This window comes from Narcine bancroftii, chromosome 3, assembly GCF_036971445.1.
Source record: "Narcine bancroftii isolate sNarBan1 chromosome 3, sNarBan1.hap1, whole genome shotgun sequence".
In the NCBI taxonomy this organism is placed as follows: domain Eukaryota; kingdom Metazoa; phylum Chordata; class Chondrichthyes; order Torpediniformes; family Narcinidae; genus Narcine; species Narcine bancroftii.
The window spans coordinates 308444519-308516607 of NC_091471.1; the positions used below are offsets into that span (position 1 = coordinate 308444519).

The following is a 72089-nucleotide window of genomic DNA, read 5'->3' on the forward strand; positions in this document are numbered from 1 at the left end:
TAGTGACAAATTCACTAACAGAAACACAGGTATGCAAAATTAAATTAAAACCATACACACATGTCAAACTTTATCAGAGTAATTTCCAGAACCATATTAAAACCACAATTGAAACTTTTTTACTTCTGATTTTCTCATAACTGGCCAAAGATGATAAATTGTAGCATGTTATGTACAGTATGCCACTGATCTCACAGTCCATTTTTCTAGACAAATAATAATCCAGGGAAATTGCTCAATTGCCACCATGGTACTGGGGAATTTAAATTCAATTAATTAAACAAAATATTCTTGAAAAAGAATCGGGAATGATAACCCTAATTCTACTATGTTATTGCAAAAACTCATTGTACATTAGGGAATGAATTCTGCTATCTGTTATTAGGTGAATCCAGACCACAGCAATGTGATTAGCTTTTAGCAACTCTTTGAAATACTCTATCCTATCAAACCAGTACATTGTGCCAAACCACTACAAAAGCAATCATAATAATTAAACCAGATAGGTCCCTATGTAATGACTTGGGCATAATATCTGGAAAACTGTGCCAAGTTCATGAAAATCAGAAAAAAATCATGTATTTGGATATATGAAATATTCTATTAACCTGTGTGCCTTTGGAACGTAGGACGAAACCTGTGCAGTCATGGGGAAAAAAATGGCAGTGCTGCCCAAGCTGCTGTAATGGCCGCGCTTCCGCTGGTGCGGACCCACTGGGGGCGAGGAGCAGAGATACAGGGCTTCCATGCTGTCCGATCAACTGCCGTCAGCTTTGCACAGCCTTTGGATGGCTCATTAAAGGAGCTGACGGCAGTTTTATTTAAAATCACACACCCGCGGGGTCTGCACCCAAGATGGCGGTGCTTCTGATCGGCCACAGCCACAAGGGGTTGCAGATTCCAAGGGAGCGGAGGACGTGAAAACGGGGAGACCATCCCCCATCTAAGGAGAAGCAGAGGACACGGCCCATGGGATGGTGACCACAGCCGCGGACTGAAAGATCAATGCATGCGGCAAGGAACCCACGGAGTCTGTGGTTTCCTGAAGACTGCTGTCGGGACATGGAGACTGGCTCAAAACTGGCTGAAGAGGTACCAGGTATCGGAACCGGGATGCGAAGAGGTGCCCGCAGGCCCCTGACTGTATCAGAGGTTCGGATCTGGAGCTCCGGTTCCCATTGGTTTGGACTGGACTCTGTGTGGCTGTGGAGGCTGTGGAAGCACGAGAGGCGAATCTACGGACATTTGGTGACTCTGGGGGGGAATCTCTCTTTTGCTTCTCTCTCTCTGACTGTAAGAGGCACTTCAGGCAATTTCTGCGAATAATGCGAACCTGTCTGCCTTACAGCAGGCAAAAGCAATTTCATGTAATAGGACACTGTTTTATTACAATTGCATCTTGCATCTTGAGAATGTACAAACTCCCAACAGACAATGGCAGATGTGAACTCAGGTTGCTGGCAAATGGTTAGAGTACTGGTCTTGTAAATCAGGGGTTGAGAGTTTATTCCTCTCTGGGGTGATTCAATATAGCAGAAATGTCTTGTCAATACCATGACAATTGTGATTACATTTGTAATGAGTACACACTTAATGCTAAATTCAATAAAATTTGATTTAATGTTTCTCCAACTTTCTAATGCAACAAATCTGAAATTATCTTTGTTTTCAACTTCATAATCCCTATTTTTTCTTCAATATGCAAACCTTTTGAAAAAAATTGTTACGTGTTACAGGATGTACTGCAATTAGGCAGAAAAGTAAATCCAACACCTCCTCCCAAACCAATGACCTTTACAAGATAGAAGGAATAGGGGATCAGGCAGATGAATACCAAAGTTCCTCTCTCAGTATCACACTGTCCTGTCCTGACCATCACTGGGGGGGGTAGCGGACCACATCGGAGGGGGTGGTGGGGGGGACACACCAAAATGACTATCTATAAACTTTTGTGCAGAGTTTCACCAGAAATTTATTATTTTTTATCAAAATATCCCTGTAGTTATTTATAACAACAAAAACATATTTCGTAAGCCTAGCTTACAAAACTCTATGCTAATTTACTTTTTGGACCTTCTAATGGGGCTCTGGTCAGAGCTGTCATTATATGATCCAATTACAATGTTGCTTTGAATCATTATGGAGTTCAGTGATGATAAGAGTAAAGTGATAAATTTCCAAGTCACAGTGGCGTAATTAGGGTTAGTGTCACCCAGCCCGGTAACTCATGGAGTCAACACCACCCCCCAACCCCCCACATTAGCAATATTTGAAAAAAAGTTTTAAAAACATAGAATAATATGTGATAAATATAGTTATAAATTTCTTAAATGTAATATTTCTTATATGAATACTGACAACAAAATTGTTTTTGTTAAGATCTTTCTATATTGAATTTTAACATTATTAGTAATTGAGTGGAAGCCTTTTTTTGATTTTTATCCTTCTTTTCCTTTAATTACTACTTCATTCTCAAAAAGAATTTGTTGATATAGGTTGAAAATACTAATTACCACAATATTGTAGCTAAAGCACCAGAAAATTTGACAAAAGCAGCGACTATAAAAACACCAGCAGCAATGAAAACAACAGCGCATGCTTGTAGCGCCGGCAGACGAAGCCAATAGAACTCCTGGAGCACATTGGAAACAAGAACAGCAGCACTGAAGGCAAAGCCTCACCACCACTTTCTAAAGAGCAGGTTTGGACTAGTTTTGAGTGCTGGCCCACAATCTCCAATAGAATAAAAATATATGTGAAATAAAACTCATTAATCAGGCTTCGCAATGTAGAACTGGCTTTTAACATTTCAGTAAAAATAACAAAGTCAAAAGATCTAATCTTGGGGGAAACTGCAGATGAATTGGATGTGTTCCGGTTTCTGGTCCAACCACTTTTGAGAAAGAAAGAGGCAGAAAAACAGGGAAGTGAAGCACTTGTTTATATATTTGTTTGTGATGTCTCACACTTTTCACCTGAATAAATATTGTTGAATAAATGACATTATGGATAGGCAATCTATGAACAGTGAGATTCCACAAGATGGAACTGGATTAACTGAGTGGTCAATGTGGTGTTGATAGTGTGGCAGCTGACGAGTGCACTTGCAAACTCATAAGCAATATCCTTCAATTGGTAGCAGCCTAAAACATAAACTGAACATGCTGGAATGGAAAAGAAAGCAGTCAAACAATGGACTAGTTAACATTTCAGGTGTAAATCTTGGGATTTTCTTTTATATCCACCATGTAAAGACCCAACACTTAAATAAACTTCATTAAAGTCATTAGTGACATCCGTTGTATGTATCAACCTCTTTGCACCCTCAACAATGCCATTCATCTCCAGCACCCAGCTTTGCAGTTTCATTTGATTTCACCTTTGCATGTCCTCGGTATTGCTAGCCTACATTGTTTTGTACAGAAACCTCCCTGTATCAATTCTTGCTCCCCTCATCCTTAACTTATTGTCTAATGGTTGGCACGACAGTTAGTCATAGACAATGCTATAAGACCGCAAGCAATCCAGGATCAAAGGAGTTTGTACTTTCTCGCCATGACCTCCATGGCTTTTCTCCAGGTGGTCCAGTTTCCTCCCAGCTTCCAAGGTAGGTTAATTAAGTGGCAGGTGTTTCATAGGCTGGAATGGCTTTCTACTGTGCAATATTGTTAAAAGAACCATTAAAAATACGAAGAAGTACAGCCACAATCATGGACTCCATGCGTAAATGGTACACCAGTGATTCCCTGAAGTATCCCCCACCAGTGTGCTGTTAAACTCTTGCCCACCATACTTAACTAAAGATGTTGTAGTGAGTACGAAAGAGTGATTTTGACATATTGGCAGGAAAATGTGGAAAGACAATAAAAGGTAAAAAGAATGGTGAAAATGGGATGCAAAAATAGAAAGGCCTGGGATAGTTTGTGAACCTGTTTTTAATGGTGAAAGCAGTCTGTAAAGCAAACAAGTTCCTGTCTTTATATATAGAAACAAAGAATACAAAAGCCAGGAAGTTACACAGAACCAAAATGAAACACCAGTTCAGGCCCAGCTGGAGCATTGTCTCCAATTCTGGTGGATGTTTAGAAGATATGAAAGCTTTAAGGTGGTACAGGAGAGATTTACCAGAATGGTCTCCAAGGACGATAGACTGAAGGAGTTGGTTGTCCTCTGTAGGGCAGTTGGTAGTGCGATCAATGACCACTTGCAGACCACTCGAAGTAAGGGCCAAAGGCTTTATTGATCTAAAGATCTAAAGATCCAAGCATGCCTCAGCATGCTGCTGGCTCAAGTCCAAGGACAGGTATGAGGGAAGAGACTAGGGCTCTTGGACTTTATTTGGGGTCTTAAGGGGAGGGGCTACTGGTTCAGCAGGCGGGCCAGCCTGCCCAGCTCAGTGGGGGACGTGCCCGCAATACTATGTTCCACCACAGCTAAACAAGAAGGTCTTCAGATGCTGGGGTCAAGTCCAATACATTAACATTGTGGAGAAACTCAGCAGGTCATGCAGCATCCATAGGATGTAAAGGGTAACCGAGATTTCAGCCCTGAGCCCTTCATCAGGTCATAGGGGATGTTATAGAGGTGTTAAGGCTATGGAGTTTAGTTAAATTAGAGAGAATATTTCAGTCGATGAAGGTTGATAATCAGAGGCCACAGATTTAAGATGATTTTCAAAAGAGTAGGGTCAATGTGTGAAAATATATTTCACCCAATGTGTGGGCAGGACATGGGTTATAGTTACCTGGCAGGGCGTCAGAAAAGATTCAATAGAAGGTTTCAAAAGGAAATCAGAACTATTACCTTCAGGTTCCACCACAGATTTTAATCACAGCTCTTCATCAGATCCAATATCTCTTCACATCTCTGTCTGCATTATCACTCCAATCCAAACTCTCTGCTCCTTGGCTTCTTGTGCAAGCTCTCTGCCCCACCCTCTTATGTCTCAGCCATGTCTTCTCCAGTGTATTCACTGAAATTCATTTTCTCAGCTTCCCCTAATCTCTTTTTATTTAAAAAATCAATTCAAAACCAAATCTCTTCAACTATATTTTCCATCTCAACTGCTCCTGCCTCTGTTTATATATTTTATGCACCTAATTTGAAGAAACTGGGAGGACTTCAACACCAATATAAATCAAGCTATTGTTTCCCCTTTTTGTAACAGCAATATACATGTGCTTGTGTTGCAAAGTTGAATAATATGAGTGTTATATTTGAACAACTAACTGTGTGAGGATGAAGCCATGACTCAGGCAACTCACTAAGATTTGCATGTCTTGAAGGAGATGTCTCTGAAGTTAGAGGTGCTAGTACAGTAGATGTGATTTATGTGGACTTCAGTAAGGATTTCAACTAAGCCCCAAATGATTGACTGGTCCAATAGGTTTGGGTCCAAGGGATCCAGGATGTAAGTGCCTTGAATCAAAAATTACTTTGACAAGAGGAGACAGAGGATGCTGGTTAAAAATGTTGGTTTTAGGATCTGTACTTGGACCCTTGCTGTTTGCTCATTTGAATCTGAAGAAAGGTGGTATGATCAGTAAATTTGAAAAACAGCAGAGTTGTTGACAGGGTGATGTTCATGTCCTGATGAAATAAATTTAAAAATGGCAGATGGTGTTTCATCCAGATAGGTGTGCAGTGATGCATTTCGGGAAAAGTAAGGAGGCCAACGCAGACACCATGAAGAGTGAGATCCTTAGGAGTACTGAGGAACAAGATACTGAGGTACAGGACCTTGGTGTGCAAGTCCAAATATCCTTGAGGGTGGCAATGCAGGCAGACAATATGATTTTTTTTAAAGCATAGGAAATGCTGGTCATCATTAATTGAATACAAGTGCAGGAAAGTTATGTTACAACTTTATAAAACAATGTCAGTCCTTGACTGGGGTACTGCGTGCAGTTCTGGTCACCACACTATGGAAGGATATAAATAGCACTGGAGAGTGTGCAGGAGATTCACCAGCATACTGCTTAGGATTGAGAAGAAACTGGGTCAGATGAGCAGAGGACATGATTGAGGTGTGTAGATACTCTAGACTGCAGGAACCTTTTTCCATTATTAGAGGTGAATAGACTTAGAGCGAGAGACTGAGAGCCATGTGAGGTGGACTTTTTTCACCGAGAACATGGTGAGAGTGGTGGAAGCAGAGACACCAACAATTGGGTAGATGAGCACTTAAATCCCATGGGCCAAGTGCAGGAAAGTGGGATTAATACAGACAGACAGGTGAGCTGAATGCCCTGTTTCCATGATGAAAGATATGAGACTAACAGCGCAGAACGAGTTGGGAAAAATCAGGCCAGGCTGCCAATGGAATGGCCAGCGAAGAGGAATCTCGCCATTCAAAGCAGAGATTCTCTGAGGACTGAGATGATCCAAATTGGAGAAACAGATGCAATGTCTTTGTATAGTCCCAGCACCTCACATCTCAGCGCAATGAAGGAAGTTTCACTGTACACCCTTTATCATTGGTAAGTTTGTGCTTCGGTGGAAAGAGAAGCCAATAATGTGGCGGATGTAGATGAGGGAAGCCGATAATTCGGACAGGTCAAAGAGCATTTGAAGAAAGATGATGAACTTTACGCAGAATTTGTTCAGAAATTACTTCGATTCAGGTTTATTGTCAGAGTACATGCAACCCTGAGATTCTACTTCCTGCTGGCCAGGCAGAATTACCACTTGTGGGTAATGCATAAAAATGTACACACACACATTTACACACACACACATACACATACACACACACATACACACACACACACACACACACATACATATACACACACATACACACACACATACATATACACACACACATATGTACATATACACACACATATATACACACACATACACATATACACACACATCTTCTTTGGCTTGGCTTCGCGGATGAAGATTTATGGAGGGGGTAAATGTCCACGTCAGCTGCAGGCTCGTTTATGGCTGACAAGTCCGATGCGGGACAGGCAGACACGGTTGCAGCGGTTGCAGGGGAAAATTGGTGGGTTGGGGTTGGGTGTTGGGTTTTTACTCCTTTGTCTTTTGTCAGTGAGGTGGGCTCTGCGGTCTTCTTCAAAGGAGGTTGCTGCCCACCGAACTGTGAGGCGCCAAGATGCACGGTTGGAGGCGATATCAGCCCACTGGCGGTGGTCAATGTGGCAGGCACCAAGAGATTTCTTTAGGCAGTCCTTGTACCTCTTCTTTGGTGCACCTCTGACACAATTTTCTTTCTTCTTTGGCTTGGCTTCGCGGACGAAGATTTATGGAGGGGGTAAAAAGTCCACGTCAGCTGCAGGCTCGTTTGTGGCTGACCAGTCCGATGCGGGACAGGCAGACACGATTGCAGCGGTTGCAAGGGAAAATTGGTTGGTTGGGGTTGGGTGTTGGGTTTTTCCTCCTTTGCCTTTTGTCAGTGAGGTGGGCTCTGCGGTCTTCTTCAAAGGAGGCTGCTGCCCGCCAAACTGTGAGGCGCCAAGATGCACGGTTTGAGGCGTTATCAGCCCACTGGCGGTGGTCAATGTGGCAGGCACCAAGAGATTTCTTTAGGCAGTCCTTGTACCTTTTCTTTGGTGCACCTCTGTCACGGTGGCCAGTGGAGAGCTCGCCATATAATACGATCTTGGGAAGGCGATGGTCCTCCATTCTGGAGACGTGACCCATCCAGCGCAGCTGGATCTTCAGCAGCGTGGACTCGATGCTGTCGACCTCTGCCATCTCGAGTACCTCGACGTTAGGGGTGTGAGCGCTCCAATGGATGTTGAGGATGGAGCGGAGACAACGCTGGTGGAAGCGTTCTAGGAGCCGTAGGTGGTGCCGGTAGAGGACCCATGATTCGGAGCCGAACAGGAGTGTGGGTATGACAACGGCTCTGTATACGCTTATCTTTGTGACGTTATTCAGTTGGTTGTTTTTCCAGACTCTTTTGTGTAGTCTTCCAAAGGCGCTATTTGCCTTGGCGAGTCTGTTGTCTATCTCATTGTCGATCCTTGCATCTGATGAAATGGTGCAGCCGAGATAGGTAAACTGGTTGACCGTTTTGAGTTTTGTGTGCCCGATGGAGATGTGGGGGGGCTGGTAGTCATGGTGGGGAGCTGGCTGATGGAGGACCTCAGTTTTCTTCAGGCTGACTTCCAGGCCAAACATTTTGGCAGTTTCCGCAAAGCAGGACGTCAAGCGCTGAAGAGCTGGCTCTGAATGGGCAACTAAAGCGGCATCATCTGCAAAGAGTAGTTCACGGACAAGTTTCTCTTGTGTCTTGGTGTGAGCTTGCAGGCGCCTCAGATTGAAGAGACTGCCATCCGTGCGGTACCGGATGTAAACAGCGTCTTCATTGTTGGGGTCTTTCATGGCTTGGTTCAGCATCATGCTGAAGAAGATTGAAAAGAGGGTTGGTGCGAGAACACAGCCTTGCTTCACGCCATTGTTAATGGAGAAGGGTTCAGAGAGCTCATTGCTGTATCTGACCCGACCTTGTTGGTTTTCGTGCAGTTGGATAATCATGTTGAGGAACTTTGGGGGACATCCGATGCGCTCTAGTATTTGCCAAAGCCCTTTCCTGCTCACGGTGTCGAAGGCTTTGGTGAGGTCAACAAAGGTGATGTAGAGTCCTTTGTTTTGTTCTCTACACTTTTCTTGGAGCTGTCTGAGGGCAAAGACCATGTCAGTGGTTCCTCTGTTTGCGCGAAAGCCGCACTGTGATTCTGGGAGAATATTCTCAGCGACACTAGGTATTATTCTATTTAGTAGAATCCTAGCGAAGATTTTGCCTGCAATGGAGAGCAACGTGATTCCCCTGTAGTTTGAGCAGTCTGATTTCTCGCCTTTGTTTTTGTACAGGGTGATGATGGTGGCATCACGAAGATCCTGAGGCAGTTTACCTTGGTCCCAACAAAGCTTGAAAAACTCATGCAGTTTGGCATGCAGAGTTTTGCCGCCAGCCTTCCAGACTTCTGGGGGGATTCCATCCATACCTGCTGCTTTGCCACTTTTCAGTTGTTTGATTGCCTTATATGTCTCATCCAGGGTGGGAACCTCATCCAGCTCTAGCCTTAGGGGCTGTTGAGGGAGCTGGAGCAGGGCGGAATCTTGGACTGAGCGGTTGGTACTGAAAAGAGATTGGAAGTGTTCTGACCATCGGTTGAGGATGGAGATCTTGTCGCTGAGGAGGACTTTGCCGTCTGAGCTGCGCAGCGGGCTTTGGACTTGGGGTGAGGGGCCGTACACAGCCTTTAGAGCCTCGTAGAAACCCCTGAAGTCGCCAATGTCCGCGCTGAGCTGTGTTCGTTTGGCGAGGCTAGTCCACCACTCATTTTGGATCTCCCGGAGTTTGCGCTGAAGATGGCTGCATGCGCGACGGAAGGCTTGTTTCTTCTCTGGACAGGACGGCTTTGTAAGGTGAGCCTGGTGGGCAGCTCGCTTCTTTGCCAGCAGCTCCTGGATTTCCTGGCTGTTTTCGTCAAACCAGTCCTTGTTTTTACTGGAGGAGAAGCCCAGTACCTCTGGTGCACCTCTGACACAATACACACACATATACACACACACACATACACACAAATAAAGAAAGAAATGTAAGCAATTGATTGCAATAGAGAGAGAAAAACAAACAGTGACGTGCGAAAGTAAGTCCTTAAATGAGTCCCCGATTGAGGTTGTGGCAGAGGAGTCTGATGGGGTGGAGGGGCAGGAGCTGCTCCTGGACCTGGTGGTGCAAGTCCTTTGGCATCTCTATCTCTTTCCTGGTGGCAGCAGCTTGTCTCCGTCCACGTGTTGGTTGATGCATCAGGGAGCCCTTAAGGTGGCAAAGGGGAGGGGAAAGGAAATGTCCAGCAAGAAAAAAAATCAACTGGGCAACTCTGAAGCTCAGCTTTTGCGCCCTGCAACTCCCAGCTCAATGCCCACCCTCGGCCGCTGCTGATTGCTCCCCGAGGCCCCACATCTCAGCTCCATTGGGCGACAGGCGTGTCAATCATCTCTCCCTGCGCCCCGTGGACCTGACAGTTACTCGCACCCCCCTCACCCTTTTTCCCCTTTCCCGGAGTCAAGTTTTTCAAGCCGGGGACAAGGAGGGGTTCGCTCCGGGTCAAGCGCGTTGGTTTGGCAGCAACCCGGTGTCCGTCGAAGGCGTCCGGAGGAGGCGGAGAAGTTTCTGCTTGCGGAGAGAGAAGTTGCGAGGAGTTGGCTGCTCGCTGCGGCCGCCCATCCGCGCTGGGAGGAAGGCAGGTAATTCAGCGGAACAAAGAGGCTGGTTGCTGGCATGTAGAGGGGAAAATAAACCCACGCGGCAAAGTATTGATATAGAGATAACACTTTGGTGCGTGGGTTTATTTTTACCTTTACATGCTCACCAGCCTCGATACACACACACACACACACCGGGGAATTGAAGCCCTAAACCTATGGTTGCAAATGTATGTGTATATATGTATCTATTTATGTGTGTGTATGTATGTGTGGAAATTACCCCTCCATAAATCTTCGTCCGCGAAGCCAAGCTAAAGAAGTAGAATGTGTATGTATGTGTGTGTGTATGTGTATGTATGTGTGTGTCTATATATGTGTGTATATATATGTGTGTGTGTGTATATATATGTGTGGAAATTACCCCTCCATAAATCTTCGTCTGCGAAGCCAAGCTAAAGAAGAATGTGTCTGTCTGTGTGTGTGTGTGTGTCTGTGTGTGTGTCTATGTGTGTGTGTGTCTGTGTGTGTGTGTGTGTCTGTGTGTGTGTGTGTGTCTGTGTGTGTGTCTATGTGTGTGTGTGTGTCTGTGTGTGTGTGTCTGTGTATATATATGTGTGTGTGTGTGTATCTATGTGTGTGTGTGGTGGGGGGGGGGGGGGAATTGAAGCCCTAAACCTGTGGTTGTAAATGTTGGAGTTATTGAAGTCACCCACTGTGGGACATTTTTCTCACAGATGATTGGAAATGTGCAAAGGGAATTTCCGTGTCCTCCCGCTGCCCACTTAAAGTAACCTGTTTGTGAAAGATTGGTCTTCTCTTGACATTCCTTTCGCCTCGTTTTAAAAGAATTTTCACTGTATTCTCCATCTCGAAGTGCTCTCTTGTCAGCAAGACTTGAAGCTCATTTATTTACTTGAGATCGCTTTGTTTAGAAACGTAATGCAAACGCCGATGTATTGGTGAGGAACGTGTTTTTGGAGGTTCTTGGCAGTGATGGTTTGAATTTTAATTATCACTATTGCCCGGGCGTTGTATCAAGTTAACTCGACGTGTGAGCGAACCAATCACAAGGGCGTTCAATTGCACCAGGAAGGCCAGCACGAAACGAGGGGTGGGGAGTTGAGTGGTTTCTCTGGCAACGTGTAACAAACTGATCTGTGTGTTTCACCTGAGCAACTTGCCCTCCGGTTCACGAGGCTCGTATTTTCTTCTGACTCTTGTTACACTGAGTCTCATTCTACAAACTGGGTATTAAATGACCCCCTTGTCCGGTCCTGCATCATTCATCACCTCAATGAGCGCCCTTCCAACACCGCTCAGGAATAGGCCCACGATGTCTGTGCGAACCGTGACAGCAAATGAAACCCATCCTATCTGCGTGCCCAGTCTGTTCATGAGGAGAAGCAAGTGCCTCTGTCATAGTGTTCCCACTGCCTATTGCTCCGTGTGGACGAAAAAAAGTACCTTGCACATCTCTTCTAAGCTCTTCCCCCCGCCCCAAACCTTCAAGAAATAGCCTCTAGTGATTCAAATTTCCAATCTGGTGAACTAGACTTTGACCATCCACCCTAACTGTGTCACCCCTCATCTTCTGAAACTGCAGAGAAGACCACCTGTCTGTCCAAACTCTGCTGGGAGCTGATACTGTACAATCCAAGCATTATCCTGGTGGACCCTCATCAATGCCTCCACATCCTTTCTATAACATGGTGACTGGAGCTGCACACAATAGTCCTAGCCAACGTTTTGTACAACTGTTCAATCAACACCCTGATTAATGAAGGTAAGGGTGCCTTATAAAAACACAATACTGGAGACGCCCGGCAAATCAAACGCTGTTCTTTACGTAGCAACAATAAAGGAACATAACCAACGTTTCATGCTTGAGCCCTTCACCAAGGCAAGAGCGCCTTGTGCCTTCTTTGCCATCTTATCTAGTGCTTTTTCCACTTTCAGAGAGCAATGGACTGGCACCTTATCAATGATTCAAAAGATCCCGCTGCTAATATGTAGCTTCCACGTGCATTTGTTCTCCCAGAGTGCACCATGAGATTAAACTTCATCTCCCATTTCTTTGATCGTATTTCCAACTGTTCTATATCCTTGATAATCTCCACCAGTTGTTGTGTCAACTGCAAATTAGCTCAGCTACATTTTCTTGCAAATCGTTGAAGTGCATCACAAATGGCAGCAGAGCATTGGCCCAGTTCTCTGCAGAGCATCACTAGTCAGAATAATATTATTCCACCCCTCCCCTCTTTTTATTACTAAGCTAACTGAATCTATCAGAATACAGGGTGTTGGGAGGTAGAAATGTGCTGACCAGCTGCATCACAGTCCTCCAAATGGTATGGACACAGTCCAGGGTATCACAGGCAAAACTCTCCCCACCATCTAGAACAGGGGTGTCAAACTCAAATTCACGGAGGGCCAAAATTAAAAACTTGGACTAAGTCGAGGGCTGAAGTAAATATTTATTGAAAATTTTCAACAACATCTGCATGTTTTCTTTCAACGTATGCAATGTTAACATTTTTCTTATTAAAATAAATGTTTAATAATAGTTTTGGTTAAACTCTTTCATAAGAAGCATTAACAAATAAGAAATAAAATATTCAATAAATAATATTTCTCTCTAGCCTTTAAGCCAAGGATCGCACTCTGCCGAGAAGCATGTTAGGGAGCGGAGGTCTGCAGGGAGCCCTCCCCAGCCCAGCCAGCAAACCCGAGCGGCATCCCCCCCCGCCCCCTCTCCCTCCTCCACCCCCGCCTCCGCCTGCCGCAACCGCTGCCAACAACCCAAGGAGTCCCCGCTGGTCTCGCCATCTCACCGGGAATACCGTGAGAGCGGTGGAACTCGTCCGCGACCTCCACCCTAGTGGAAAGTCCGATGCCCAGCAGCACCCACCCACAGATGAAGCTCAAGGACGTTGGAGCTAGGCGGCGGGTCCGTCGGAGCTAGGCGGCGGGTCCGTCGGAGCTAGGCGGCGGGTCCGTCGGAGCTAGGCGGCGGGTCCGTCGGAGCTAGGCGGCGGGTCCGTCGGAGCTAGGCGGCGGGTCCGTCGGAGCTAGGCGGCGGGTCCGTCGGAGCTAGGCGGCGGGTCCGTCGGAGCTAGGCGGCGGGTCCGTCGGAGCTAGGCGGCGGGTCCGTCGGAGCTAGGCGGCGGGTCCGTCGGAGCTAGGCGGCGGGTCCGTCGGAGCTAGGCGGCGGGTCCGTCGGAGCTAGGCGGCGGGTCCGTCGGAGCTAGGCGGCGGGTCCGTCGGAGCTAGGCGGCGGGTCCGTCGGAGCTAGGCGGCGGGTCCGTCGGAGCTAGGCGGCGGGTCCGTCGGAGCTAGGCGGCGGGTCCGTCGGAGCTAGGCGGCGGGTCCGTCGGAGCTAGGCGGCGGGTCCGTCGGAGCTAGGCGGCGGGTCCGTCGGAGCTAGGCGGCGGGTCCGTCGGAGCTAGGCGGCGGGTCCGTCGGAGCTAGGCGGCGGGTCCGTCGGAGCTAGGCGGCGGGTCCGTCGGAGCTAGGCGGCGGGTCCGTCGGAGCTAGGCGGCGGGTCCGTCGGAGCTAGGCGGCGGGTCCGTCGGAGCTAGGCGGCGGGTCCGTCGGAGCTAGGCGGCGGGTCCGTCGGAGCTAGGCGGCGGGTCCGTCGGAGCTAGGCGGCGGGTCCGTCGGAGCTAGGCGGCGGGTCCGTCGGAGCTAGGCGCCGCTGTGAATATCTAATTAACTTTCCCGTTAACTATATCGGTGTACTACTGTGCCTGCTGTTGAAGTGCTAAAAACTAAGGTATTGCTTGCTGCTTTGCATGTGCTATACTTGCGCGGCGGCCAGCGGGCCAACTCTAATATATATTTAATATGATCTTGCGGGCCAAATATAATTATATGTGCGGGCCAAATTTGGCCTGCGGGCCAGAGTTTGACGTGTGTGATCTAGAACATCGACAGTGAACAATGCCTTTGGAAAGCGGCAGCAATCATCGAGGATCCACACCACCCATCACTCGCTCTTCTCACTGCTGTCATTTGGAAAGAGGTGTAGGTGCAACAAGACTCACACCACCAGGTTCAGGAACAGCTGATACCCCTCCACCATCAAACATCTCAAGGACAAATTCAATCTGAGATACAATTAAGGATTCTTGTGCACTTTATTGATTTTTCTTTTGTTCTTTCTGTATTGCAGTCAGTTTATTTACATTATTATCTGTTTGTAGTTCTTTTAGTTGTTTACATTCCTAAATAGAATAATACCTAGTGTCGCCGAGAATATTCTCCCAAAATCACAGTGCGGCTTTCGCGCAAACAGAGGAACTACTGACATGGTCTTTGCCCTCAGACAGCTCCAAGAAAAGTGCAGAGAACAAAACAAAGGACTCTACATCACCTTTGTTGACCTCACCAAAGCCTTCGACACCGTGAGCAGGAAAGGGCTTTGGCAAATACTAGAGCGCATCGGATGCCCCCCAAAGTTCCTCAACATGGTTATCCAACTGCACGAAAACCAACAAGGTTGGGTCATTTACAGCAATGAGCTCTCTGAACCCTTCTCCATTAACAATGGCGTGAAGCAAGGCTGTGTTCTCGCACCAACCCTCTTTTCAATCTTCTTCAGCATGATGCTGAACCAAGCCATGAAAGACCTCAACAATGAAGACGCTGTTTACATCCGGTACCGTACGGATGGCAGTCTCTTCAATCTGAGGCACCTGCAAGCTCACACCAAGACACAAGAGAAACTTGTCCGTGAACTACTCTTTGCAGACGATGCCGCTTTAGCTGCCCATTCAGAGCCAGCTCTTCAGCGCTTGACGTCCTGTTTTGCGGAAACTGCCAAAATGTTTGGCCTGGAAGTCAGCCTGAAGAAAACTGAGGTCCTCCATCAGCCAGCTCCCCACCATGACTACCAGCCCCCCCACATCTACATCGGGCACACAAAACTCAAAACGGTCAACCAGTTTACCTATCTCGGCTGCACCATTTCATCAGATGCAAGGATCGACAACGAGATAGACAACAGACTCGCCAAGGCAAATAGCACCTTTGGAAGACTACACAAAAGAGTCTGGAAAAGCAACCAACTGAAAAACCTCACAAAGATAAGCGTATACAGAGCCGTTGTCATACCCACACTCCTGTTCGGCTCTGAATCATGGGTCCTCTACCGGCATCACCTACGGCTCCTAGAACGCTTCCACCAGCGTTGTCTCTGCTCCATCCTCAACATTCATTGGAGCGCCTTCATCCCTAACATCGAAGTACTCGAGATGGCAGAGGCCGACAGCATCGGGTCCACGCTGCTGAAGATCCAGATGCGCTGGGTGGGTCACGTCTCCAGAATGGAGGACCATCGCCTTCCCAAGATCGTGTTATATGGCGAGCTCTCCACTGGCCACCGTGACAGAGGTGCACCAAAGAAGAGGTACAAGGACTGCCTAAAGAAATCTCTTGGTGCCTGCCATATTGACCACCGCCAGTGGGCTGATCTCGCCTCAAATCGTGCATCTTGGCGCCTCACAGTTAGGCGGGCAGCAACCTCCTTTGAAGAAGACCGCAGAGCCCACCTCACTGACAAAAGACAAAGGAGGAAAAACCCAACACCCAACCCCAACCAACCAATTTTCCCCTGCAACCGCTGCAACCGTGTCTGCCTGTCCCGCATCGGACTTGTCAGCCACAATTGAGCCTGCAGCTGACGTGGACATTTACCCCCTCCATAAATCTTCGTCCGCGAAGCAAAGGCAAAGAAGAAAAGAAGAGTTGTTTACATGTTTACACTGTGTACCATTTATTTTTTACACTACCAATTAGTGCTAATTCTGCTGCTTCTGCAGGACAAAGGAATCTTAGGGTTGTAGGTGATGTCATGTATGTATTCTGACAATAAATCTGAATCTGAAAATATAATGTATGAGTATGGATAACCAATAGAAAGCAGATAATCAGGATAAATGTTTTTTTTTTCTGTTTGGTGAGCAGAAATCGTTGCTGGGTCCCCAATTGTTCACGATATGCATTACGGATTTAGAAAAGGGCACCGAGTGTAATGTATCTAATTTTGCTGATGACACAAAATTGAGCATAAAATCAAATTGTAAGGAGCATGTGGACAGATGTGGAAAGGATAAATGAGTGGCCAAGGGTCTGGCAGATGGAATATAATAGTGGTGAATGTGAGGTCAGCCTCTAAGGAAAGGAAAATAGATCTCATTATTATTTAAATGGTGATGGATTGCAGCATGCTGTCATGCAGGGGACTTGAAAGGGCTTGTGCATGAATCGCAAAAGGTTGGTTTATAGGTGCAACAAGAAGGCAAATGAAATGTCAGCCTTCATTGCTGGAGGGGTTGAATTTTAGAGTGGGATGTTTCCACTGTGACTGTGCATGGTATTGGTGAGTTCACACCTATAGCACTATGTGCAATTCTGGTCTCCTTACTTGATATATCCTTAAGATATACTGGCTTTGGATGCGATGCAGAGGAGATTCACCAGGTTAATTCCAGAGATGAATGGGTTAGCATATTAGATGAGATTGAGTCACTTAGGACTAAACCTGCTGGATTTCAGAAGTACGATGGTGATTTTGCAGAAATGTACAAATGTACAAATTTCAAAAAAGTTAGATAAGGTAGAAGTTTCCACTAGTTGGTGAGACTAGAACCAGAGGTGATAGCTTCATAATTCAGTTTTTTGCTTCCTGAAGTCAACAAACAGCTCCTAGGTTTTGGTGACATTGAGTGAGTGGTTGTTGTTGGTACACCATTCAGCCAAGTTTTCAATTTCCCTCCTGTAGGCTGACTTATCGTCCCATTTATATAACCTTCTATCAGCAAATTTGTAGATAGTGTTGTCGCACTGAGCCACACAGTCATTGGTGTATTGCGAGTAGAGCATGGGGCAAGGAACGCAGCCCTGAGCCCTGGTGCTCCAGTACTGATGGAAATTGTGGAGGAGATATTCTTACCAATCCTCACTGTGGTCTGAAGGTGAGGAAATTCAGGATCCAATTACGCAGGGGTGTTGAGTTCTAAGTCTTGGACTTTACTGATCAGTTTTGAGGGGATGATTGTGTTAAATGCCAAACTAGTCAATAAAGATTTTTCTGGTGTATGCAACTTTGCTGTCCAGGTATTGCAGAACTTGGTGTAGAGGTTCATGGAAGGGAAAAGAAAATAATTCTCTTCTTTCTCTTCTAACCTCTCTCCCCCTATTACCCCGTGCTCCTGCCCCATCACCCCTCTCTCCCTAATATTCACATGGCTGCCTGATATTCAGCACTCCTGAAGAAGGGCTCAGGCCCAAAATATCTACTGCCTTTTACTTTCTATGGATGCTGCATAACTTCCTGGGTTTCTTCAGTTCTTCTGTCTACTTGGTACAATCCTTTGTCATGAACTGATATTTGCTGTGCTTTTGACTACTAGAACGACTTAATTTCATCAATAAAGTTGACTCCTTTACTTCAAGCTAGTTAGTTACATTTCTCTATGACTGTATCCAATTTGGCACAAACTCTGTTTGCATTGGACTTTACAATGAATTCGTCATCTCCCAGTTTCGTCCAGAGAGAACGGTGCTGCTTTGAAGGCAGTTTTCTTCTTGTTTGCCTTTCAGTGTGAGAGACTGACCCTCGTGCTGAACGTCTGATCCACAATAAATGAGACTGTTCGTGTTTGCTTTGTGGGCCGCTCCCTTATAATGCTATATGGCTGGAAGTGCTGGATCTAGATGGGCTAGAGGTTGCAAACAAGATCCGTCATCCTGATCTTGGTTTTTAAAAAAAAAATCACGTTTCTTTTGTCTCCATCTCGAAGTGATGGCACCTGTCGTTATTCGTCCAATCTTCCCAGTCAATCTTTACAGTATATAGGAACCTGGATCTTATAGCAAGCACGGGAATGGTACTGTACTTCATCCTCTATGTAATTCATGGATAATTGAGAGTGGAGGTTTTTTTTTGTCTTATTCTCTCCCCATTCTCGGTTACAGATGTTAACAGTGATGTCTACTTTCAGCCATGGCTAAGATCAATTAACACAGTTAAGAAAAACATGGGGATCCTTCTCATTTTTGTGTTGCAGTACCACACCAGAAACTGTGTTTACTCAACCATGGAATACAAAGAACCGACGATTGCATTTAGTTTTTTTTCCGGTTCTATTTTTGCATTGCTGATCTTTCTCATGACATTGATTTAGAAGCAGTGATTCAGCCCAGAATTATGGAAGTCAGTTCCCCAAATATAGTAACAACAGTCAAGCTCGAGCAGGTTCAGAATTAAACTGTGATATTTTAGTTTTTGTGATGATCGTTATTCTGTTAATTGCATTTATCAGGGAGCTGTGTAAAAGAGGAATTATTGACTGTGTTCAGTAGAACAATTTTTCTTGCATTTTCTTTATTTGTCAATTCTTGCTTTTTTTTTCATTTTAGAGTTACACAAGCCCCTTTTTCCACTGGCATCCCAGTTAATGTCCCGGGATAGGAAACCCTTTGTGCCATTTCCACTGGGCCACCCTTAACTGGAACATAATTCATCCCCAGGAATTGAAACGTTCTACCTTCAACTGAAAGTGGGTGACTTTCTGCCATCCCTTTTCCACTGGTTTTATCAGCATGCCAGCCGGGAATATGAGTAGGTATAGAGGTGGTTAATCTCTGGCGTGAAATGACGTAATTTGATGCCGGTGTTCAGACGACGTTCCTTTTTCGCTGGACCTTGTCCAAGTAAATTCCCAGGACAGGGTGCCAGTGGAAAAGGGGCAACAGTAACAAGCCCTTATGGCCCACAAACCCATGCCACTCAAATACACCAAATTAACCTATAAAACCTCGCACGTTCTTGGAGGGTGGGAGGAAAGAAAAGCACCAGGATGAAACTTGTGCAGACATGGGCAAAATGTACAAACTCCTTAAATACAACACCAGATTCGAAACTGGGTTGCTGGCACAGTAATAGTGTTCACTGTGTGAACCGTGACTCCCATTATCCCATGCATGCTCCAAGTCAAAAGATTTTGCTCATTCAAATTCTATTCTAGAAACAAGAATGCAGAAAGCTAGACAGATTCCGTCTCGCGCAGTGGATATTCAGGAACTGAATATTGCTTGAGGTGTCAGCTTCTAAATACAGTGTTGAACCATGGTCTCTCTCCTTTCAGTGCCAAAAATCAGTTTATCCCAAGGCTGAGACAACCATCCAGGCATCTTGTGTGCTAGTGTTAGGTGATTCCCAGGGAGTGAGTTATCCAGATATTACAAGGCAGTCTCTGGCCCCAGTCCCAAAAGCTAGGGTCTGCTTTGCTTCAGAGATGAAAAGAGATCAAACATTTACAAACTTCTATCAAACTAGAACTCTCACAGATGGGTGCAAGTAAAGAATCTATGGCATTAATTTGAGGAATAACTGCATGATACCCCTCTCCTGACCAATCATTGCTATTCACTAATAAAATGATTAATCTGATCAGTCTCAGTGTTGCTTTTGGAAACCAGCTGTGTGAAAGTTAGTTGCTGCAGTATAATATGACAATATTTTAAAAGTTTTTCATTGACTTTTGAAATTTATGGAATTTTGCTGCAAAGGGATATAAAAGGAACCATGTCATTTTAATCAGTATTTTTCTCTCGACACTCGTGTATTTATCTCTTGGGTACTGTGCTTTTGTACAGTAGTTCAGCTGCAAGAAACCATTTAAGGTTGACTTCAAGTGGGTGCAGGGAGTTATTTTAGAAATGCAGCATGGAGACGAGATTTAAGTTTACAATGAGAAGTGGGTATGCAGAACTCAATGTTTCTTTGCAGACAAAAACAAACTTGTTACATTATAAACCTTAAAAATCAATTGCCCTGTATTCAAAACCTGTAACTTAACCGTGTTTTTTTTTCCCATAACGTTCAGCAAACTCACTCCCATTGGTAACAGCAGCTATACCATTGCACTCCAAAGGTTCATCTTCCAAACCTCACCTGTAAGAGTGCCCAAAAAAATCTCTACAAGTGATACTTGTGTAATATTTTGAACTGTGGTGGGGAAGCAGAGAGACTTCAAGCAATGCACGTGCACGTCTGTCAGAGATGCGAGGGATAATAGGCAGGAAATTGTGGCTGAAACAAGTACAGCGTAAAGCTCAAAGGTGAGAGGGAAAAGGGTAAACGTAACAGTGATTGAATTCTTTTTCATTGGAATTGATTTACACATACGGCAGTTGTGGTGGTACACCACCGGCCTACTGCAGGAGGCAACACCTATACCTGGAGGAGAGTACTGCCGGCCTACTGCAGGGGGCAACCTATGTCCCTGCAGGAGTGCAAGGGGACAGGACAACACCTGGCCGGCTGTCAATCAGTCGGCCTGAAAGGATCAAGCCCCACCTGGTCAGGAGTCAATCACCCCCCAGGATATAAGCCTGTGCCGGCCTCCCCCGAGGCCTCACTCAGAGTTGCTGCAGCCACAGCCAGCCTGGCTCTGTGGAGGTCTTTGTGGAGTCTTTACCTTGTGTGTGTCTGATTCTGGCTAATGGCGCTCCACAGCCAGTAATGGAGATGAAATGGTTAAGAGTGCAACTGAAATCAAACTTCCTTGAACTTGGTCAGCCCTGCAGGAAATGCTCACAATCGTTTCAGCCAGAGGGACAGAAGTGAATTATTTATTCTCTCCAGTCTGCTACTAATATATATATATATATTAAAACTCTTCTTTATTGATGATTGTGCTGGTGCACTGAAAGGTTTTGCTGGTCAGTTACGTTGTGATTCCTGCTCCTGGCAATCTGAGGTTGCTGCGTTCTTGACCTCAGCAGCAGCATTGAAATGACTATGAGAAAGCAGTGGTTGAAACGTTGCGATTGGCAGTGCTCGGTGCATTGCTGGCTTTCCCCTGGTATTTCAGGGGCCATGTGTGGGCCAGCAATGTAAAAATAGTTAATGCTGGCCAGACGTCATCTGAGGCAGTAAAGGCTTTCAGTGTGTTTGCATTCGACAAGTCACCTCAGATAAAGCAAAAGGCACGTGACTCTGGAATGGCTGTGATTCTGTGACTCTATTTGTTAGAGACAGTGACTGAAGCTAAAATAAAAAAAAAGTAAATGAATGGCATGTTTGGAGCCCCTTCATTGACCCTCAGAATGAACCACAGTGAGTCAGGGAGAATGAAGCTTTATTTTTGACTCTCTGTTACAATTTTACTCCCCTGTGTTATTTTCCATTCAATCCTACTTGGGCAAAAGTGAGTCCTGGTTATGGATTTAATAGGACGATGGTGTTTGGCATTATGATTAAACCATTCCATTATTTTGATGCACAAGAAATAAATAGTTTACAAGCTTGTTGTAAAGTGGATATCTACTGTTGCATTTAAAAAGTTGTGTTCAATTGCCATTGGCTTCAATCTAGTGACATGAAAAATACATCCTGCCAGAGAAGGCATTAAGGACCCAAAAGTTGGAGCAGTGTAATAAAGGGCCATTAGCTTTTAAGAGCATTGGTGATTTAAGGCTTTGATTTAATTGAGATGTTTAAAATCATTGTTTTAGTAATTGCACAGATTAAGTAGAAGCAAACTGTTTACTCTGTTTGAGAGCTCCAGAAATCTAAAATTAAATGCAAAAGGTTCAGATAAGTTTTTGTTTTAAAAACGAGAGAATTTTGTTGACATGGAGGTTTTGTCAGGGTCCAGATTGGATCATCAGTTAATGATTGAAGCAAGTGCCATTTTCTCATTTTACCAGTGGGTGTGGTAAATGCTTGAGGTAAAAGAAATCAAGGGAAATGTGTAAAGGTAAAGCTTATAGATGATAATTGTTGACATTTACTCTCAAATGCTGTATATTTTAGTCTGAAAACATGTTAATTAAAGCATAAGTTGTCCATGGTTTTCTCCACTCATTTATTGTGCAAGTGGGAAAACCTAGAAAAAAATTGCACTTTGTAAACCAGTTAAATTGAGTAAGGAATGTTGCTAGAAAATGGTGTTCAAGACCAAAGGCATTTGTGTCTTATCACTATCCTTGTGCAAAATTATTATGATACATCTTCTGGATATCCATCCCATAGGATGGTTCCTTTCAGTCAGTTTGTACATCCTGAAGTGGCTGTCCAAGTTGATTCTTGACAGACACTGCAAGGATACCCCACTCTGCAGAAAGGAACAGCGTGAATGGATTTTAGGTGAGTAGGAGGCTGCGCAGGTCCAGACCCACCCTCTTGACATTCCTCTTGGATCCGGCAGCATGGTGAGGTCCAAGATGACTGGGGGGAGTTCTGGTGCAGTGAATGGCCAGGCCAAGCTTCGAGGCAAGGGTTGCCCTTTCCGTGCTTCCCGGCATGTGTTTGCTAGATGGGCATTGACCCTACTAGAGAGTTCGCCCACCCTTTGACAGATCTTGTTTTTCATCCTGCAGGGTGCCTCGCCGCCCTCTGCACCAGGTAAGCCTAGTGGGGAAAATGGTTTAGTCGCCGACTACCGGACCATGCGACGGTTAGTACTGGATTACATGGTGAAGTAGCACTCAGACGACTTGATACTTAAATGTACTTTAAAATGAATCCCAAAATGTTTTCATTTTCATTTTCATTCCCATTTTCCAGCATTGTATTGGGATCTTGGCATGATTACAGTGGAAAGAATGTTTGAATTGTTACTGGGTCTGATCCACAGACTGTGTGGTCTGTTTAATCTTCTGGCAAGGTTTTGGTGCAAGGTTAAAGTACCTGGTCATGTATTAACCCTGAACCGGTTGATGTTTTCAAGGAATTATTAACCACTACATATCTTGTCCAGCAGATTTCATAAGGGAATTCTTTAACATGGAGATACACATTTATATTTTGGTGCATTCTTATTTCATTTAACAGAGTTAATTTAATCCCCAACACTTTTGACCTGCCCCTCCCTTTCCCGTGACCCTCTTCCCACCCCACCCTCACCCAATTTTGCCTGTCATTCATGTTGAAGTGACACATGCTGAGGTGCAGATGCAGGAGTAATGGTTGCTCAATTCGACCTTGCCTGACTGACCACAAGTGTCAGCAGTGTACTAGAGTGTTGTAGGAAGGTGCATCATTTGTAGATCAGTCCCATCCTTATTGATGTGCACCTGTGTATTCCTTAGGATACCTGATGCACTTTAGAGCCCAATGAAAAGTTCTGAAATATAACCTGTTGTAAGAAGTTCAACCCAATATGTAAACAGCAAACTTTCAAAAATAATGAGTTTAGGGACAGCGTGTCAGAGATAATTACTCATGTCATCTCTTTAGTAGTTTCAAGGGAATATCTTGCATCTGAGAGAGTACCTCAGGCACAAGGGCTTGTATATAAAGTCATAAAGAAAATACAAGAATACATATGTGATTGTGAACTGCCATTGTTGGCAGGATGCAACATATAACTGTACGAGCTTGTGTGAAAATATAAATAAAATATTCAAAAAAAAAGAGAGTACCTCAGGCCCAGGTTTAATGTATCGACAATCAGGGTGTGGATCAGTCCTTCCGTCTCTAGAGTTGGACTTGAATCCTCAGTCATTTGATTGAGGCAGAAAGATTTTAATTTGATTAATTTCTTTTAATTTTAATTTAGACACAGTAACAGGCCCTTCAGGCCCATGAGCTGTGTCGCCCACTTAACCGATGACCCTGGTACATTTTTGAATGGTGAGAGGAAGCCCACACAGACACGGGGAGAGTGTGCTGGATTTGACCCTGGCTCACTGGTGCTGTCACAGCATTGCGCTAGCCGTGCAGCCCCTAAATGTTTGTTATAGTAGGAATGAATGGGTAATGAAGAGCAGCATGTGCTGTGGCTAACTTCCACCCAACTCCGTGAGCCTCCCACCACTCCCCACCCAATCACTGACTGGACCCACCAAGCTTGGTGCAACTTCTTGAACGTGGTTTGAATTTGATTTTGACATCCAGAATGCATACTCTTTGCATCATTATTTGCACGGGCACTTAATTTGCAATTAGGGTTCCGATAGATCTGTTCAGTTTAAGCTTAGATGCATATCCAGTTGGCATTCGGTCTTATAGGACCTCCTTGTGGTTCCCTAATTACTCAACTGTGGGTGAACAAGCCAGTACAAATCACCAGTCTGTTATTCTTCTTTGTTTATTGTTCCAAATTTGGGCTGATTTGCAGTGTAATTGGGATGGTTGCCGATTTTGCCTCACACTGCATGGAATTTGATACCATGGCTAAATTACTTTAATTGTTGGCTGAAGGAGAGGCTTAGTAGTGACTGCTTTCAGAGGAACCCCAACTGCTCCTATGCTCTCTGTGCCTTGACAGTAATTACTTTACAATGTACTGAAAGGGAACTGGGGGGCACTTGCAGACTTTGTGAAAGGTGCGAGCACCCACTCCCGAAAATGGCAGTCAGAGTTGGACATAGAACAGAGTAGCAAAGGGTCACACCCTTCAGCCCATGATATCAATTTAAACTGCACATCTACCTGTGCGTGGTCTCTACCCCTTCTCTCCCTGTCTGTACATATTTGTCTTAAATATCACTATCCCATCTGTTTCCACATCTCTGTAAGTGTATTGCAGCCAGCTGCCACTGCTTTGTTTTTAAAAATAAATTTGTCTCACTAATCTCCTTTTAAACTTGCACGGTCTCAGCTTCAGCCTGTGCCAACTATTATCTGGTCTTTGCACCCTAGGGAAAGACTAGCTATCCACCCTATCTGTTCCTCTAATTCCACCTAGTTCCATCAGATTGCCCTTCAATTTCTGATGCTCCGAAAAGAACAACTTCAGCTCTCCTTATAGTTAACACTCGCTAATCCTGGTGAACCACTTCTGCACCCTCTCCAAAGCCTCCACCTCCCTCCTGTAATGTGGTGACCAGAACTGCAACAATACTGCAAATGTGGGGTTAATATTCATTTTGTACAGCTGCAATGTGGCTTCCCGACCCTATGCCCTGACTAATTGAAACAAGAATGCCATACTCCACCAATGAACCTGCTCCCCCGGATACTTCAAGTACATCAATGTTCCTAAGGGCTCTTTCATTTATTGTTTACTTCCCTCCTACATTTGTCCTCCCAACGTGCAACATTCACACTTGTCTAGATTAAACTCCAGCTGCCATTTTCTCTCTCCATAGATCCAACAGATTTATACCCTACCTTCTTGCTGTATTCTTTGACAGCCTTCCTCACTAACCACAACACCACCAATTTATGTGTCATCTGCAGATTTACTAATCAGCCCATGTACACTTCTGTTCAATACATTATATACCATAATGAGCAGTGGCTCTAGAACTAATCCATGCGGAGCACTACAGGTCACAGACGCCCAGTGAGAATAGTGCCCCTCTACCACTACCTTTTATGAAGTTGCTGTATACCAGGAGCGATGGATCGACCGATAATGAGATAACTGTTGAATGCTTCACTAAACTGCGTGTATTCAACATCCACTGATCTAAAATCATTGATCAACTTTGTCACCTCAACAAAAAAAAACTCGTGTTTATAAAGCATGACTCTCCGACACAAAGTCATGCTGACTATCCCCAATAAGCTGATATTTTTCCAACTATCCCAAGGAATCTCCTCCAATAATTTTCCTAACACTGATGTAAGATTCACTGGGCTATAACTTCTTGGTTTGTCCCTATTGTCCTCTGTAAACAAAAGGACATCATTGGTTATTCCCCAGACCTCTGGGATCTTGCCTTTAGCTAAAGATCACTGACAAGGTCTCAACAATCTCTGCTCTTGCCTCTCAATTATCTTGGAATATATCCCATCAGTCCCTGGGAATTTATCCACCATAATGTTCTTCAACACCATCTTCTTTACATCAGAATATCCGTATACCTCTCCCTGATTGCTCTATACTCCATGGTAAATATTTATGCAATATATTAGTTTATCTAACCAGGTCGAGGTACAAGTTCCTTCCATTGTTTTAGAATGATATTAACCTCTCCCTAATTATCCTTTGTTTTAATGCATATACAAGATGCCTTAAACCTACCTGCCAAGGAGATTTCTTGGCCCATTTCAGCTCTTCTGATTCTCTGTTTAAGTTCTTTCCTGCTTCCCCGGAATCCCTCGGGGGACTCTGTCTAATTTCAACTTCCTAAACTTCACATATGCTTCTTTGTACTTTTTGAGGAAATTTGCAACATCTCTTGCCATTCAAGGATTTTTTTTCCCCACGTGGGAATTCTGACCAACTTGTCTTTAAACAATCGCTTCCACCAGCGTTGTCTCCGCTCCATCCTCAACATTCATTGGAGCGCCTTCATCCCTAACATCGAAGTACTCGAGATGGCAGAGGCCGACAGCATCGAATCCACGCTGCTGAAGATCCAATTGCGCTGGGTAGGTCACGTCTCCAGAATGGAGGATCATCGCCTTCCCAAGATTGTGTTCTATGGCGAGCTCTCCACTGGCCACTGTGACAGAGGTGCACCAAAGAAGAGGTACAAGGACTGCCTAAAGAAATCTCTTGGTGCCTGCCATATTGACCACCGCCAGTGGGCTGATCTCGCCTCAAATCGTGCATCTTGGCGCCTCACAGTTAGGCGGGCAGCAACCTCCTTTGAAGAAGACCGCAGAGCCCACCTCACTGACAAAAGACAAAGGAGGAAAAACCCAACACCCAACCCCAACCAACCCATTTTCCCCTGCAACCGCTGCAACCGTGTCTGCCTGTCCCGCATCGGACTTGTCAGCCACAAACGAGCCTGCAGCTGACGTGTACATTTACCCCCCCATAAATCTTCGTCTGCGAAGCCAAGCCAAAGAAACATCAGGTGTACACTTGCTAAATACTGGTAAAAGCTTCTCCCAATCTAATTTCTGATTCCTGCCTAATATCGGGTTTTTTTAGGTCTCATAAAACCCCCTTAATATCAACTCTTGCACAAAGTTCAGCACCAGGGCCACTTTATCTACCAGAACGTCGGAATGTTGTCTAATCCGCACATCTTGCTGAGCATTTCCCAAGCCTTCTGTTTCTATTTCTAATTTCTGAACATACCTGTGATCCAAATGTACTCGTCTTCTCTTTCCTCCTCATCTAATGGGGTGGCACGGTTGGCGTAACAGTTAGTGCAATGCAGTTACAGCGCCAGTGATTGGGACCGGGGTTCTAATCCCATGCTGTTTGTACGTTCTCCCCGTGTCTATGTGGGTTTTCCCCGGGGGAGGGGGCTCCGGTTTCTTCCCACTATTTGAAACGTACCAGGAGTTGTGGGTCAATTGGGTGTAATTGGGCAGTATGGGCTCGTGGGCTGAAAGGGCTGTATATCCAAACAAAATGTATCCTGTTTTAATATTCCTTTTTGCTCATGGCTAATTCATTTTCCTGCAATGCAACATGCTAGTTGTCTGATTATTCCACTGCTTGTTGGATTTACTGTTTTTTTTATTTCCTAATTATGACCTGGGCTTTGTCTGGACATTCCTTATATTCCCAGTAAAAAATGGCTTATTTGCTTCTATTTAACTTATTTTTCCATCATCTTTTTTATTCATGAGATAGCATTCACTGGAATAAAAAAAATGCTTTAATCTCTTCAGGTGCAATCTGAACCGTTCCCTTTGCCAGGATACACAGTATGACCTGCTTGGTGATTAGGAATTGGATGTCCTGCCTGTTTTAGTCACAGCTCCCCAGTCCAGAAATATTGAGACCATTTGCAGCCTTGAACAATATCCTAATTTCAAGTTCAAGTTTATTATCATCTGACTGTACATGTACAACCCAACAAAACAGCGTTTCTCTGGACCATAGTACACTGTACGTGAAAACCATTTCAGGTAAAACCCCTGGTATCCACACCTATGAAGATTGATAGATGCTAGATGAGTGAATTTACTGGTGGCTTGAGATTGCTGGTTGCACAATTGGTGAACTTAAGGTGAGGCGTGCCAGTGTTAAACTTCCATATGTTGTACTAATTTATTTTCCATAATTTTTTTTGCCAGTTGCCTGAGGCTGCTGGATAACTGGAGTTTTTGCCATATATATAAAGTTGAGATGACAAACTCAGCGCAAGCATCTTCCTAATGGTACAGTTTCACTTTCAGCTTCCTTTACTATTTTAGGACATTGATTATCCTGGCTATTTCCCTTGAGTGCAATTCCCTGGCTGGAGTAGAAATGGTAACAGATTGAGTTGAAAGAAGGTCACAGTTGTTGGTTTGAGTCCCCAGCTTGAGGTGAGAGAGCACCATCCTGTGATCAGCCGCTAGAGTGGGACGACATTTTTGCTTTAAGCTGCTTCCAGCAGATCTCCTCCTCACACACTCTGCAATTGCTCTATTCCTATCTCTCTATTCCAACCAACACTTCTAGGATTACCAAGTTGTCCTCTTAAATCTTCTTTCAAAATGATCTCTCTAACTCTGCACTCTTCTTGTTGATCTACTATGCATGGGTTGACTAGCTGGATTACAGGCACAATGACCATTCTTGCTGTACTTCAAACATAACAATAAACTTGAACCCACCACTCATCCTTGCCCTGATGCATGGTTCCCAGAAGCTGGTCTCCAGCAGCCCACACCGTTGTATGGCCTTCACCCACCAAGCTTCATGCTGATCCCTGCTGTTGTCTCTAACCCTGTAGGCTTCTCTCATTCTCAGTGGGTGGATCTTCTCTCCTGTTCTGGTGCCCTGCACCAGTCCACTGCTGGTTTAAGGTCATTGCTGTGAGGAAGCTGACTTCTGCAGATGAAAGATGAGCATGAGCTGCCTCCCTTTGCTTCCTTTTGACGTTTGGATTAGTTCCACTTGGGGGAAATTGTAATCTGTTTGCAATCTGCAAAACAACGATCCCCTGGCTGACTATGACAAATAATTGACAACTTGTTACCACCCATGTCCCTCTTGCAAACAAAGATCTTGGATGTACTAAGTCGATGACAGTGAGCACCTTTGGGACTCTGCCATGGTGGTAATTCTGCAATTCTGAACCCAGGTGACAGGTTTCAGCCCCTTGATTGATGACTTGGAAGCATCAAAGCCAAACACAACTTGCAAATGCAGCCCTGCCACGTAGACTAGAAATAGGGAGTAGAACTGATTCGTTCTTTGCTCCGCCAAGATTACTGCCTCCCCTCCTCACTCCCATCAACTCCTTCCCAGTTAAACAAGAGGGTCTGCAGAAGTTGAATATAACCCCCCCCTCCCCGGTATAACTCCCTCCCAGAGCCACACCCAACTCAGTAGGGATGAGGAAGCAAGTTCAAGAACATCTCTTTTTTTGCAGCACAGTGAAGCAAAATAGGGATGCACCCTTGAGTTTGCGAGACAAGATGTTCCAATTTTAAATTAGAATTTCAACAGGAAATCTAAAAGTATGATCACTCTACAGTCTGTTGAAAGGAAGTAGTGGAACCTATTATTATCATCTCCTACCTGTGAGTTTTGATGCATTTTAACAAGATTTCAAGATGGGCCAAGTTTTTTTCCCCTTGTAATACTTTGTTTCATTCTTATGCCTCTCTAAATTTCTGTCAAAAGTTTGAAATACTGCCATTATTGTACACTGGGAAAGCCAACACAGTGTTTATTGGCACCTCTGTGGCACAAGAATGTTGACCAAATTAAAGGAAGAGCCAAGTGCGGTGCGTGAATAATTCACTGTTCCCAGTGCTGAGCTGGGTTTGTGACTGAAAGAAAAATCATGGGCCCTCCACAAAAGTGGCATCGCACTGCCTGAATGTTTTGGAGAATCTCTGTATGGATTAGGATGCTCACCTAATTATATTAGCTATCAGCTGGAATCGTATAGGGTGTGTGAAACAATCCCAGGAGGCTTGCAGTCATGTGATTATTGTTGACAAAACTCTTGCATTTCCAGATTGGTAGCTAACCCAGTTACTGCATGTCAGAGCAGAATGTTTTTTTTTGTGATTTAGAATATTTCTGGGGCTTTGCCAAGCAGGAAAAGTGATTTCCTGGCATCGAGTCCCAGTGGATTTGCATTTGGTTCATAGCAGTCCTGCAGGATTTGTGCTTGGGAAACAAAGCAGGGCAGTGTGAATGTAGCACAAGTTAGTCATATTGTACAAAGCCTTATCAGATTCAGTGTAATGTTCTCCCTATTGTATTAACATGAAAGAATTCAGTGATACCATTCGTTCCAATTTTATTACATTAGGAATGTATTCCAGCTATATACACATGGTTAATTAGCTTTGTAACTATCTTTGAATCATTAAATTAAAAATCAATAAATGAACACTTTTTAAAATCTCTATTCAATATTTGTGTGGGTTGGGAGCGATGCCCCCTGGTGCCATAGTTTGCATATTGCATCACGAAGGTGCAGCATTTTGATTTCAGCCACCAATGTGGGTTTATTCCAGATAACTCCAGTTTCCTCCCAGATTACAGTGATGTCTGGAGCTAGAAGGTTAATCAGTCACGCAGGGGTCTTTGGACGGCGTGAAGGGCCTGTTACTGTCCTGCATCTCTGAAATTAAATTAAAAATATTAGCAAGTTCCAGAGATGGCTCCTTGAAAGCCCAGGGGAGCAGAAGAGCAGGATCAGCTGGGTGTGTGATAATATAGGTCGTGTGGTTGTCCTTGCCTCTAAGGTGTCTGAAGAGGTAACTCCATTCTTCTTCACGTGTTGACATCTGGATAAATAAAATGGAGGGAAGCAGTTTTTAATGGACCCCAGGAGCAAGGAGGGATGGTCTGGTTCTTACCAGATTTTACATGTTACCTTCATTGAAGCCCACTGCACACTGCCAAATACACAGTGTCAATGGAGAGAGTGGTGGAATGGTCAAGAACAGAAAATAAAGGTAGCTGGTAGAAAAGGCAAATATGATTTTATTTTTTGTTAACACAATGACCCAGTAATGTGTGGAGCGCAATGGTTGGAAGAGTAGGGGAGGCAGCTTCAGTTGTAAGCAGCAAGAAGGAGCTGATCAGTATACAAGGAAAGAAATAAAAAGTCAATGCTGGGGAAACTCAGCAGGTCATCAGTGCCCTTGTAGAGCAAAGATAAAAATACAGAAACAGCGTTTTGGGCTTGAGCCCTTCATCAAGGTATGAGCAAAATGTAGCCAGGTGCCTGAACAAAATGGTGGGGGAGAGGGGCAGGGGAAGGTGCCCAGTCCCAAAGGCAGGTGGATAAGGGAGGGAGGGGGATGGCTCTGTGAATGGAGAGGGAAGGGGGTGGAGAGCCTAAGGAGGCGAGACAGAGGGATGGGGAAAAGAGGGAGAATGGGGAGTGGCCTAGCAGAAACCAGAAGAAGTTGATGTTAATGCTGTCCTGTTGGAGAGTGCCTGGACAAAATATTAGGCGATGCTCTTCCAATTTACAGGTGGCCTTGGTTTGGCCAAGGACAGATGTGTAAGTGTGGATGTGGGGCACAGAACTGAGCCCTTCATCAAGGTATGAGTAAAATGTAGGTGTCTTCAGTTGCATGTTTTACTCAAATGAGAAAAGAACTTGCTGTGAAAAGGGAGCAGGGAAATGAGATTCGCTGGTTCACTCTTGCATAGAATTGGTACAGATCGGATAGGCTGAATAGTTTCCTTACACACAGTAAACGTTCTGTAAAATTGTGAATAGATTCAGGAAAGACGCCTGCTGTTGAATAATTATACTGATTATCAACAGCATGTACTGGGTCAGGGCCAACAAAATCCAATTTACAGCCTTCTGCAGGAGACCCCAGCAGATGGGAATAGGAAATGCTCACATTCTCTACCCCTGGTGTAAGCAACTGAATTCTTGCAGGTGAGTAAAACATGAAAGTCTCCAGACACCGTGATGAAGTAAAAATAATGCTGGAGAAACTGAGCAGGCCAAACAGTGTATTTTATGTAGCAAAGATAAAGATACATAACCAACGTTTCAGGCCTGAGCCCTTCGTCAAGGAATGTGCAAAATGTAGGCAGGCTGGTTTTTGTGCTTTGCAGCAACCTGGATTTGAGACAAGTGGACAAATTGCTGGAAAATCTTTGATTACATGGAATTGATTTTTTTTTTAAAAATGAAGCTTTGATAGAGTTGAAATTTTGTAAAATTCTGCAACGCCTGATTTTTTTTTAGGCCAATGGTAGTTTATATCCATGGTAAAACCAAGCTTGGTTGTCAGTGGTTTTGCCTCTGAGTTGGACGATCGTGCATTCAATTCCTGTCCTTGAGACCAGAACATATCATGCGAGCACGTGCATTACTGCAGTTGCGTGGAAAGCTGCAGAGATGGAGGTCATCAATATTTGCAGATGAAAGACGCATGTCTTTGAGCAAAACTTGGCATTTTAGCAAGTGTTTGTTTGGGGCATTACTGCTACCTAATTAATTCTAAAAGAGCATTGGAAGTTTACCTGCAGATTAGTGGCGTGAAAAACTGCAACAGACATCCTTTTAATGAGCACATAAGTTTGTGGACCACATCTGCCTGTCAGGAAGATGCAAAATAAGCAATCTGTAACTTAATAATGCACCGCCCTTTTGGAGTCTTTTTAAATCCTTGCACAGCTGAACATGTTTAGCACCAGGAAGGGCCTTGCTTTCTCCACAACTAAAATAAAGAGGGCACCAACTAGTTAAAAGTTGACTGTTAACTGATTCTTCAAGTTTGGAGAAGTTTTGTGGCTGTTGATTGTAGAGCACAAGGGAGAATGGACCTTCTAGCCTTGCTATTGATAACCCTAAGGCCTAGGTCCTCTGCTGAGCTGTGCCCATTGGGCAGCACTGATCTCAAAGCTCCATGATGAAACACTGGCCAGCAAGCCCTTCCCGTGTTTCGGAAATCACCTCTCAGTGAGGGATGATGTCACTCTAACCACCACTGCATCAGCACAGGCTTTGGTTCTCGGGGGAGACGCATTTTAAGACATTAAATTCCACACAAAGCTCATGGTCTACTGGACAGTGGAAATCCCTGACGATGGCTTAGCTCCAGGTTGTAGTCTACTTGTATCAGGCACAGGAGAAACACCATCAATTCTGTCCCCCCTCAAGAACTCCAAATCTACTGGGAGGAAAAGTGAACCAAGGTCAGTGACAATTTCTAGGTCTGTGATCCAACGTTGAAGTCTTCATTATGCTCCATGTGCACTGTACATACCTGACAGAAAATTCTTCCACGTTTCCCATTCCATGGTCTCCTGACCCAGAAGGTGACCAAATGAACCAATGAGATGCTTCAAGAATGTTCTTGGAATCTCCTCGAAAAGATGTAACATCTCTGTCCAATTGTGGGGCTATCTGATCCTAATCCATGACTGCTCATAGAGGGGAAGGAATACTCGGGATGGAACTGAACTCAGAGTCAGTGTATTGGGAATGCTCAGTGATAGAAGTGCACCACCTCCCAAACTTCATTTGCTCTGTAAAACACCTCACACCTAACTCTGGCAGAATGTGTGTGACCTGCAAGGACTACAAGGCTGAAATGAAAACAAGACCTGGGACACAACACCCCACTGTGTAATTGGATCCTGGATTTCCTCACCTCCATCCAGACCACAATCAGTGAGGATTGGTAAGAACATCTCCACAATCTCCATCACTACTGGAACACCAAAGGTCTGCATTCTTAGCCCCTGCTCTGCTTGCTATACACCTCTGACTGTGGATCGTACGACAACAAAACCATTTACAAATTCCTGATGATACCACGGTAGTGGGTTGTATAAAAAGAGGTGATGAGTCAGTGTACAGGAGGTAGATTGAAAACTTTGCTGAATGATGCACCAACAACAGCCTTGTACTTAATGTCACCAAAACCAAGGAGCTGATTGTTGACTTCAGAAAGGGAAAACCAGAGGTGTACGATGCAGTGATCATTGGGGGATCAGAAGTAGAGAGGATAAGAAAACTTAAGTTCTTGGGAAAGATTGGACGATCTTGCCTAGAATAAACACAGTAATGGCATTGTGAAGAAAGCATGTCAGCGATTCTCCTTAGGAGATTGCCATCGGAAACCCTGGCAAATTACCTCAAATGTGTGGTGGAAAGTGCGCTAGCCGGCTGCATCATTATGCCAGGACATCACAGGCTTAACCCTCCCCACCATCGAGAACATCTACAGGGACCGCTGCTGTCGGAGGATCCACACCACCCACCACACGTTCTGTTCTCGCTGCTGCCACCAGGAAAGAGGTCTCGGTGCCACAAGACTTGCACCACCAGGTTCAGGAACAGCTGCTACCCCTCCACCATCAGACTCCTCAACAACAAACTCAGAGACTCATTTAACCATATAACCACTTACAGTACAGAACAGGCCAGTTCGGCCCTACTAGTCCATGCCATAACAAATCCCCACCCTCCTAATCCCACTGACCAGCATCTGGTCCATACCCCTCCAGTCCTCTCCTATCCATGTAACTATCCAGTCTTTCCTTAAATGTAACCAATGATCCCGCCTCAACCACGTCTGTCAGAAGCTCATTCCACATCCCCACCACCCTTTGCGTAAAGAAATTTCCCCTCATGTTCCCCTTATAATTTTCCCCCTTCAATCTTAAACAATTCCCTCTAGTTTGAATCTCCCCCACTCTTAATTGAAAAAGCCTATCCACATTTACTCTGTCTGTCCCTTTTAAAATCTTAAACACCTCTATCAAGTCCCCTCTCAATCTTCTACGTTCCAGAGAAAAAAGCCCCAGTCTCCACAACCTTTCCCTGTAACTCAAACTTTGAAATCCTGTCAACATTCTCGTGAACCTTCTCTGCACTCTCTCTATTTTAAGGACTCTTACTTTTGCACTTCATTGATTTTTTTTAAAATGCATGTTTAAGTTTCTTTATTTGTTTATCTGTATCTTCTTTAGTACAAATTTTGCACTACCAATAGGTGGTAATTCTGCCTCGGCCACAGGAAAAGGAAACTCATGGTTGTGTGTAATGGCATGCATGTACTCTGTGGGTCTGAACTTTTAAGTTGTCTAAGACGGGGGCTTGAGGCTTTGAGGAGCTATGGTAAAACTGAGGACAAAGGATATCAGAGGAAAAACACTCTAACCGCCTGAAAAGGAAAAGGTTTTGTTTGCTAGAGATGAGCTATTCCTGGCCACAGCTGTCATTGTAGAAGTTCCTTCAATGGTTTGGAGAAGTGTTGAGTATCTCAGATTGCAGATAACATTAAATTGAGTAGAAAAGCAAATTGAGTAGGGGACATGGTGTAAAGAGAGATGCAGATAGGATAAATGGGAGGGGAAAGAGCTGGCAAATAGAGAACAATGTTGGTAAGGTTGAGGATATCCACTTTGGAAAGTGATTGTGCATGTACCACAAAAAGTTGGTTTGCAAGTCAAATAAGATGTTGGCCTTCACTGCTAGAGGGGTGGAATTTAAATGAAATAGCACTTTTTAAAAAAAAACAAATTAGGCATACAACACAGTAACAGGCCCTTTCAGGCAACCAGCCAGTGCCAACCAAATACACCCACTTGACCTACAACCCTTGGTACATTTTGAAGGATGAGATGAAACCAGAACCCCCGGGGAAATCCCACGCAGATACAGGGAGAACGTACAAACTCCTTAGAGACAGCGCGGGATTGGAACCCTGGTCCTAATCCCTGGTGCTGTGACAGCATTGCACTAACCAGTACGCTAACTGTGCCGCCCAACTTTGGGAGCAGAGAGGTTCTTCTGCAACTGTACAGGGTGCCGGCGAGGCTGCACATGGACTACTGAGTGCAGTCCTGGTTTCCCTACTTGAGAAAGCATGTACTGGCTTTGGAGTCAGCGCAGAGGAGGTTCACCAGGTTGATTCCAGAAATGAAGGGATTATCTTATGTGAAAAGATCGAGTATCATGAGATGATTGTTACTGGAGTTTAGAAAGATGGGGGGGGGGGGGAGTGGTATCTTATAGAGATTATGAAAGAAATATAGAAGATAAAAGTAGGAGGTTTTTCCACTGGCAGGTGAGACTAGAACTAGGGGGCTTAGCCTCCAAATTCAAGGTAGACAATTTAAGAGATAAGGAAGAACAGTTTCTCCCAGAGAGTAGTGAATCTGTGGAATTCTCCACCTTATTGAATGTATGAAAGGCACGGATATATTTTTGAATAATGAGGGAAATTAAGGGTTAAAGGGAATGTGTACAGGGAGCTGAGTCCACGGTCTAATCAGCCATGATCTTATTGAATGGAAGAGGAGGCTTATGTAATCTGTCTCCTGCTCCCACTTGTGTTCAGAGACAGAGGGTAAAATTTCCTTGAAGTTGTGTGTGGTCAAATTGTAATGGAAATGTACAGCTGGTCCATTAGTGTAACAGTTAACGTTGGCATTTTGGGTGTAACCCTGCATGCGTACAGTGGCACACTCTACCATCTGAAAACAAACTTTCCATTGTACCAATTTGCAGTTTTTCAGGGAGTTGGCATTATTTTTATTACATAATTCATGACACAATTAAAAATCAGAACTTTTTATAAATGGCTTGTGGCATTATTGTGCCATTTATTTCTCTTCAAAACTTTCACTCCCCCTCTCATATCAGAGGCGGGAATGACTGGTGGCTTGGGTCTGTCGTCAGCCAGGAGGTGGGGCAAGTATGAGCCTGGACTGGCAACTTCCAATAAAAATAATTTTCTAATCTCTTCACGTAAGTATCTTGACTGGAGCTGCTCAGAATTCCAGTGCAATCTGTTCCTAGGACAGCTGGCGTTTGTGTTGACTGGCACTGCCTGGCTTTGCTGTCACTTAGACAAGTCCTTCGTTTCACTCCCACTCGGTACCAGCTATGGAGTTGGAACAGGAGGTAAAGAAAGGTAAGATGCAGGTGGCACTTGTGTCGTCCATTGAAGTGAGCTGGACACTGCCTAAAGACTCACTGTGCACAGTGTGCTTCTGTGGGACTACACAATGTGACCAGTTAGGTGTTCAAAATAAAAAAAACGTTATTAACAAGTCAAATTATAGTCATTAAACTTTGAAGTGCTATGCGTTAACGAAATTTGAATGAGAACAAGTGTTGTTTACTTTTTTAAAGCAAAAGTATCGTGAATGAAAATTTGGAAAGGGGTGTCATTTGTTGTGCTCTATAAAGCATTGAATTTTCTGTCGACAGAAAATAATCAGCAAGTTGGAACTTAACCTGCTGGGGTGGGGGCTGAGAGAGCTCATAAGCAGCATTCCATAATCTTGAAACCGTCTGAATTAGAAACTGGAGCAGTGTGTGCGCGTGTGTGTGCGTACAAGTTGGGTCATGATCTGCAGCTACAGAAACTCCGTTGAGTTCCAAATGTTTTTCTGGACTGCAGAGCTTGCCAGCTTTTGTGTTGGCCAAATAATGAGAGGAGGATCTAAAGTGAGCACCAAAGGCACCAGGAAACCCTGTCACACCACGGGCAAGTTGTACACCATGTTGCAGAATGGTGTAACACTGTCAGGAAGTAGACACTCTCCAATTGGAAGAAATAAAAGTAAATATTACAAAATGCTGGTGTCTTTCCACATCCGCTACCTGAGCTGCTTGTTCCAGCAACTTTCTTTGTTTGTTTTATTTGATTTTCAACATGTGCAAAAGAAACGGCCTTCATTGTCGATTGCTCAATACACTCCAAAACTTTGAGATGTGAAGTGTCATATTTTGGGAGTGGTAATCCCAAATTTTGATACTTGAAGAATTACATTTGTAATTTTATCCAAAGGAGGTTGATTTTGCTCTGGTTTCAAAAACTGGCATTCCACTGCTATTTTGCAGCAAGCTTTTGAAGACATTGATCAAAATCTAACAAAGTACAGTATTGGGTGTGAACACCATCAATTTGAACTTGTGTTGAACAGATTCAGTTACAATCTTGTAAAGGATGTATTTTGCTACAGATGTTATACTTAGGTTAATCAGAGATTGAATGAACTTCTGATTGACAGTAAAGCATTGGCCAAATTACAGACTCCAGGGGGTGAATGGCTTCCTCCTGTACATTTTCAGTGCTATGAATTGGCAGAGTTTTTCTTCTATTCCCTGGTATTAGCTAATTTTAGTGTGCAAGAATTTATTTTAATATTTTACTTTCTGATGGGTTTCTTGCAGCACTGAGCTAAAAATTAACCTTTAGTTCCAGACCAATCCTGGAGAGTCACCAACCAGCTGCTTAAAAGGTATATTTAGAGCAAAAGGGTCCTGGGCTGAAAGATTCAGTGATGATCATTGTCGGCAAAGCAAGTCTATTCGGAGACACTTCTCACAAGGGTGTTCTTCTGAACACCATAACACTTGGGAGCAGAATTGGGCCAATCGATCCATCAGCTCCTCTCTGCCATTCAATTCATGGCTGATGTAAGGTTCCTCTTGTCTTTGCCTACCACCTCACCAGCTTCTGCTTCCAACATATTATTTTCTGTAATTTCTTCCAGCTATAATGTGATCCTACCACAGATACATCCTCCCCTCCCCTTCCCTTTCTGCTTTCTGCAGGGATTGCTCCCTCCAGGATACCCTCATCTTCTCATCCCTACCTACCAATCGTCCCCTTGGTACCTACCCTTGTGTCTGCAAGAAGTGCTACACTTGCAGCTACACGACCTTCCACACCACTTCTCGGGACATCAAGCAGCCCTTCCAATGTGTGAATCCGTAGGGATCATTTACTGTATCCAGTGCTCCTGAAGGGTCTCCTCCAATGAATGCAGACCGGGAGATCATTTTGTTGAGCACCAACAGCAGGGACACTTTAAGTCCACACACCTTTACCGCACTGATGTGTCTGTTCATAGCCTCGTGTACTACCAAAGCGGGGACACCTGAAAATTGGAGAAATGACACCTCGTATTCCATTTCTGCAGACTCCAACCAAACAACATCAAAATCGACATCTCTAATTTCTGCTAACCCCCTCTCCTGGTCTCTCTCTTTCCCTACCTCTCTGTCTTCTTTCTCCAGCTCTCCACCCCCTTGCCTTTCTTCTTCCTATCAGAGATCTTCCTTTCTTGCCCTCTGCCTTCTCCCCTATTACCTCAGCTTCTACTCTCTCCCCTCTCTCCTCCTCACCCCCTCCCCACCTCACCCCCTTCCCACCTTTTTATTTGGGCATCTGTCTGTCTTTTTTCCAGTTTTGTGATAAAGGGCTCTGGCCCAAAATGTTGGTTACCCTTTGCTGCATGACCTGCTGAATTTCTCCAGTGCTTTTGTGCATTGAACTTGACCCTACCATCTGCAGATTTTCTCATTTAACACTAGATAAGGAAGGATAATGCCAGGCAATGTAACTGAAGTGAAATAATGAGTTATCATGATGTCATGACAAGTGGACAAGTTACATGGTAGATCTCTGGTATCACAAGTTTGCAAATAGTCTGGTTCATTTGCAGACAGTTGCTGGGGAATGGCTGGCTCAGAAATAGAGGCCACAGTGGTTTCTGTCTTGTATGTGCCTGATTTCAGTAGAACACAGAACAAGTACAGGACAACATAAAATAGGAAACAGTGCATGAAGAGTATTTCTCCTTCTGATCACCACTTCAGATGAGTACAATTGTGGGGGGTGGGGGGTGGGGGGGGGGGGTTAAGTTCTCATGGCTTATCTCTAAAGTAGAAATATAATCAATCCTTGTAGAAGAAAGGCACAATCATAAAAGCTATATTTCCCTAAGTTGATGAATACTGAAGTATTAAGTTACTTTATGGAAACAATGGATTAGTAATGTTTTTAGTGGTGTCTGTTGTGTATACACTGCAGAACTGGAATGCAAAAACATCTCCAAAATATCTCCAATGCGAAAGTAAGTTGAGCAAGCTGCCATAAAAGTTGAATGGAGGTTTGTTTGTTTTTCTTTTTGCTACCTGGTCAAGTTTTCCCCTTTCCCTGCCTATCCGAACAATTTACTCCTTCCTGTGTTGTAGTTGAACGAAGCCAGATCACTAGTAGAGCAAACGTGCATTGGGGAGATGATGAATGTTTGGAACATGGTGTACAGTTCTGGTCAGTCTGTTGCTGAATGCACATTACTGCAAAAGAGAAAAAGTAAAGAAGTTCAACAAAACGAGGGGAGATGTAAATGTATAATATTTGGGAAGAAATGCAATGGAAGGAACATTTAAAAAATCTCTGATTTTTCCATCTTATTTTACTTTTTCCAAAGTCCAAAAATAAAGATGCTGGAATTCTAAAATAAAAAAATAGATACACTCAGCTGATCAGGCAGCATCAATGGAAAGAGAAGCAGAGTTATGGTTTCCAATATCAGATTCTTCATCACCTTTCGATTACATAATTTTTCACCAAAATTAGTTCACATTAAAACCTGAAGTTGTGTGATTTGATTTATGCACATTGGCCTTTCTGGAAGTTCTTTTCAGTTCTATTGCGCTCAAAGTTCAAACCAACATAAATTAAGGAATCTACCTTCTCAGGAAGGGTTCAGCAAATTGATGAGCTGGGGACTTTGGAAAATGAGAACAGGGAAGATTTGAAATAAATCAAGATCAGATGAAAAAAGTTGATCTGTTCAAAGATAAAATACAGGAGTTTGAGGAGTTGTTGGTATTGAGAAGCAGGATTGGCCAGTCTTGGCCCAAGCAATGGGCCAAGTAGGAAGATTTGGCATGCTGGCCTAAATAGATCAGAATCACAAATGAATAATATGGCATCATTCTTGTGGAGTTGATCGTGGGGCTTTTTTTTCTGTTTTCAATTATCCCTCTATTGTTTGCAATGTAAAGGTTAACAAAAGTAAAGGTTCCACTATGTCACAAAATACTATATATTTAGAATGTAACATAAATGAAAATCTTTAACTTTTGTCTACCGTAAAGCAGACAGAGAGTCGCCACTTTGTCCAGCACCCCTCACTATTGTGTACTCTTCCAAGAATATAGTTTCCATTACAATTTTAGTGGGGGTTTCCAATACTTTCAGCAAAACTGGGCCCCACCAAGTTTTGCTGAGTCCTCAGTTTTCAAAAGGATTGCCCAGAAATGTTTAAACATTGTATTTTAGAGTGAACCATTTGCTAAAGCAATCCTTTACGTGACAATTTCAGGAAATGGGTTATCAGGATATAGATTGTATTGAAATCCAAAAATGTCGGCCGCAATTACTTCCCTGCCTTGATTCATAGCTTTAAATTGATCAACTTTACACTAATGTTTATAGAATATCTCTTGTAAACATACAGTTTAAACGTGCAACATTGTGAGAAGTGCAGTACCTGAATTTTCTCCTCATTTAGAAAATAATCTATGCCTTTATTCCTTCTAACCAAGTCCATGACCATACAATTCCCTTCACTGTATTCTGTCTGCCACTCCTTTGCCCATTTTCCCATCCTGTCCAAGTCTCTCTGCAGACTCCCTACTTCCTCAACACTACCCACCCCTCCAACTATCTTCATATCATCTGTAAGCTTGGCCACAAAGACATCATTTTAATTTAATTTTAATGTAGACATACAGCACAGTAACAGGCCCTCTTGGCCCATGAGTCTGGCCCACCTAATTGACCACTAACCCCGGTATGTTTTGGAGGCTGGGAGGAAACCGGAGGAATCTCATGCAGAAGTGTGGAGAAAATACAAACTCCTTACAAACAGCACCGGATTCAAACCATGGTGCCCTGCCTGTCCATTCCATCATTAATGAATGTAATCATTTTTCTACCCTTGTGGAAGTCAAACAATAAGCAATAATGATGATCAATGCTGTTAGTGGAGGATTATTGGCCAAAATACCTGTTCCATTTCCAGCAATGTCATTGAAGATTTTCACAGATAAGGGAGAACAGTCTGTTCCTTCATCTTATTGAAAAGACACTCTCTCAAATGGTGTAGATAGTTGTTCAATACTGCATTAATGTTCGAATCCTGGAATATGTTCATTGCCTGTTCTGCCCTTCTAATTAAAAAAATTAGCCAAATTGTTTGAACCCACCCAAAGTCGGTTAAGGTGAAAAGTTTAAAAGTAGAATATTTCACTAAGATGAGATGGTGTATTGCAGGCAGCAAATAAACTTGCAAGGCATGTTGCCTCCTCTTCCCTGATGACTTGTTATTACATATTTAGAATCCGGCATTCCATACTTTGGTGCAATGGGAAGGGAAGAATCACTGCTCTAGACCCAATTGTTACTGAAATATTTTGCTTGAGAAAAATTGTCATTGGCCCATTTCCTTTGGCGTTATGAAACCGTGCACATAACAAGTCAGTTAGGTGCGATTAAAACAGTGGTTTTCAAACTTATTCTTTCCACCCACACACCACCTTAAGCAATCCCTTACTAATCACAGTGTACCTATGGCATAGGGAATACTTAGAGGTATGCGAGTGGAAAGAAAAAGGTTGAGAACCACTGTTTTAAGTTTAACGGCGACCCTGTGCCACAATTTGAGATGGTTGTATTCTTTTTGAAGGATATCCTACTCGCTGTTCAATTACTGTATATACTTGTGGAATTGTCTAATGTTTGGACTACTTTTTTGGGCAAAAAAAAAGGGGGGCAGGGTCGACTTTAACATATGTCAAAGTTTTGGCTGTGTGAAGTACTTGTATCAAGAATTTGGATGGGTGGGCGGCCGGTGCAAGGATCTGTGGTCGGGAGTTCGGTTGGGCAGGTGGCCAGTGCCTTGGGAGCTCCAGTGGGTGGGCAGTCAGGGCAAAAAATGAGGGGGGGGGGTGGTTGACTTTTACATGGATCAAACAAAAACACCCAATTTTGGACCAAAAAAAGTGTACTGATTCCATGATATTGATGATTACACTAGTATGTATTTATGGCATATCCATGGCTATCACTGTGTGATTTCAGATAATTTTCCAATGGAAAGTAGTTTGCAGATTTCCCACACAGGAAAGAGCATTTGGCTATTTGTAGCCGAAGGAAGATTTAACCCAGATTGTCTGACAGGAGGCCTTCAGAAAATGACAATAAAACTAGATTAGTACTTCACTTGGGAATGTTGATCTAAAAACACTGGGTGATGGGAATTACATTTAAAGTTGCCTCCCTCTTAACTCATCCAGTGTTTAAAAACACAAATTATTCTGAGAATGACATGGAGGGTTTCTGTTTGCATCAAGCAATAGAGACCACTCTAAAATGGTTTCTGAAATTTAGGGGGGATTGGGGGGGATGGGAGACTCCAGTGAAACTCTCTTCTTCCTTCCCCCACCCCCCTCATTGACATCATGTACCGGGATCGTTGTTTGAAGAGGGTCTGTAGAATCATCGTGGACCCCTTCCACCCTGCACACACCATCTTTCAGCTGCTCCTTTTGGGGGAAGAGATACAGGAGCATCAGAGCCAACACCACCAGGATGAGGAACAGCTTCTTCCCACAGGTAGAGAGAATGCTGAATGACCAAAGGACCTTCTCATACTGTACGAACCATCTGAGACTCTCATTTGTACAAAAAAGTATTTATTTATTTGTTTGTATAGATGAAATACTTGTCCTGTATACATATTGTTTGTCTGTATGTATGTTGTATGCCTGCATGTTTTGCACTGAGGACCGGAGAACACTGTTTCGTTGGGTGGTACTTGTATGATCAGATGACAATAAACTTGAATAGGATTCTGAGAGTTTTGATAGGGTGAGTGTGAGAAGGTGTTTTTTCTTGTGGATGAATCTAGAACTAGGTGGTCACTTTTATAAATACAGTGGTTCCCCCCTTTTCTGCGATTTCACTTTCCATGATTTCAGTTACCTGTGGTCAACCGCAGTCTGAAAATATTAAATGGAAAATTCCAGAAATAAGCAATCCATAAGTTTTAAATTATGCATCATTCTGAGTAGCAGGATGAAATCTCACGCCATCCCGCCTGGGACGCGAATCATCTCCCACACTGTATACACTTCCTGCCCATTAGTCACTTAGTGGCCATTTTGGTTATCAGATTGACATAGTATATACAGGATTCGGTACTATCCACGGTTTCGGGCATCCGCTAGGGGTTTGGAACATACCCTCATAGATAAGGTGAGGACTACTGTACATAAATAAATAAGGGATTCTGGACACAATTTCTTTCCTCTCAGGAGGGTTATAGTCCTTTGCAACTTTGTTCCTCAGTGAATATTTTTAAGATGGAGCCAGGAAGATCGAAGCTTAACAAATAAGGAGGTGAAAGGCTTCTGGTGAGAATGTGGAAACACCAAGCTGGAGAAACTCAGCAGGTCAAACAGTGTCCTTTATACAGTAAAGATAAAGATACATAACCAATGTTTCGGGCTTGAGCCTTTCATCAAGGATAGATTCTTAATAACGTTGGTTATGTATCTTTATCTTTGATGCTTTGATGTATAAAGGACACCGTTTGACCTGCTGAGTTTCTCCAGCATTGTATTTTTACTTCAATCACGCTGACTGTAGACTTTTGTGTTTTATTGGTGAGAATTTGGAGTTGGCATTACACCCTGATCAGCCATGAATGTTAACTTGTAGAACAGGCTCAAGGGGCTGAATGGCCCTCTCCTGCTCCTAATTTACATGTTCTATCATATTTTCATTTAAGATTTAGCAACCTTTGTGGTTTGTGCACTGAAGGCAGGGATTATAAGTCAACACTTGTCCATTCACTGTTTGAAAGTTCCTTGCTCTGGATCTACTATAGAGTGGATACCATCCTAGATGCCAAGACCTCAGTGATGGAATTGGGCAGTGTGATGGTTCTGTCCAAGTTTTACCCATGAGTCTGCTCTGGAAACCTTTGACTGACAGGAAAATCCTAGTCCCAATGCTGCCATCTATCAAGGGTGTCAAGACATTTAAAACAAAATAGCATTTGTACATAATTAAAAACAGTAAAGAGAAATTAAAAACATTTTTCCCCATACCAACATGTGAGAGGGCCATTCAGCTCTTCAAACCTGCTCCTCCATTATCTGATCCAGTTGAAACTTTCAAATTGATATATAAAGATGCCTGATTTTGAATTGATTTGGAGATACAGCACAGTAATAATGCCCTTCCGTCCAATGACCCCGTGCCATCCAAATACACCCATGTGATCAATTCACTGGTTTGTCTTTGGAACGTGGGAGGAAACCTGTGCACCTGGAGGCAACACACATGGTCACGGCAAAAATGTACAAACTCCTTACAGACAGAGATGTATTCGAACATGGGTGGGAAGCGTTGAACTAACGTCTACGCTAACCGTGCTGCCCCTCTGCAAAGTGATTCCATTATTTCTGGTGGGCTTTGTTTGATTTTCAGCTCCTACAGTTTTTTTTAATCTCTATTTTAATTTCTATTATGTTCAAGAGATCTCTTTCCCTGTGGTTGCCATCCCAAGCAAATGAGCTTGACAATCCAGAGCAAAATATCAGCAAGCTATTTCTTCTGTTGGCCACTGTGCTGAGAGATAATCCAGCAGAGATTGGCCAGAACTTGTAAGACATTTAGACAGGTACATGGATGGGAAAGAATAAGAGGAACATGGGCTGAGCAAAGGCAATGAGACGAGCTCAAGTTGACTGTCAAAGAATAGCAGCAATCACCAAGGATCCACACCACCCAGTGCGCACTCTGTTCTTGCTGCTGCCATCAGGAAAGAGGTATCGAGGCCACAAGATGCAGTCTCACCAGTTCCCTTTTCTACTTTGATATACACTTTAATATTCTCACCTCTCGGGACTTTTTTAATTTAAATTTTTAATTTGGACATACAGCACGGTAATAGGCCCTTTTGGCCCATGAGTTTGTGCCACCGAATTTACACCCAATTATGAATTTACCCCAGTACGTTTCAAATGATGGGAAGAAACTGGAGCTCCTGGGGAAAACTCACAGTGACAGCATACAAACTCCTTACGGATACCACGAGACTCGAACCCCAGTCCTGTCCCGATCGCTGGCACTGTAAAGGCATTGCACTAACCCCCTAGGCCAACCTTGCCACCCCAAATCATTTCCAAATGACCCAAGAAACACTCCAGTGAAGTGTGCCAGTACTATCTCAAAGCTAGAGTGTCCTTACTCAGGGGTAGACTATCAAAGCAAAAAACAATCAAGTCTGCCAGCATGTTCACTTTATTTTCCATTGGTTGAGCTTAGAATCCCATTAACCACCTCGATATTTATAAACAGAATCTGTTGAAGATATGCAGTCAGTGATCTCCATGAAAAGTAGTTGCAGACAATAAAGGGTCTGCATGGTTGGGAGATGGGAAGGCTCGGAAAGGGGAACAAGATGCTGCAGTCATCTGGAGGAATTTATTATTGAATATATTTCATAATATGCTTCAGATGTACCATCTGAGATGGGCTATGTAAAGTGATGGTGTTAACCAGGGTTGCTTGGGTAATTCCAGTTGATCAAACCTGATGTCTGCACTGCTGTAGATTAACAAAAATGGTCTAATGGACATAGATTATAATTAACCAACCTCCACATTAGCAACTTCTAGGGAAATTACCTTGGTTTTACTGGGAGATACTCCCCTAGTTCGTCTCTTTTATAAAAAAAAATTCTGTTTACTGAGTAAATTGACTATGTTTAATGTACATCAGTGATCTTCCCCATCTCCAACACGTTGCCTTATGAATACCTCTAAAACAAAAGATTCTGAAAACGAGCATCTTATCAAGTAGTAGCTGTGGTAAAATGTTTGTCTTTTCATCAGATATGTTTTTATAACTGCTTAACAGGCCTATTAGATGATATTAAATCAGCTGCAAGTTCTTGGTACCACATTAAAAAGACCAAAAGATGTATAAGCAGTAGAACGAAGATGCATCCAAATAATGATGAGGATTGCAGGGATTGTGGTGAACAGATGGTGAAGATGCTTGAAGTGCAGCAGTCCATGGGCAGAGTAGAAAACAGGACTTATTTTGGTTTGCTGAAGTAAGCAGTGGACATGTTGATGGGGATGTATACAAATGTTAATGGAAATGAAAGCCTAAAATGCAGGTAAAATGTAGTGGCTAAGCCCAGCAAGAATTAAGGAGTGCAGAATGGTGTATGAACAAACACTGAGCTCCTGGAGGAACTCATTGGGTCAGGCAGCATCTGTGGGTAGAAATGGTCAGCTCAAATTTTGCATAAGGACCTTTTATCGACACCAAAGTAGAAAGGGGTGGTGTCAAGTATATTGGGGAGCAGGGCTGCAGGAAGAAGCTGGGGATGGGCTAAAAGGTGATGGGGTGTTGGGCAGAAGGTGGGAGAAGTGGAGAGATCAGCTTGGATGGGAAGGGATGGGAGGTGGGGAAGGGTAGAGGGAAAAGTAAAAACAGGAATAGGTAAAGATGAGATGGAAACAGTGGAACCAAATAGAGGTGGGTGTTAACTGCAGTAAAGCACTCTATATTCGGCACCTATGGGGATTAGTAGATGCCAAATACGTGAATTTTCCGGTTGCTTGAGATTATGTGTTGCATGATTGGCGAACTAGCCACTGGGGGCTGTCACTTCTAAACTTTTGTATTTTTTACCTTTTTATTTTCTGCATTTTTTTTTTCAGTTGCTTGAATTCCGGATAATGGAGATTTTATTGTAAAATTAGAAAAATCGACGTTCATACCGTTGGATTTAAGGCAGTCCAGAGGAATATATTATTTAGTACCTCATTTATCCTGTCAATGGATGAAGCTAAGACCAATATGTCTGCGTGTGAATGATGAAGGGAATTGAAATAGATGGTGACTGGAAGTTCTAGCTAAGGCAGAGCACAAGTGTGCAGCCAAGGATTATGATGTCTTTGATCTTAAACCAAATATTTAAGTATAGCAGACAATGAATGTTCCAATTACTTAACTCTTTAATAGGTAAACTTGTTAAGGATTGTTAATAGATTGTTGAGAGAGACGTGCCATTCTTTGGATGGAAGTGTACATCGTTCTGTATTCTTCTTTGCGTGGATAATGGAGTTCACTTTTTTTGATGAGCTAAATGTTTGCTGCCTGTCATTCTAATATCTAATTAGGTGACTCACAAATATTGGGATATTGCTAAAGAAAATATTTTGAAATAGCATTAGAATGGTTTTCATTCAGATTTATAAATCTCCACTTAGGCGCCTCCTGACAAGTTACTTCAGAGTAAACTCATTGTAAATCGTGGGAAGCAAGTTGGAACCTCAAAGAACTCATCTTCATGATGGACACAGGACAGCTGTTGATAAGGCCAACATATAAATGAGGCAAGACCGAGGTGGCAACTCATCCCTGCAGTGTGTTTGAATACTGCTGCCATTGTCTGCTTAGACAGAGGGCCTTAACAGAGTAATCCCACAGTGGATCAGGGCACAGGCTCTTTGTATTGCAGAGATCGCAGAACATATTTGTGCTGTATAGAAGAGTTACTTAAATTGTGGAATATGCTGACAATAGCTATATATTGATGGAACAATGGAGAACTTTCAAGTCTTGTCTTTTTGCCAGGTTTGTTCCTCGGTTAGTCGAGTTATAAATGCAGTTGGTTGGTCAGACATTCAACATGAAACTTCTGTTGGTAAGCATAGAAATAAATTCCTTGCACTGGATAATAGCATTTGATGCTTATCTGTCATCAAAGAAACTTCAGACATGCTGTTGTGGATTGCATCCAGGTCAATTTCCAGACAGATATTAATTTCACTAGAAATGATCATGAGTATTATATACTTGGGTCAAAACATCTGAAAGCAATTTGCAGATGAAGTATACACATTATTATCTAAACACATTGAAAATTGCTTGCTTTCTTCTGTCTCACCAGTCACTGGTCTGTTCTGTGAGACCCAATGTCATCCCAACTGAGATCTGCTGGGGTGGAATTGTGAATCTGATGCTCTCTGCAGATCATTGAACACACTTTCTCTTCAGGAGCTTTGAGAGATCCCACATTGGGCCACTTTGGACACCAATGGGGTGTGGAGCAGAAGTGCTTCCAACATTGGTAAAGTGTGGCAGTACCAATTATTCTTTAGGTCTTGACCATAGAAGGTTAAGGTTTTGGATCTAAAATAGCCAAATCTCTAGTGTCCTTTGGAATTGTGTTTAAGGGTCAAGATGTGAGAAGAGCTCTTTATGGTGGAATATGCTTTGCTCATGTTCCAGTTCTTTCTTGGCTGGTTTATCTGCAAGGATAAGGGTCTTGTGTTAAATGCACATCTTCTCAATCAGTCAATTAATTAAGAAACCACAGAGATTCTCCTTAATGCATTCAACTACCAAGTCTCGTACCCAATGGCTCCTAGGGGTGAGTGGTAGTGCAATAGAGTATTACAGCATAGTACAGGCCCTTCGGCCCTTGATGTTGTGCCAACCTATGTATTCCTTCCAAAATATACTAAAGCCGCCTACCTTTCATTTTTCTTTCATCCATGTACCTGTCAAAGAGTCTTTTAAATTCCCCTAATGTTTCAACCTCCACCATTATAACTGGCAAGCCATTTCAGGCACCCACAACTCTGTGTTTTTTAAAAAACTTAACTCTGATGTCTCCTCTAAACTTTTCCTCCCTTCACTTTGGTGTTTGCTACACCTGCCCTGAGAAAAGACGCTGGCTTGTTTACCTTATCTATGGCTCAGAATCTTGGAGACCTCCATTAAGTCTCCTCTCATCCTTCACTCCAATGAGAAAAGCCCCAGCTCTGCTACCCTTGCCTCATAAGACTTATTTTCCCATCCAGGCAACATCCTGGTAAAACTCCTCTGCACCCTCTCCATAGCTTCCACATCCTATAATGAAGTGACCAGAATGAAGTGAAAAATACTCTAAGTGTGGTCTCACCAGAGATTTGTAGAGTTGCAGTATGACCTCAACTCTTGAACTCAATCCCCCTATTAATGAAGTGGAACATCCTACAGGCCTTCTTAATTATCCGATCAACCTGCGCGGCAACCTTGAGAGATGTATGGTATGTGTCCAACGCATGGTAGTGTTTAATTTCCCTGTTTTTCCCTCCCTCATTGGCTGGATGCCATTTGAATGCCAAACATGATTTAGAGGCTGAGAATAGTCTCAGAAGTATTTTGCCATGTTCTCTGCACTGTCACTTGCTCAAAAACATCTTTTAGCAGTGCTGTCATTGAAACAGTCTAGCTTTTGCAAAGCCGATGAAGAGAATGGCTATGCCTGTAACTGATAAAAATTCTTATTGGCATTCTGATGCAGAACCTGCTATTAATTTAAAATTAAAAGGTTGCTATTGTCGCCAGCTCCGCACAGACTTTAAATGGCCTCTAAATGGAGCCCCAGTGGTTTTATTTAAACCCCCCCCCCCCCCCACAATCGTAGGTTTCTGCGCCCAAGATGGCAGTGCCTTGGATCGGCAGTAGCCACGAGGGGATGCAGGCTCTGGGGAAGCAGAGGTCTAGAGCAGGGAACCAGTAATGGGGAGATTATTCCCCCCCCCCCCACCCCCTGTGTTTGAGATAGAGAAGCAGAGGAAACAACCCATGGTTATCATGGCAGGGGACCAGTGAGAGGCTCTGCAATTGAAGAAACACTCAGGCAGCAGATGGTAGGTGACTTGAGGCAAGGAACCCACACAGGTTGCTGGCAACTGTGGTCAGGGGATTCATACCAGGCAGCGGACTGCTGGAGACTGGCTCAAGACAGGCTGAAGGGGTACCAGGTATTGGAAATGGGATGCGAGAGGGTGCCAAGGGCGCTGAAGGGCTCTTGATCACATCAGAGGTTCGGATCTGGACCTGATGAATTTGACTGCACTCCCTGTAACTGTGGAAGTGCTGGAGGTGAATCCACAGACACTTGGTGACTCTGAGGAGACTCTTTGCTTCTCTTTCTCAGGGTGAAAGAGACACTTCAGGCAATTTATGCCAATGGTGAATCAGTCTGCCTTGCGTGTAATATGGCATTATTTTTATTACATGAAAATAAATTGAATCTTGAATTTCTAATGTGAAATTGTTCTTTTTTTCTCCAGAGACAATGGATGTCTTCAACACCAAAAACCTGGCCATGCAGGCGCAGAAGAAACTCCTGGGCAAGATGGCCAACAAAAGCATGGCCAACATCTTCATTGATGACACAAGCAGTGAGGTCTTGGATGAACTTTATCAGGTGACCAAGGAATACACTAAAAACAAAAAGGAAGCCCAGAAGGTTATCAAGAACCTGATCAAGGTGGTGATCAAACTCGGGGTTCTCTACAGGAACAACCAGTTCAATGCAGAGGAACTGGGGCTGGTGGACAAGTTTCGCAAAAAGGTTCACCAGCTGGCCATGACGGCCATCAGTTTCCACCAGATTGATTTCACATTCGACAGGCGGGTTCTAGCAAGCATCTTGAACGAGTGCAGGGAGCTGTTACACCAGGCCATCAACCGGCACCTGACATCTAAGTCCCACGGACGCATTAACCACATCTTCAACCACTTTGCAGACTGTGAATTTCTGACAACGCTGTATGGACCTACAGAGCCTTACCGCACACATGTGCAGAAGCTCTGTGATGGTGTCAACAAGATGTTGGAAGATGGAAGCATTTGATTGCTACATTTGCAAGAGTGGGTTGAGTGTGAGGGGGGAAAAGACTGGGGGCGGGGGGAGGTGTGGTGGTGGGGGGGGTGGGGGGAGAGAGAGAAAAAAATGCTAGTTGGATGAAGTGCCTTTACAACCTCTGGTAGATAATTCTGCCAGACTTAACACTGAAGTATCTTATGGGCAGTCATTTAATACCAAGGCATTGAACTGTGGATCATGTCCTCCCAAGCCTGGTTACAAAGTAATACTCACTCAAGGTATGCAGGAAACACAGGGGTTGTCCATTGAAGGGTCCAGACTGAATCCAAGGCCTTTGTCTGTATAATTGATGGGGATAGTTTTCATACAGACTGGAGAAGTCCTGCCATCTGATTTGTCCATTTTGGGATTCTGCTGAGCTCTATTGAATCCTGATTTTAACTCTAAAACCTGGCAGTCTTTTCCCTTGAAAGTGAGATGGGTGGATATGGGGTGGGGGGAGGGGGGTGGTTGATCTGGGCTAGAGGAGGAGGTCCAATCATGTTGTCGGTCAAGAAACCTTGGCAAAAGTTGCGAGGACAAGATCTGGCTCAGCTGCTCTCCTCTTACAGCCGCACAAAGACTCATTGCCACTACAGTGCTTGAGTGAGCTATAGGACACAGATGCCTTCAGCAAGAGGTGCGGCTCTCAGAGAGATTGGAAAATTTGGTAGTGGAGATGAGCAGGAGGAATAATGAATGCAAAGCATGTCCATTAATAACTTGCCATAAATAATTTGCCACAAACCACTCGAATCATTCTTCAGTTGCAAAGCCTTGGCCTTGTCTGGCGCCACCAAACAAGTTCAACTTTAAATGGGTTTTATGGTCCTGGCATAGACTTGTCAAGTTATTATTGATCAGCAATCTCAGAGGATTATATACCGTGTATATTTGATGAAGTGCAAAGCCATCAGTGGGATTTCCGTCATCCTTAAAACCAAGTTTCCGGTTCTGTTTTTGTGTGATTCTGTCTGTTTTCTGACCTGTAAGTTGTTCTCCTTCCAAAATATGTTGGGTGTATCTGAGTGAAGTGTTTTGTATTGACTTTCAATCTAAAGGATTGACATCTGTCTTAATGTGAGCTGGCATGATGTTCTAAATCTTTATTTCCATCGTGTCTGTGTTTTAATTATTCATCCAATGAAGTCACTTGGGAGGGAAAAAAAATTAGCAAATTCCATCATTCCCTTCTTGCCTGCTGGTGCTGTGGATAACGCGATCAAGAGATGTGTTACTCAGCCACACCCCACCAGATTTTCTTCAGCTTGCTGCACTTTGGAACAGTAACAGCCTTGCATTTGCTGACTCTTGGGAGAATTGAATGCCGAGCAGAGCTCATACTGTTGATCACAGCCAGTGGGCCAGCTGCAGAAGGGGTGTGAGTATCATTTGTGATGTGGTTCAGCCTAAGCAGTGGCACCACATGATTGAATTACAGCCCAACGCTACTTTTTTTTTAATATATCCTCACTAAAAACAGACAAATGAGTCTTTTCAACTGAACCACACCAGGTAGTTTTTTTTCCCCCAAAAATAAAGTTTATTCACAATAAAACTATGTACAAAGGTAACCTGTGCAAAGTCTTTTCATCCTTAGTGTCACATTCTGTAAGTTGTTACATTAATCTTCCGGTTTGTTACATAGCACTGTTTTGCCACTAAAGTGCCCCCTTGTAGTTACTCCGCCACCCCACCCCCTTCCATTGTTTGAAGGGCTTCCCCTCTGGTCTTGCCCCTTCAGAGCCCTGTTGCAGAAGGACTCTAGACTGTGGTCCTTCCCCCACAGCTCCTTGGCGTTGGCTGCGCCAAGCCTCACTGCATCCCTCCTGCAGCCTGAGATCTGCCCGTTGGCAGCATTCCCTCACCAACGTCTCGGCATTCTGGAAGGCCAACAAGTCTCTGCAGACCAAAGAGCGTCTTCCACTGAGTTGGTCTTCTTTCAGCAGCTCTGGATGCCTGACTCTGCGTGTGTTCCCGGGAACAACCTGTAAATCAGTGTAGAGGTCACGCTCACTCCACCCAGACTGGTCTGTTGGCAGTGGTTAAGTCATGGAGCAGTGTCGGCACCAGAGTTGTATCCATTGTCCTTTCTGTAAATTAATAGAATCTGCACTATCGCACACTACAATTGAAACTGTTCCTCTGAGGGGAGCATGGATTCAAAAGAAGATTTCCCTTTGAATTTGAATCATTGTCAGCCCTGATTGCTGTTAATTACCTGTTGCTGAATCTGGAATGCTGAGGTTCCTCCACGTCGAGGTCCTACTGACGATGGCTGGTTCTCCAGAATGTGGAGGAAGAAGCAATGCATGCCAAACCATCCCACCGAGTAGTGTCTTAACATGCCTCTTGTCACCTGCATGAGTGTCAGAACAACCTATTACTGTTCTGAGGAGGAGAAAATTGTGATTTCTCCTACCTCATTCCACAAAAGGAAGACTGTGACTAAAACAAGAGGAGGGAGCACGGCCACTATCTTCTACCCCATCATGGAAGGAGGAGGACTTCAGGAAGGTCAAATATACTGGGACTAGGACATCAAAAGACTGATTTGCATCGCCATGGGTTTTATCCATTGAATTGATCACCCTAATGCATATTTAATTTTGTACAATTCCAAACATTTGAGAAGCATTTTCTTAATAACAAAAGATCAAGATAACTATGTGCTCAAAAAGGAAGAGAATGACTTTAGAGACATTTTTATGATACATCTGTGGTTTAAGAAAAATAAAGCCAGAATAACACTAACTGAGAATTTTGTCTGATGTGGCAGGAATTTGGAAGGGTAACTGGTGTTGGAGAGGAATGTCAGTGTTATATCCACAGATACTCCAGAGAAAACACCCACAACAGCAAAGGTTTTCCATTCAAACTTCATAAGTTCCAGAATGTATCGCAATCTTTGGCTACAAGCCTGAAACTTGCCTGAGCTGCCAATTCTGAATGGATATATTCCTGATGGCTTCAATACATGATCAAACTACCTTGATAAATATTTTGAAATATGGCATCAAAAACTTTTTTTCTTTTAATCTGCTTAATACCTGGTGATTTAGTCTCTTCCCAACTCCAGGAAAAGTTCCTGGAGCCTCCTTGAACCCCACTGCTGAGAGAAACAACTTGGAGTAACTGTTATTCCAGATGTGGAATGCAGATTGTGCTAAGTGCAATGGATTGAACTGTGCTTGAACCTATCTCTTACTCAACAATAAATGAAGATGGTGAGAATATCAAAAGACGAAAAAAAATCAGTTATTTAAAATAGGAGGGGACTGAAAAGCAGTGCACTGAAGATTCTTAGCTGGTCAGGTAGCATCAGGCCTTCCCTCTGGATTGATAAAGTGAAAAATCAAGTGTGCTTTAAATTGCAGGAGGGGGAGTGTGAAGGAAAGGGGAATATTTGGATCAAATGAAGATCAAGGTTGTCCAGAAATGGTTGTTCGAGCTTGCTGGGAGTGGCTTGCTAATTGCAGCTGATCCATCTGGAGGAGATGTAAACAGAGGATGTCTCTGAAGAGACTCCTTTGCTTCTCCTTTTATTGTTAGGGGCCTGGACAATGCTCATGGCAACTCATTTGCCTTAAGGCAGACAACAAATTGAAGAATACCATGAATACTACATTGTTCAATATAATTTTGTGGCAATAGAAGGAACCATTGGGAGCAGTGTGACTTCCTATCATACTGGGATTCTGTCCACTATGTCACCGTGAGTGATCACAAAATTCTCAATAGGGTCTACAGAACACATACACATTCCATTGGGCCTGCTCTCTCGGGACACTGTTACTTCGCTGGATGGAGCTTCAGACACATTTCATTGTAACTGCATTGTAATCTGTGATCCGTCTTTGTCCTCTTGCTGAGCTAATTACCCAAGCCACTCCCGACAGGGGATCGCAAATAGTTCTGGAGAGCTAACTAATTGTGAGCCTGGGTGGTTTAAACAGAGTAACCATGAACCTGTACAACAGAAATCTCTGCCAATTCTCAGTTTGCCTCTGAACAGCACCTCATCTGAGTGGCTGGAGGCTGGCACGTGGGAAGCAGGTCTAAAAACTGGGATTGGAGAGTGTGCTGAGGGAAGATGGGACTCCCAAAGAGCCTCAGGAGGCTGAAAGCTTCCTTATCAGAGGTTTGGACCCGGCGCTTGGGTTGCTGATGGCTTGAACGGAAGTTTGCGTGGCTGCGGGAGCTCTGGAGGTGAATCCACAGGTGCTTCTGAAGGACTCTCTTCTGCTTCTCTCTCTTATTGTTAGGGGCACTGGGCAATATTCAGGGCGACTCCTTATTTGCCTTACGGCAGAAAAAAGTTTAAATATATCATGTATATTACATTTTATGTATTATTACATGACAATAAAAGAAACTTTAAACCTTAAATCTATTTGCAATTGTATGCAGAGGAGGAAATCAGTGAGGTGCTCACTGATGGTTGTTGAATTTGAGTTCTTGATTTTTCCTACATTTTTTTGACCCTACATCCTGTCCATTTTTTTCCTGCTTCAGTGCAGGATTGTCCCACTATTTTGTCTTCCATATATTGTAATTGTTTGTGTTTCTGGCCTAACATCTTTCAGGATGGGGAAGTTAAACATCACATGGCAGATGAACCTGGTAGGATTTTACACCAGAGGAAAAAAAATGCTGGAAATGCTGAAAATGGTGCTGAGAAAATTAGACTGATTTTCCTGATGAGTTTGAAGGCACCCAGAAATGTGTACAAAATTGTTTTCCTCTGGATTCATCCAAATTTCAGCAACACTGTGTTTTTTTTTGTTTGTTTTTGTTTTTTGTTTCATGCAGGAAAAGTTAACATCCCAGGATGTTGATGAAAATGCTGTTTGCTCTCGTTGGTCAGAACTATGCAGTTCTGCTGGCAACGGGTGGAAAGCCATCCAAAGATGGGTGGGTCTATGAGGAGGAGAAGAGGACGAGGGTCTGCAGTGTAATTCTTGTCTGCCAACTCTCTTGCAATTCCACGTGACACCTCTCGGCATCTCTGGCACTGACTTCAGGGGCGTTTGACCTTGCAGCTCATCTCCTAAATTCATAAGATCGATTTGCACAGGGAGACATCCCAAGGGACAACAGAAAACAAAATCTAGCAGCGAGCCACATTGCGAATTAAAAGTCCAAATTACTAATATTTATTCAAAGAGCTGGCTGCTTGGAGCATCTCAAAGGGAGAAAAATGAGGCAGAGCTAAAATTAGAGACTATTCTATGACAGCAAAGTTTGTACATCTTTTAGCATTTGCGTGTTTTCAGATATATTTCTCTTTTAAAGGTTCAGATGGTTTTGTCAGTCACAGAAAGCATGTCTTTCAGCATCTTCGCCTCATTCTTGATGTAATTAGTACACTGATGATCTTAACCTAAAGTCTATTTACTCCCATAGCTCTCACATGACACAGTTAATCAAGTTCTGTTTGAATCCCTGATGTGATTTGCTGGTTTCCCTTCTGAAGTGCAAATTCAAAAGTGCAATCCCCTCATTCCATATTTCTGCCAAGGAGATTGTTTTCCTTGATCTACTAAGGATACTTTGTTCAGGCCACCAGGAATCGATATTTAACCAACTGAAGCTATGAAATGTTGACCAAAATCGGTTCCATCTCTTTCCTCACCGAATGTCTTCTGCTCCAACTTACCTCGCCTTTCCTATTTTCAGATCCACCCATGGATGTGGATATCTTTAAGATATTCAGCTACTCACAGAACACCCATCTTCAGTCAATGCAGAGCTTCCAGTCCTCTGTCACTTTATTCTCCACAGGCTTCTGTATTTGGCCTCTAATGGAGCTCAACATAATCTCAAAGAACAGCTCGTCTTCTGACTTGGCATTTCATAGTTTCCCAGACTTAACTCTAAATTCAATAATCTCAGGTAATCAGCTCTCTGTATCATGTTTCCAGCATTCATTCATCTCTCTCTCTCTCTCGCGCGCTCTCATACGCACATAATATTTTAGTTTTGATTCACATTAGGGTGGCAGTTAGTATAGCAGTTAGCACAAAGCTCTTACAGTGACAGTGACCGGGGTCCGAATCCCACGCAGTCTGCAAAGAGTTTGTACATTCTCCCGTGGGTTTCCGCCAGGGGCTCTGGTTTCCTCCCACCGCTCAAGAAAATGTACCATGGTTGTAGGTCAATTAGGTGTAATTGGGTGGCACGGGCTTGTTGGCCGAAAGGGCCTGTTACCATGCTGTATGACTGAATTTAAAATTTAAATTCTTTCTCCTATTTGTACCCACCCTGGAGCAACCTGTCATAGTTCACCAGCCTTGTCCCACCCCTTGTATCATTCCACTTCTCCTGTACTCAGCTGCATCACAAACTATTGTCCTTGCTTTACTTCCACACACAAAATTAGTTTTATCTCTATCCACTTCCAGATTTTGGAATTCAAACAGTCCTGCCCGGACAGCTTGAGTAATCCCAGGGTGTCTGATGGGACTTCAGCTAATTAAGGTGTTTTTAAAGTGCATGTATTATTGTAGAAAACAGGAGAGCATTTTTGCACAAAGCCAGCTTCCAACATACCATAGTATTTTAGTAATGGAGGTCATAATGCCAAGGAGAACTCGAGGTTGAATTGGTAGGATTTTTCATTGAGATCTCACTCGTGTCCCAGTGGCACTTCCTCAGAAGACTGAAGCGGGCAAGGCTACTGGCAGCCATTATGTCAACCTTTTTATAGGAGCTCTATTGAGAGTGTCCTGGCGGCTGAATCAGTTGCTGTAGAGAAATGGATCGGAGGAAAATCCACAGGACCATACAAGTGGCAGAGAGGATCACTGGAGTCTCCCTCCCCCCCCCCCACCCCCACCACCCAAAATCAACACTATCTACTAGGATCATTGTCTGAAGAGGGCACACAAAATCATTGAGGACCCCTTCCTCCCAGCACACAGCATCTTTCAGCTGCTGCCTTCGGCAAAGAGATACAGGAACATCGGAGCCAGCACCACCAGGCTGAGGAACAGCTTCTTCCCATGGTCAGTGAGAATGTCGGATGACCAAAGGAACTGCACACACTAACTATCCGAGACTCTCATTTGTACAAAATATTTATTTACTCAATTTTATTAATAAAATACTTGTCCTGGATCTGTATTATCTGTATGTGTGTCCGCATGCTTTGCATTGAGGACTGGAGAATACTCTTTCGTTGGGTTGTATTCGTACAATCAGATGACAAAAAAACTTTATTTGACTTGAAGAGTAATTATTTTTCTGCTCAAGCCCGTGGAAAGGTACTTCAACTCACTCAAAGACCAGGTAATTCCAATTGAGATACAGCTGAGGGATAGATCTTTGGACAAGCCTCCGTGTCACATGTACAGTTAGGGTTGGCTTAATTGGCAAGTGTGTTGCCTGGAGTTGTAGCTGAACCACAACAGGCAAAAGCAAGAGGCTAAATTGTAGGTGATATTCCAGCTCCTGCCCAGGGGAAGGTGGGAAACAGTCCTGTCCAGGATCTGCCCTGGAGCCTCCATGTCGATGAAATCACAAAAAAGGCTCGCCAACAGCTATACTTTGTGAGGAGATTTGGTACGTCACCAAAGACCCTTAAACTGTGAAGAGCATTCTGTCTGGTTGCATCACTTTCTGGTATGGAGATGTCGACACTCAGGACAAGAAAAAAAATACTCCAGAGGGTTGTTAACTCGGATGGTGACATCACAGACACTAGTTTTCACTCCATCGAGGTCGTCTACAAGAGACCGTGTCTTAAGAAAGCAGTCTCTTTCCTCAAGGACCCTCTGCTACCATTCTGAAAAAGGTACAGAAGCCTGAAGATGAGCACTCAGCGGCAAAAGGACAGTTTCTTTCTTGCATTATATTTATTTATTTTATAAGGGGGTTTACATAAGTGTTGCACTGTGATGCTGCCACAAAAGAACAAGTTTTGAGACCTGCTCACGACAATACATTTTGATTCTGAGTCTGCCAATTTTCCATCTGCAAGTTGTTTGATATTGCTCAGGGGCAGGTAGAAGATCCCCTAATGCTCCATGAGGAGAACTGGGAAAATCCTCTGCGTTTTTGTCAGCTTGATGGTCGTAACATCAATAGACCATTCATAGAATTAGAGAATTATAGGTGCAGGAGAAGGCCATTTGGCCCTTCAAGCCTGCACCATGATCCAATACAATCATTACTGATCATATGCCTTCACTACACAATTCCTGCTTTCCATATCCCTTTCACTCTATCCAACCTCTTTTTGAATATATCCGACCTCAACAAATTTCTACGGTAGGGAGTTCAACAAGTTCACAACTCTTTGAGTGAAGAATGTTCTCATCTCTGTCTAAATGGTTTACTCTTTATCCTTGGATTGTGACCCGTTACTTTGGACTTCCCCAATATCAGGACCATTCTAACCTGTTGAGTCCAATCAAAATTTTATGTTTCAACGAGACTGCCTCTCATTCTTTTAAATTCCATTGAGTATAACTCATGTCCATCCAGTCTTTCGTCATGCATTGGTATGCAATCCCATCAATCAGACGTGTAAATTGGCTCCTATCTTTGTATATGTAATACTGGCTCCAACTTACCTCACCTTTCCTATTTTCAGATCCACCCATGGATGTGGATATCTTTGTTTGTGTAATACTGGCTACAACTGGTTGGTATGTACAGAGTATTTGTCAGTTCACCAATACATGCTCTTCCTCATCTCCTAGTCTCTAGTCTCCCCTAAAGTCAGAGAGTACAGATGCAGACCTCTTGGAGTACCAAGTCCATACTTAACATTAATCATCCATTTCCAATTTTCCCCACACCAGTGGTTTTCAATTTTTTTCTTTTCACTCACATATCACCTTAAGTGATCCCTAACCCAAAACACCCTTCCCCTCAAATCTCCCCCCCACCACCACCAAAGACCAACCCACCAGTCAACATCTTTTAGCCATTGACGTGGGGCGTCGCGGTTTTAACACTGATCTCCCTGGTGGCTGGGAACACAACTGAGGGTAAAACCCAAGCTTGTGATGAGCTGCCTGATATCAACCAAGGGCTTTAGTGAAACATTTGATTTGCATTAATGTCCTTGAACCGCTGAGGAACAAGATCAGTTGGAGTATCTCTTCATGTGGTGTGTGGGGATTGAGGGTGGTGGACAATGGAGAATTAGGGTGTGGACTGTTGTGGCTCAAATTCAAGAAGGATACTGGTCCACAGCACCCATTTTGGGGTGGTCTGACATTTACTCTGTCCCTGATGACTTTGGATGTAGAGATCGGACTAAGCCGATTGATGACATATCCCACTACAGCTCCCTCTGGATCAGTCATTCAGGCAAAATATATTTGGTTTGTCTTGGCTTCTGCTCAATAATTCATCTGTTGTTATGTTTTCCTATTTGTCACAATATTGTGTGAATCGCACCCTAAATAATGTTACTTAAAATTGTTTCTGGAACATCCTGTAAGTTGGCATTATGATTTAAACAGAGGAGCTGTTCTACAGTTTCTGAATTGAAGAACGCCTACTTCTGAATATTGGATACACTGCAGCATGTATGATGCTGATCTGGAGATGGTTTGATTAAACTATCGCTTTTCATTTCTCACACACCGTGACACATTCAATTTCTTTAAATCAATCTCACTCCAATTCCTCTCTGGACTCTTGTCGGCACAGTGTTACCTGAGTGCTGACTCTTGGGCCACTAATTCTCGCTGCAATGTGATTCCAGGATGCCGACTGCCAAGTGGGTACAGTTTCATGAGCATTGATTTTCACTGAGTACAGTATTAACAGCACAGCACACACCCCCTGAGCATTGATTCTCATTGGGGTCCTGCTTCATGAGCACTGACGTTCAAAGTGAGGGGAGGAAAGTTTAGAGGTGTTTGGACTGTTGGACTGACCTTTATTGTAAACATGGGGAATTCATAACAGAACAAAACTTGATACTAAAACAATATAGACATTCACATCAGATACAGCGATTTCCAATACCATTGACTGCCTACTCTCTCTCTCTCTCTCTTTATTACATGCGTGCAGTAACATTCGGTAACTAATACACACTTACAAGACGGACTTCAACACACTCCTGATTCCCTGTACCAACAGGGTGCGGCTCAATGCTAATTATTCCCACACAATACTATGGTCCCGCTCTAAGTTTAGTGCACACCCTACCTATGGTTCCTCCAGCAACAAGGTATAACGAGCGCAGCATCCGTAGTCAGGACCCAGGAACAAAGAGACTGTCCGGCTGCACATGGTGGCCTTTTAAAGTGCAGTAAGATAGGGAGTCCAGACCAGGAAATCACTAAATGATTAAAGGGGCCTATGGTCAGGTGAGCACCAATAGTTGGGCAGATCCCACTTCTGACTAGGTTGCAGATGGAGAGGTCATGTAACCCTCCACATTCCACCAGGTTCCAGATGGAGAGGTCACACTCGCGTGATTCTCTAGAATTCACATTACAAGACGTCAGAGGTAACTTTGTGGGTACCTGGAATGCCTTGATGGAGGCTGAAACATTAGGGGTATTTATAAGAGACTCATAGACAAAAGAGAGGGTTACAAAGTAGGGAGGGTTGTATATTGTTTATTTAGTAGGAATATATAGGTTGGCACAACATCCGAGGGCTGGTCAGCCTATACTGTGCTACACTGTTCTATATTCTAATCTCCATATACAGGAACTATGAAAACCCTTCCATGGCGACTGACTCACACTGTAATATAGTTCCAGGGGTGCTGAGACACAAAGGTGAAACCTCTCCTCTTCAACCACGGTTCTGGTGAACCTGCTCATATTGGGTTGTCCCATGGGCACTAACACACGTCATTGTTCCTGGGACATTGTATCACACTGAGCTATCCATTCCATGGCACCAACTCTATATGGGGTGCAGCTCCTTGAGCAGTGATTCCTATTAAGGTTAATCTTCCCTTTCACCAACGTAGAGGAATCCAGTTCCCTGAGAGCAGGCATAACCCATTAACTCTGTTTCTTCCTCCATGGAAGCAGCCTGGCCTGTGTGTTTCCAGCATTTCTGTAATTTTAAATTTAGAGTTGGAACATAAGCAGCCTAAGGCCTGGTCAGTAATTGGAGGGGAGTCCGCCTTGGAACACTAGGTTTCTGTGAGGGGCGCTGGACAAAGTGGTGACTCTGCCTTACAGTAGATAAAAGTTAAAGAATTTCATTGACAATAATGAAACCTTTACCTTTTTTTTCAAGCTCTTCCAGCCCACGAATCTGTTCCACCAAATTACACCCATGGTACCAATTAACCTACTCACCCTGTATGGATTTGGAACATGGGAGGAAATTGGAGCAGCTGGAGGAAGAACATGCAAACTCCTATAGACAGCACTGTATCAAACCCGGGTCTCTGGTGCTGTAATCACATTGCACTAACCATGCAGCCCCTTTATTTCATGCTTTCCTCATCCATTAGGCCCTTTCAAGCTACTGTGTAAAATGGGGTTAACTTGGGCAATTTTCCAGTTAGCGCCCCACTCACACAACAGGTTGAAAGGGTCTGATCCACTCAGGGTTGTCCCAATTCAACCAGGTCCCTGCCCTACCTCAGAGGTAGTCAGGGAACCCAGTAATACTCACCTAGGCCGCGTTCTCCTGCAGCTTGAAACCGAAAATAGCTGTCACAGGGAAACTCCTGGTGAAGTGCCTACCACGGCCAGGAGGGGAGAGAGGTCACTGCCACGGGGTGGGGGGAGGGGGGTCACTGCCGCAGGGCCAGGTGAGGAAGGATGCTGCCACGGGACGGTGGGGGGGGGGGGGGGGTGCCACAATCAAAGGGGTGTCACTACTTCATCTTTGCCCCACTAATCACACCCGGGTCCCAGGAGGTTTACCCAGGTGCTGCAGCTTAAAAGCACCTACTGTTTTCAGGTGTGATTCACCAGAGCAGGTGTCTAGTCTCATTTCCTAATTGGATCACAGAAAGTTTGCAAATGTAAATCAGTTTTCAAACACTCAGCCCAGTGATGTGATCCAGTTTCCAGTTACTCAAGCCACTCAAGCTTGCCCACAATTTGTGCTTTTGCCACCAGATGGCAGTATGTTACACCCAATTTTACATCCCAGTGACCCAGCTGAGAGAACCAGCACTGGTTAGCACTGAGGCAAGGATGTTCCAAGTGCAGCACAGAAATAGAGAAGCCAGCGTGGTCCCAGCTGCAGTGGTCAGATTCATACCCCTGATCTGCAAACATCAAAACCTTTATCTAACAACCTAGATCAGGGCAACAAAAAAAAATCCTCTGGCACCATCTGATACACTACTTATTCAGATGCCTACCTGCTTTTTGTTAGAAGCATCAAGTCACCTAATTGTATAAGTCCAACCTGATGAAACTGGATTCTCCAGTCCTCGGTGCAAAATGTGCAGATACACAACCAGACAACACACATATACAGACAAATGATTAATATGCAGGACAAGTACTGTATCTATAAAAGTAAATATTGTTTTGTACAAATGAGAGTTAGTGTGAGCAGGTCACTGCCCGTGGGAAGAAGCTGTTCCTCAGCTCATTGTGCCGGCTCTGATCCTCCTGCATCTATTCCCCTACAGGAGTAGCTGAAATGCAGGGTGGACGGGATCCTCAATAACTTTGCATGCCCTCCCAGTAGATCATGTTGATGTGGGGCTGGGGAGGGGAGGTTAGATTCCAGTGATCCTTTCTGCCACTCTTATGGTCCTGTGGATTGACCTCCAATCCATTTCTCTGGAGCAACTGGACCGCACTGTGATGCAGTGGCCAGGTCACTCTTGATAGAGCTCCTTTGGAAGGTTGGCATGATAGTGGTCGGTAGCCTTGCCCGCTTCAATCTTCTCAGGAAGTGCCGTCGCTGTTGCGGCTTCCTGAGAAATGAGGAGATATGTGTCCACGATAGGTCACTAATTAAGTAATTTCAAGGAACTTGATGCTTTCCACTCTCTCTACGACAGAGTTGTTGATGTGTAGTGGAGGGTGGTCGTTCCTGGTCCTCCGGAAGTCCACAATCATCTCCTTGTCCATGTTGAGTCTCAGTTCACAATGTCTGCAGACTTTCTTGTTTAACCACCACCTATTAAACTGTTTTTGGACATTCTTTTACACCACAGCAGCTTGGACAATAGATTCCATAATGGAGAATGTTCCTTGCATACTCAAAATGTACCCTACCCCTGAATGTAACTGGATTCCTAGTTTCTCTGCTCTCTGCCACTTTCAGACATAGGATACGTATATCCAGATCATTTCTGTACAGAAAGGCTTATGGAACTCTTTTTTTTCTGCATTTATTTGCATTCTCATTTGCATACTTGTTTGGCCGCCTGTCTAAATCTGAACCCCTTCTATTTCAGCCACTCCTTTTCTGAAATTTTTTTTTCTCTTTAACTCTCTCAGTCCTCTCTCCCACCATCGCAGACCTACAGAGTTAATAGGATTTAGTGAACCAGGGAGAGGTGAAGCATGACAGATAGAGGCAGTAGATCGCCAGATGCCAGTCAGAGGGAGAGAGAGGTTAGAAGGTCAAAGGGGTCACATGGAGGAAGAAGTCATAGGGTGGAGCTGGTGATTGGAAGGTAAAGGCTGTCAATGCTGTAATCTGATAAGGAGAGAGGTTCAGATTCCTGGATCTGTAGCACTGGTGTCACTGGGGGGGGGGGGGGGGGGGGGGGCGGGGGGGGTGGTGCGAACTACCCAGGTGACACCATCAGAGGGGGGTGACACTAAAATTACTGTCCACAAAATTTTTGTGCAGTGTTTCAGCAGGAATTTATTATATTTTATAAAAACATCCCGGAGAATGGTTATAACAACAAAAACATTTTTTAACTTACATGTATCAATATATCTACAAGGCTAAAACTTTATCCTAATTTATTTTTTGAACCTTCTAGTGCGGTCCAGTCAGAGCTGTCATTATTACCCAATAACAATGACGCTTCGAATCACGTGGCTTCGAATGTACACGCTACAAGCACACGCTGTTGTTTACGAATTCTATTGTTATCAAATTTTCACTTTAACTGTATGAAACTATGTAGATGTAAATACATTAAGGCTGTGTGTATGATATTTTAATTTAAAGGTGTAATTTTACATTTGATGGTTGTTTATCTCACTTCTATTGCCATTACATTCAGTGATATACGGGAATTACGATTTACGAGTAATGTTGGTACAAAAAACCTTACTAAGGATTCTGAATGGTCTAGTACAAGAGGATGCCCATGGGGTGGGGGGTGATACCATGAGTTACTGCACTGGGTGACACTAACCCTAGTGACACCACTGATCCACAACCTCTTGTGTGTATCCAAAATTCCAATCCACCCTGACCCATCTCAGCTCTTACTCATTGCTTACCTCCCTGTGGCTTAAAACTAATATTCTCTCCCTTTTCCCTGTTCTCATGAGGGATCTTCCCACATGGAACAGAACCTGCCTGAAGAGTTTTCAGCGTTCTCCTCATCCTCATCTTCAGCATCTGGGTTTATATAATTTTCAGACTTCCCTAGACCCAGGTCTTACATTGTTCCTTTCTCCCAATGTCCTCCTGCTCTTTGCCATCTCACCCTGTACATGAGACTCAACCCCTCTCCCGCACATTCATTCTGTTATTAAACCATCTTCCTACTTAGCTCCAGTATTTTTCACATTCATCTTGAATACCAAACCCTTCTACCCTTCTGTCAAATTCAACATCTTCATCCTTCCCCACAAGATAAGCAAACCCTTGTACAGAATTCCTGAATTCTGCTCCCTCATGTTCTCTCCCTCACTTGTATTCTTCACTCTCCCTCATTCCCTCCTAGTTTTCTCTCTCTCCCTCTCCCTCCTTTTTCGTTCCTCTTCCCCCCCCCCCTCAACCCATTGTGCTGATCATAACCAACCAATGAACCTTTCCCTGCGACAATTGATTAGTCTATGAATTTCCAGAAAGGTGACTCATTTGGTAAACAACTGTGATCTCTGCACAACGGATGGCATGAATAGTGTAACTGTTAGGTGCAGCACTATCCCAGTACCAGTGACCCGGGTTCGAATCTGGCGCTGTCTGTAAGGAGTTTGGATGTTTGAGCATCCCCCCTCCCACATTCCAAAGACGTACGGGGTTAGCAAGTTAATTGGTCACATGGGTGCACAGTCTCATGGGCCCAAAGGACCTGTTACCATGCTGTAGCTCTAAAAAATGTTTTAATTTACACACACCAGAGAACAGTGCCATTCTGAAGGAATAAGGTCAATTTTTGGTCTATTAACAAAAATTGAATTATCTTTAAAGGGAACTAAGAAGAACCTTGTGCCAGCAATGCCATCAGCGACTTTGAGTATGCATTAATTCCAACTAGGGTTCCAATGACCTTTCCAGCAGGTTTAAATATTTCCTCATTTTGTGGAAGACGATGGCAAATTTTCACTAATTTTTGGAGGATTGGCTTCCTGTGGTGCAAAAGGGCAGAGAGGTCATTGTAATGCACAAATGGTGAGAGGAGTCATTGAAATGCCCAAATGGTGAACTATACATACATCTTGGGCTTTGAGGAATGAATGGTGGGGTCCAGAATTAAACCACTCCACCTCAGATGACCAGGGGACCAGAAAAACCAGGCAGGTAAGGAGCTGGTGACGCCAACTTTGGCATCTATTAGAACCTGCGTCGCAGGAGCAGCGATGAATAAAATCCATTCTCAAACCAAAACAAAGCAGTTCAAAGTGAGACACAAAATTCTGCAGATGCTGTGGTTGTAGTAGAAACGCAAAAATGCTGGAGGAACTCAGCAGATCGCATCACCTCCATAAGAAGATAAAAAAATATATATAATCGAAGTTTCGGGCTGAGCCCATCTTCAGGGTATGAGCAGAGAAGCAGGCACGTGTCTGAATAAAAAGGCTGGGGGAGGAGGGAAGAAAGGCCAGTGGAGGAGCACAGGTCAATGGGCAAAGGGCCCTAACTGGACATGGATAGCAAGGTCAAAGAGGGAAGGTGAGAAAAGTTCAGGGGAGAGGACGGTTCTGTGAATGCAGAGCTGTAGTAAAAGAGACAAAGGGAGAGGGATTTGTCGGGAACTCTCCTCTATCACATGAATCCTGCAGGAAACCAGAATGGCCAGCAGGGAGCGCTATATTCGCACATCTGCTGACACATTGATCTACATCTTGGTCCTAAAACTAAGCATTTCAGAAAATCATTTTTTGTTCTATTTGGATTACATTACATACAGTTCAAGCAACTAAAATCAATTCACTATAAATGGCTTTTACGTATGATTGCACATCCCTAAAATTTAATTTGGAGCATTTTCAATAAAATTTAATTTTGAGAAACTGCTCAAACTTCACCTTCACTTACACTTTTCATGGAGATTTATTAAGATTGCTAAAGGCAAGTGCAATGTCGCCACACCCCTCCACCCCCCCCCCCCCATCACAAAATGGAATGTGCACAGTACAAAGAGAGGTTGAAGAACGATTTCTCGCAGGGAGTGAAGGGGTCATGGGGGCAGTCATCTCAGGAGGATGTTGTCGTGAAGTTGCTGAGGTTTTCATGATCTGCGAACCCCCCCCCCCCCCCACCTTCCACCTTCCACATGGAAAAGTGAGTTGCGTGTCTATTGAGATTGAGCAGAGATAGGAACAGAGACCATATAGGCACAGAACAGGCCCTCTAGATCTTAAACCTGAACACAGTCTGCTGAAGAACTAGCAGGAGAAAAGGAATAGATGATGTTTAAAGCAGACCCCCCCCTTAAAAAAAAGCATAGAACACGACAGCACAGAAACAGGCCCTTTGGCCCATTTAACCTGTGCCCAACCGTTATTCTGCCTAGTCCCATTGACCTGCACCCGGATCATACCCCACCCATCCAAACTTGCATCCACTATCTCCTCTGGCAGCTTGTTCCATGTTCTCACTGCCCTCAGAGTTAAGAAGCTCTCCATAAACATCTCACCCTTAACCCATTTCCTCTAGTTCCTTTCTCACCCAACCTCAGTGGAAAAGCCTGTTTGGATTTACATTATCTAAACCTCTCATAATTTTGTATAGCAATCAAATCTCCCCTTTGATCCAGGGAATAAAATACTAGCCTATTTAATCTTTCCCTATAACTCATCTCAAGTCCTTGTAAATTTCCTCTGCACTTTTATTGATAACATACCTGGAGTTAGGTGACCAAAACTGCACTCAATGCTCCACATTTTGTCTCACCATTGTCTTACACAACTTCAATAAAACATCCCAACTCCTGTACTTAATATTTGGATTTATGAATCAATGTGCGAAAGGCTCTCTTTACAACCCTGTATACCTGTAATGTTTATTTGTCCATTAAGGTCAACCATTCATTTTGTCCCATTGATGCTACTCAAATTGCTGAGTTCCCTCAGTTAAGTGCATTGAGCTTCAGATTCCAGCTTCTGAGGTCTTCTGTGTGTTTCCTCCAACCACAACATGATGCCCAAATTAAACTACAGCTCCACTGCTTGCACACGATTCCCATCCCTCAATTTCTTGATATTCACTTGTCGGCTTCTATTGTATCTGCTCATTTCAGGCACCTACCACTGTCCGTGTAAAAAAAAAGTTCTCCACATACCTCCTTTAAACTTCTTTTTAAAAAAGGAATGGTTGCACTTTTTACTTTTCTTGCTTCATTGGCCTCCAGAAATTAACTTCTTACATTAGTGGGGGGGATGATAGAAAATAGAGCACCTCTTGCCCAGAGAAAGGTGGGAACCTTCAGTAGAGGAAGGATGTGGGGACAACTACGATGTTTCATTTGTCTTCATCAAACAGTTACAGTTTGTGTGGATCTTTGAGTTTGGAGATATCCAAGGACTTGGCCATGTCATCAGAGTTACGATCCACTGGGCAGCCCCAGCACTTGCTTAAAAGTACTGACAGGTGACAGACCCAGATCCGGCAGAGTGCTTAAGAGTCTGAGTCCTAGCCGAGTTCAGAGAATTGCGTGTGTGGTTGATGACGAAAATCGTGTTTTAATTTGCTATGTGATTTGAGAGATTGTCATAATTACTGGGTCCCTGTAATGATATGGTTTATTATATGAACTGGCCAGTACAGGCACTGGCTGGCCCGCCCTCCTGATGACATCCTCTCCTAGACTCCTCCCTGGACTTCTCCCCTGTGACCCAGGCTATAAAGGTCGAGTCATGTCTTCCTTCCCTGCACTTCCCTAGCTTGGATCCATGGTTTTGTTGCCACGTGTTATGGTGGATTTTGGTTTTAGTTGTAGGTCTATGTGTGTTTTGCGTTTGTAATGTAGTTTGAATAAAGTTTGTATGTATATATTAAAAAAAAGTCTGAGCGTTTTTGTTTTTGAATATATTAATTTTGCCAAGACTCATATAGACCATTATTACTTACATCATATAAATAGTATTTTAAAATTAGAGTCTTATATGATGGCCCAAATCTCACCCCCCAGGGTCTGAGTGCTTGATCAGTCTCGGGACTACCAGTTAACCCAATAATCACAGAGACAAAGACTGAGGGGAATGATAGGCTTTATTACACACAAGACTTGCTGGCCAGGGTCCAAGCTAGGGAAGTGCAGGGAAGGAAGACATGACTCGACCTTTATAGCCTGGGTCGCAGGGGAGAAGTCCAGGGAGGAGTCTAGGAGAGGATGTTATCAGGAGGGCGGGCCAGCCAGTGCCTGTACTGGCCAGATTATACAATAAACCATATCATTACAGGGACCCAGCAAGTAAAACTTGCCACTCATTGAGTGCAGGTCTGTCAGTGTGAATTGATGCAAAACATCTGAACAGATATGGAGAAGATTGTAACCATCCACCATATCAATCACACCAAATCTTCAAGCCCATGGAATGCGGCGTGATACGTACATCACTCTGATCCTCCCTACACATTGGCTGTAGTTTAGGTTCCAAGAGGAGAGCCGAGTGCCCAAGACATTGTGGGACTGTGGTCCAACGTGAGTGTACTGATATGTTTTCCTCCATTGTATAGCCCCTACCAGTTACTCTATATTTGAAGCTGGCCCGCCCACTAATGACTCATCCTTTAAGTCTCCTCCCCTTTTGCCCTAGCCATAAATGTGTGTTACCTCCCCCTTTCAGGCAGTCCTGTACCTGGATCCAGGCCAGCCAAAGTCTTGTGTGCATTAAAGCCTATTGTTCCTGCAGCCTATGACTCTGTGGTTATTGATAGAGCCAATCAGTGAGCCAGCTACTTTCATGGGGGGAGAATGATTTGAATGGTACAGTGAATGATGCCTGAGGCAAAGATCAACAGGACCAGGCTTTGGGTGACTGCAGACATTTAGACCAGACAGTTTTTTGAAGAGGCATCTCAAACCTTTGGCCTGATGATTTGAGCTGAGCATATGATTTCAGCCGCCCTGGGGTAACTTATCCATTAAGAACCCATTATCCCTCAAATATTTCCCTGCGTGGTTTATTTGAATTTACTTCAGTGAATTGGAACCAATATTGCACTCTCTCATATATTTATTAATAGAGCGTCATTCAACCATGGTCTGATGATTCAGCATGTGGCCACGGGCAGTCATTCAAATCCTGGAAAATAGTCAAATGTTCCGGCATTAGGTCACGCAGTGAATGGGGCAAAACAAATGCAAGACTCAAACCAGGCCATTCTAAACTAAGATTCAATCATCCCAGGGTCTGTGAACTCTAGGTATGGAGCCCCTTCCATTTAAGGCTGGAGGAGGCATGCAGTAACATATGGGCACCTTGCAACCATCTCTGCTCTATCCCAGCTTCCACTTTGAACAGTGAATGAAAATAAAATTGGCATGCAAATGCTGGAAATCTGAAAAAAAAATGCTGGGAACACATAGCAGGTCAGACATCTCCAGTGGAGAGAGATTTGGAGCCAAGGTCTCAGGAAAAAGAACTCTTGATCAGGAAAGAGCGAAAAAGGAGTTCCTTTTCTGGCCTCAGTACAATGTTGCAGAAGCACCAATAACTCCCACTGAGCCCCAACACCTTGCTCAAACGCAGTACCTGCAAGTTTTGAGGTTCCAAATAACTCATGGCACCATTAGCATAGCCATTACGGCACCAGCAATCAAGGTCGAAGCTCAAATCCAGCACTGTCTGTAAGGAGTTTATACGTTCTCCCCGTGTCTGTGTGGGCTTTCCCCGGGAGCTCCGGTTTCCTCCCACTGAGGGTTGTAGGTCAATGGGGTGTAATTGGGCAGCATGGGCTCATGGGCCAAATGGCCTTGTCACCATGCTGAATGTCTAAATTTTTTAAAATTTAATTTAAAAGAAAATCACACTGTGAACACTGGATTGGAAAAAGGGCAAGTATATCACTGCTTCACCTGCTTCACTGCTTCACCTGGTAGGAAGGGAAGAGGTGAATGGGCAGGTGTTGAAGAGGTGAATGGGCAGGTGTTGTTCCTCCTCTGATGGCATGGGAAGGTGGGTGGGAATAGAAGAGCAGATCATGTGGTCAAAAAGAACAGGAAGGTGTCAGACTAAAGACTAAAGTCTGGCCTGGGGAGGAATCCAGACCAACAAAAGG

At 43.9% G+C, this 72089-nt stretch overlaps 1 protein-coding gene across 5 annotated transcripts; it reads left to right on the plus strand.

The window, feature by feature from the left end:
* Window positions 1-6457: 6457 nt before the first annotated feature.
* On the plus strand, window positions 6458-55931 carry tnfaip8l1 (tumor necrosis factor, alpha-induced protein 8-like 1). 5 transcript variants are annotated; one of them, XM_069928863.1, is made up of 2 exons: window positions 6458-6479; window positions 50965-55931. In XM_069928863.1, exon 2 carries the CDS (start codon window positions 50970-50972, stop codon window positions 51528-51530), a length of 561 nt encoding a protein of 186 aa, XP_069784964.1. In that variant the 5' UTR covers window positions 6458-6479; window positions 50965-50969; the 3' UTR covers window positions 51531-55931. The 5 variants fall into 5 exon arrangements, with proteins under 5 accessions (XP_069784964.1, XP_069784962.1, XP_069784961.1 ...); XM_069928861.1 differs by lacking the exon at window positions 6458-6479 and adding an exon at window positions 9706-10226; XM_069928860.1 differs by lacking the exon at window positions 6458-6479 and adding an exon at window positions 9709-10230.
* The last annotated feature ends 16158 nt before the right edge of the window (window positions 55932-72089 follow it).

What these genes read in the sequence shown, in the direction of transcription:
- tnfaip8l1 (XM_069928859.1), top strand. Translation starts at nt 36,886, where the DNA reads ATGGAGTTGGAACAGGAGGTAAAGAAAG. An exon ending in GGAACAGGAGGTAAAGAAAG is followed by an intron (nt 36,914 to 50,964) that starts GTAAGATGCAGG and finishes TTTTTTCTCCAG; the next exon opens with AGACAATGGATGTCTTCAAC.